Source organism: Salmo salar, chromosome 04 (genome assembly GCF_965601325.2).
Source record: "Salmo salar chromosome 04, fSalSal1, whole genome shotgun sequence".
In the NCBI taxonomy this organism is placed as follows: Eukaryota; Metazoa; Chordata; class Actinopteri; order Salmoniformes; family Salmonidae; genus Salmo; species Salmo salar.
The window spans coordinates 34,146,011-34,218,099 of NC_138294.1; the positions used below are offsets into that span (position 1 = coordinate 34,146,011).

Genomic DNA, 72,089 nt, shown 5'->3' on the forward strand with positions numbered 1-72,089 from the left:
ACTCAGGGAATATACCGTTTATATATACTCAGGGAATATACCGTTTATAAATATATGTATATACATATGTATATGTATCCCCATATATATATATATATTAGTACACATATTTAACCCCTTTTTTGGGGTTAGGCATAAAATTACCTTCATGCTTCCATTAGTTTTTTGAAACCTGTAACGATTACCTTCAGACAAGTCCCGTGCCACTTGTCGGGGTCATATTGCAAAATCATCCCTTTTCACAGTGGGGTCCCATAACATTGTCACCTAAACGGACGGTACCAAACAGAACTTCAGACGACTCTACTGACAATTGTGAGAGACGTAGAAAAAAACGGAGAACAGCAAATGTTCGGACATTACACACGTTTTTGTGAGAAGACTAATTTCCGGGATGTCTCATTGTCTGACATACACCGCTCTACCTCTGACACCTTTCACTGCAGATGTGGAAGTGCGACACTGGCGGATGTGGTGGATTGAGAAGCATCCAATGCAAAAATCCAATGCAGATATCTCTATATTAAACTGAAGGATTGCGATGAGGATTTTCTTGTTATGTAACTTAGATTGATGCGCCGGTGCATCAATCAACTCTAGGGGGTTATGCCCGAGTAATAATATTGAGACTGATATTTGGTAACAATTTGTATGACAATCCAGACATAGTATTATTCCTCTCAGTCTCTGCAAGATCAACAAAGAGCTAATATTGATAATTAAATCTGATAAGTAGATAATAATTGTTTTCATTGCTAATTGACATATTTATTTAGAGGTTGCCATGAGACAAACCACATGCGAATTTAGGCTTGCCAGTCTCTTCACCTGGTCAGAATCTTTGAGCTCTAAGCTTCTTCCTATGGACACTTATATTCGACATTACGTGTTGTGCAATCTCTACACAGTTTGAGAAAACACAGCCTATGTGTGATGTGTGCAAAAGGGCAATTATCACTCAGGCTTTGATAATGGGTGTACCCCGTAGAGTAGATGTCAGCGCCCACATGGACATCGAATTAGCATAATAAAAAAATCCCCATAATAGTCGGTCAGTTTAAGCTAGAGATATCAGCTAGAAAAACTCTCCGTAACAAAGGTCCTACAAACGTTCCTACGCCTCTACGGAAAGGTGAGACTCCAACAAACACGATGGTGTTCTCCGTTTTGCTCTATGACCCCCACAAGCGTCTTGGGACTCGTCTGAAGTCGGTACAGCCGACCCTCCAACTTCTGTCTGTAGCGTCCGAACAGACTCCTTTGCGGTGAGACACTGACGAGCACGTACATGTTGGTTGATTTGCAGTAGGACACCCACAGGCCTCACAAGACTTGTCTGAATGTCACTCGGTACCAGTTGCAAAAATCTATGGAAGTACTGTATACGGTGCATTCGAGAAGTATTCAGACCCCTTGACTTATTCCATATTTTGTTACATTACAGCCTTATTCGAAAATTGATTACATAGTTGTTTTCCCTCATCAATCTACACACAATACCCCACAATGACAAAGCAAAAACAGGTTTTTAGAATTTTTTGCAAATGTATTAAAAATAAAAAACTGAAATATCACATTTACAGAAGTGTTCAGACCCTTTACTAAGTACTTTGTTCAAGCACCTTTGGCAGAGATTACAGCCTCGAGTCTTCTTGGATATGACACTACAAGCTTGTTTCTTCTATTCTTTAATGCAGATCCTCTCAAGCTCTGTCATGTTTGATGGGGAGCGTTGCTAAACAGCTATTTTCAGGTCTCTCCAGAGATGTTTGATCGGGTTCAAGTCTGGGCTCTGGCTGGGCCACTCAAGGACATTCAGAGACTTGTCCCGAAGCCACTCCTGCGTTGTCTTGGCTGTGTGCTTATGTTCATTGGAAGGTGAACCTTCGCCCCAGTCTGAGGTCCCGAGCGCTCTGGAGCAGGTTTTCATCAAGGATCTCTCTGTACTTTGCTCCGTTCATCTTTCCCTCGATCCTGACTAGTCTCCCAATCCCTGCCACAGCATGATGCTGCCACCACCATGCTTCACCGAAGGGATGGTGCCAGGTTTCCTCTAGACATGATGCTTGACATTTAAGCCAAAGAGTTCAATCTTGGTTTCATCAGACTAGAGAATCTTGTTGCTCATGGTCTGAGAGTCCTTTAGGAGCCTTTTGGCAAACTCCAAGCGGGCTGTCATGTGCCTTTTACTGAGGAGTGGCTTCCGTCTGGTCACTCTACCATAAAGGCCTAATTGGTGGAGGGCTGCAGAGATGGTTGTCCTTCTGGAAGGGTTTCCCATCGCCACAAAAAAAACTCTGTCAATCTGACCATCAGGTTCTTGGTCACCTCCCTGACCAAGGCCCTTCTCCCCGGATTGCTCAGTTTGGCTGGGCGGACAGCTCTTGGAAGTGTCTTGGTGGTTCCAAACTTTTTACATTTAAGAATGATGGAGTCCACTGTGTTCTTGGGGACCCTGTGCTCTAAAGACAATTCCTTTGACCTCAAGGCTTGGTTTTTGCTCTAACATGCACTGTCAACTGTGGGACCTTATATAGACAGCTGTGTGCCTTTCCAAATCATGTCCAATCATTTGAATTTACTACAGGTGGACTCCAATCATGTTGTTGAAACATCTAAAGGATGTTCAATGGAAACAGGATGCACCTTAGATAAGTCTCATGGTCTCATGGAAAGGGTCTGAATACTTATGTAAATAAGGTATTTTTGTTTTTACATAATTTTTTTCTAAAAACCTTTATTCACTTGGTCGTTATGGGGTGTTGTGTGTAGAGTGATGAAGAAAATGTTTTATTTTGTACATTTTAGAATAAGGCTGTAACGTAACAAATTGTGGAAAAAGTCAAGGGGTCTGAATACTTTCCAAATGCACTGAAAAGGTGTCATCATTTAAACATTCATAGTGTAGGTTGGAAAAAGTATGTGAACCCCTAGGCTAATGACATCTCCAAAAGCAAATTGGAGTCAGGAGTCAGATAACCTGGAATCCAATCAATGAGACGAGATTGGAGATGTTGGTTAGAGCTGCCCTGCCCTGCCCTATAAAAACACTCACAAAATTTGAGTTTGCTATTCACAAGAAGAAACAGAAAGCTCTGGAACATGCTAACATCTCTGTTGACGAGTCTACGGTACATACAACAATTAAGAAGAATGGTGTTCACGGGAGGACACCATGGAAGAAGCCACTGTTGTCCAAAAAAACATTGCTGGACATCTGGAGTTTGAAAAAATGCACCTGGATGTTCCACAGCGCTACTGGCAAAATATTCTGTGGACAGATGAAACTACAGTTGAGTTGTTTGGAAGGAACACACAACACCATGTGTGGAGAAAAAATGGCACAGCACACCAACATCAAACCTTCTTCCCAACTGTAAAGTATGTTGGAGGGAGCATCATGGTTTGGGGCTGTTTTGCTGCCTCAGGGCCTGGACAGCTTGCTATTACCGATAGAAAAATGAATTCCCAAGTTTATCAAGACAATTTGCAGGACAATGTCAGGCTATCTGTCTGCCAATTGAAGCTCAACAGAAGTCGGGTGATGCAACAGGACAACGACCCAAAACACAGAAGTAAATCGACAACAGAATGACTTCAACAGAAGAAGAAAATACGCCTTCTGGAATGGCCCAGTCAGAGTCCTGACCTCAACCCGATTGAGATGCTGTGGCATGACCTCAACAGAGCAATTCACACCAGTTTTGTAAAGAGGAATGGTCCAAAATTCCTCCTGACCGTTGTGCAGGTCTGATCCGCATCTACAGAAAACGTTTGGTTGAGGTTAATGCTGCCAAATGAGGGCCAACCAGTTATTAAATCCAAGGGTTCACATACTTTTCCCACCCTGCACTGTGAATGTTTACACGATGTGTTCAATAAAGACATGAAAACATATAATTGTTTGTGTGTTATTAGTTTAACAGACTGTGTTTGTCTATTGTTGTGACCTAGATGAAGATCAGATCATATTTTATGACCAATTTATGCAGAAGTCCAGGTATTTCCAAAGGGTTCACATACTTTTTCTAGCCACTGTATATGGAGACTGTTTAGTGACAAAAATAAGGGTTTAAATACATGTAAAAAAAATGTTTTCTGATCCTTCTTATGTCTCTCAGTTATAGGATAGACTCTTCAGAACAAATTTCCTTTAGATTTTTATGGGGGGACTATCTGTTGTTCCATGTAGTAAATCTGTTATTCATTGAGTTTTTAGGGGCTAATAGCAGTAAGACCATATACATAATTTTTCAATCAAATAATTTTTTACAATTGTTTTTTGATACTTCAAGGGGCCTTAAAATTCAATATCAAATAGCAAAATTATCCGTCTTAAAACGTTCCAGTATTCATAGGTAGCACCTCCGTCACTCGGTCACATCATGCCACTGTTATGAACGTTCTCAAGACGCCCTCTATCAGCAGCGCCATAGTGGTGCCCTAAAGCGCTGATAAACCCAGTCATTTGTTTGAATGTTAAATGACGAGACAGAGGCATTGATGCAAGTAAACAGTCTTGTTCAGTACATTACAATACATCCGGGTATCTCAAGCACACCGGTAAACACACTGAAGTTGCAGTAATTAACATTTACCAACAGATGGCAGCACTGTGCCATCTTACACCCATAACATCATCCTGGACATAGGCAAACTAATGTTAAGTCTAAATTTAAATTAGTTACCGGGAAATTTGATGACATTGCTAAAGTAGTCGAATATTTCTTAGGAAACAACTTTGACAGCATTATCATGTAGTCAAATTTACTTTAGACAGATGGCAAAGTTGTCATTAGCTAGTAAAGTTCAACAAAAGTAGCTAGTTATGCTAACTTTAGCTAGCTAAAATCCGGTGGCCTCCCCTCAATCTTAGCTAGCTAGCTAACATTATACCGAATTTAAAGTCAAACTGGTGACATTAAAATAATGGGGGAAAAAATGTCCTACTAAATATTTGCCTCCTTTTGAATGGCATTGTATTTCCATATCACTGTAATGCACGTTTGATGAAATCTTCATCAGCGCTCATAGTCGATACATTTGGTAGAATGCTCAGTTGGGCATCAGTCCAAAACGAACGTTCAAAACAATATTGTGACGAAACATGCACCCTCCCGCCCCACACCCTCTCCCAGCTTAGACAGGGCTTATTGGGTTAATTGACCTTGAGTTCTGCAATGTCAGTTTGTCAACAGAAAGAGCCCTGTGATTGCAATGGCATTCTGTGGCAGTTTGACAGTAGCTCGGATGAGTGTACTAAAGATGGGAAATATATATTTTATAATGAATATTAGTTTACTTCTCTACAAAAACGGATACCTTTAAAAATGTCTGAACTTATAAAAAGGATCTGAAATAAATATTTTTTGCCTGGGGGCAACACTTACATTCAATATGTAAATAAAGTTGGACATTTGTCGTGGCAAGGTGGGAATGTGTTGCATATTATACTGTTTAAGCTGGTGGCTCAGTTTAAGTCAGTCACTCAGTGACTGTTTAAGCTGGTGACTAATTCTATGATCAAGTACTTTCCACGACGATTTGGCAACGTTCAAAGGTGGGGAGTGAAGTGGGTGTTTGTTTGCAAAACATTGGTACTGCATGTGTTTTCAGAATAAGGAAAATCCATTTCTATCACACATTCCAAAATGATTTCAGCGATTAGCTGGATGCCGTTGATATTTTATAAGGAATTTGAAATGATTTATATACTTTTCCTTTTGATACTTAAATATATTTGAGCAATTACAATTATTTTGATACTTAAGTATATTTAAAGCCAAATACTTTTAGACTTTTACTCATGCAGTATTTTACTGAGGGATTTTCACTTAAAATTGAGTCATTTTCTATTAAAGTATCTTTACTTTTACTCAAGTATGACAATTGGGCACTTTTCTGAACACTGGATTCCCCAAACATCATAAGTACAATGTATATCCTATAAATTCATTAATTCACGTTTCTGTCTATCAGGTATTTCATGGAACTCCCAGACATTGACTATGAAGTGTGATTCCTTTATGCATTTCTGTTTAATAAACACATTTATATTTCAAGCTCAATTGTATGTCTATCCAGTCCTCTGATGAATGCTCATTAAGTTTATGGAAATTGTGAGAAATCTATACAAAGTGTGGTACATTACATTGTGTGATTTGAGAAATTAAAAAAAGTGTTGTACATTATATTGCACGATAGGATAAATCAAAATAATGTCTGGTACTTGAGCAATGTTGTATAAGTTGAGAAATATAAATTGTACATTTCAATTAAATGTGTTCATTTAGCCTCCACAATGCCCAAAAAACAAGGGTATACATCATCGACAGATTCAAAATCTCTCAACTTAGCAAAAGTTTCCTAATACTGATGAGACATTGTTCTTTGTGGGCACTGTGGATATATACAGATCTGTAGAGTTACCCATTAAATGCCTAATTTCATCACATTTTACGTGTCCAGGACACACCGTTGATCATGGGACTGAAAGCTCATTGGTTGACAGTGGAATTAAATGGTCTATAAAAAGCCTATTTTTGCTGTTAAGTTACAATACAGCATTAGTCTCAAGTTGAATACTTTTTAAGTATTTTACATCTTCACTTGAACAGGTAAGAGTTTCAAAGAATACTGTAGTGGAATTGAGGCATGCGTATCTAGCTTTGAATTCACTGTACGTCTTTTTCATTTGAAGAATTCCATGGTGACCATGAAGCTACTAGTCCTAGTGATGTGCCTGATTGGACTTTGTTCCTCCATTCCTGTAAGAATTCTTGAAATGCAACATCAAGCCTTCAATTTACACATCAATACACCAAGAGATTGCCGTTTCCACAGATTGCGTAGCATTGGAATATGACAATATCTGAATTATTACAATATGATGGACTTAAGTTCACACTTTGAGTGTTGATTACTTTATACCATAATATCATTCATCCTGGGATTTTGTTTGTGTGTGCAGGTGTCTGAGAAACATGATCGAGAGGAGCGCTCAGCAAGTGATGAGGTGCAGTAATATTTAGTACTATCTACTGGTATACAATAGGTATTCTGTCTATTAGAGTACTATAGTATGGTCTACTATTTGAATATGATTACTAGTTTGTTTGAGTTCAGAACAATTTATCCATCTCTCTCTCTCTCTCTCTCTCTCTCTCTCTCTCTCTCTCTCTCTCTCTCTCTCTCTCTCTCTCTCTCTCTCTCTCTCTCTCTCCACAGAAGTTCAGGGGTTATGGGCGTGGTTTGGGAGGGTTTTACCCCTATCAGCAGCCTCAGTATCCATCCTACTTCCCTTATGCTCAGCCTTCTCAAGGTAACTCTGCCCTGATGGCCCTCCTGCCCTTCCTATTGGCCAGCCTCGCCTCTGCTCCTGCCGCAACTCCTGCTGCAGCTCCAGCCCCAGCCCCAGCCCCAGCAGCAGGTGGAAAATGAGACGGGCGTCGATAGAGAAAGGAGAAAAAACTTGTTTACATCAAATATGTTGACATTAGCTGCTGTTCAGAGCTGATTATTCCATATTAATAAATGAAATAAGTTAAGATCCGTCATTGTGTATGTCTTTGTCAGTTGTGTTCTGTTTGTTTTGACAAACTATTTGAGATCCTATCAAAACAAGTGTGAAACCTCTCTGACATAAGGTGGAAGGCTCTACAAGTCCTAAAAAAATTGTAAACAAGTATGAAATCAACAAAACTTCTGAATTCATAATCAGTTCCAGAGAATTTGTTGTTTTCAAAAAGGGGTCAAGACCCCCTACCAGTTCTTCTTGGGTTGCAGATAACCAAATACACTCCATGGCCAAAAGGACACCTGCTGCGGGGACTGGCTTCCATTCAGTCACAAGATCATTATTGAGGTTGGGCACTGACATTGGGCGATTAGGCCTGGCTCGCAGTTGGCGTGAAAAACCGCAAAGACCATTATTCCTCAACCACCAAACTTTAAAGTTGGCACTATGCATTGGGGCAGGTAGTGTTCTTCTGGCATCTGCCAAAACCATATTAATCCGTTGGACTGCCAGATGATGAAGCGTGATTCATCACTGTAGAGAACGCGTTTCCTCTTCTCCAGAGTCCAATAGCATTGAGCTTTACACCACTCAAGCCGACACTTGGCATTGCGCAAGGTGATCTTAGGCTTGTGTGCGGCTGCTTGTCCACGGAAACCCATTTAATTTAGCTCCTGACTAACAGTTATTGTGCTGACATTGCTTCCAGAGGCAGTTTGGAATTAGTTTGTGAGTGTTGCAACCGAGGAGAGACGATTCTTACACGCTACGCGCTTCAGCACTCGGCCGTCCCATTCTGTGAGCTTCCCTGGCCTACCACTTTGGGGCTGAGCCTGTGTTGCTCCTAGATGTTTCCACTTCACAAAAACAGCACTTACAGTTGCCCGTGGCAGCTCTAGCAGGGCATACATTTGACTAACTGACTCGTTGAAAAGGTAGCACCTTACGTTGGTGCCACGTTGAAAGTCACTGAGCTCTTCAGTGCAGGCCAATCTACTGCCAATGTTTGTCTTTGTAGATTGCATGGCTGTGTGCTCAATTGTATACACCTGTCTGCGACTAGTGTGGCTTAAATAGCCGAATTCACTTATTTGAATGGGTATCCACAAAGTGCATGTTTTTTTATTGGTGGCTAAAAACTTGAAAGAAACTTTGAAAATGGGTTGCAACATTAAACGTTTGTGAACCTCAACTCTTTAACTTCAGTATGAAGTCAAGCACTCTTTATATATTTCCATATCTCCGAGTCAGTATCAATACTTAATAGTATACAATTATCCTGCTTAATTGTTCTAACAATTTATCAAACTTGTTTGCATACTTCTGACAGTTGCATTAAACAATTGGACCACTTTGTGAGGGAGACCCTTATTTGCTGGTCAGTGACCCACTGTCCCTACCCAGTCAGAGGTAAAATGGAAACTCACGGAGGGTTACACACAGAGAATGTTATTGCCATAAATGTAGATGTGGAATAAATATTGTTCTGGAATTAACAGCAGATGGGAAACAATGATAGAGTAGGCCTATACTGACATTTTCAGTTAGCACATTTGATTAATAGCAGTGGCAAGAGGCTAATTTGTTTGCCTGTTTTGCAATGCCTAACGTTACATGGAACACCCAGACATCATACAACATCCTTCATTGCAACACATGTAGGCTTCATTAGGGCTTAGTGATAGGCTGAGAAACACTATATATTGTCTGTGTATTGATGAGTGTGCTAGCGCTTACAGAGGCACTGAGAAGCCTTTTAACCCTGAGATACGTTAAGGTATGGTTATACTAATAATTATATCACTTTGTTCAGAGTGAAGTCATTCTTATACACTCATTAACTGTGTAGTAGATTATACATATAATATAATCTGTAACTTGTTGGGAATAGATGGATTAATAAAGTGATGACATTTATGTTTATACTGTACTCTATTTAGATGAAGACTTTCAGCATGAAGATTGCTGTTCTACTTGGATTTGTGATGCTTCTCTCTATTGCTCTGGTAAACCATGCATATAGTATGCACATGAAATGCTGGTGCAAATGTCATGTTAGACTTCGAAAAATCTTAAAGTTAGTATATTACATCCATATGTATATTAATTCATTGCCTTATTGTTTGCTTTTGAAGGCTGAGCATGACCATGGCCATCAGCATATCATTGAGAAGCGCTCTTCAAGTGAAGAGGTGAGTAGTATAAATTATACATCTTTTTTGAAGGAGTATTTTTGCTTTATTTGGGGACAGAGATGTTGAGAGAAAGACAGGAAAGGCAAAGTTTGTGCCAGAAGGGTGTGGGCCGCATTCAAACTGAAGCTTCCATATTATACAATGCCTTCAGAAGATATTCAAACCCCTCAACTTTTTCTACATTTTGTAGAGTTACAAGGTGGGATTAAAACGATCTACAGAAAATACTCTGTATTGTCAAAGTGGAAGAAAAATTAAAACATTTGTAAACAAAATATGAAAAATAAAACATGAGTATATTACATATATACATATAGTATCAGCATCTACATGGCCCATGCTCTATACAGTTATTTAATAAAAATGATTTACTGCTAAAATAAACTATGTACAGTTATTGTGTATGGTGTACACAATTGAGACTCCAGTGACTACATTAGTTTTGATTATCCTTCTTTTTCCCTCCTTCTTCTAGCGTGGCCGTGGCCCTGGCCGTGGCTTTCCAAACTTTCTCCAGCAGTACAACTACTTTCTGCTTCTGCAAAGACTTGGTCTTTTCCCAGCCCCTGCAGCCCCGGCCCCTGCAGCACCTGCCCCTGCAGCACCGGCCCCAGCCCCAGCTCCAGCTCCAGCTCCAGCTGGTCGCTGAGAAAGGACATGAATCAGAACCTTCAACTCAACAAGAGCAAGCTATGGTTGCTGAAGTGACCAGAACATTAACTGACACTAAGTACTGTAATAGCTGATTTCCATATTTTGCTTGAGTTTCCCTTTAATGTACTTGCTGTATGTCTGTCTGCAATGCAATAAAGTGGATTTGAAATGGCATATGTCCCCTCCTGCACACTTTATTTTGCCTGAGAAATTTGATTTTGAATTCAAACATATGTTCACAGTTTGTGCATTTGTTAGTTAGAGTTAGTCAAATCTGAGGATTAGCATCTTGTTTTGTCGGTTGACATTTCTTTATATATTTAGTGAGGCTACATTGGTTGTGAACAATATTCGAGTTATGTTTTCAACATTTAAACATGTTTTAAATTGTATTCACATTATGAGTAACGTAGGTTAAAGGAAGTCATGTAGCCAAATTCAATCTTTCGATGGTTGAAATCATTGAAAGCCTTGACATAATACAGTATAATTTTTACATACATTTAATCATTCAACCTATTCCCACTCCACTGCTTATTTCACCGGGCTGCTTACGATGAGCAAGTAAATAAGTCACTGGGTTACAGTTACTGTACCTAGATACAGTACAGTATCCAGGTAGAGTAACTGATACAGTACAGTACATATTCTACCCACCACTGCGACTTGTATGCTCTCATTGGCTGGCCTTCGCTTCATATTCGTCGCCAAACCCACTGGCTCCAAGTCATCTATAAGTCTCTTCTAGGTAAAGCCCCCCTTATCTCAGCTCACTGGTCACCATAGCAGCACCCACCCGTAGCACGCGCTCCATCATGTGTATTTCACTTGTCACTCCCAAAGCCAATTCCTTCTTTGGCCGCCTTACCTTCCAGTTCTCTGCTGCCAATGACTGGAACAAATTGCAAAAATCACTGAAGCTGGAGACTCATATCTCCCTCTCTAACTTTAAACACCAGCTGTCAGAGTAGCTCACAGATCACTGCACCACATTCTCCCCCTTTATTTCATTCTTTGTAATGTCTTTTTCTTTGTAATGTCATTTTTTGTTATGTGTCGGACCCCAGTAAGACGAGCTGTCGCCATTGGCGTCTGTTAATGGGGATACTAATAACAAAAAATGTAAAATAATTGAAGACGTTGGGGGAGAATGTGGTGCTAAACTGAGATATGGAATTGTTTTAAGATGGTCATACTATTGACAATTTAGCTATTTGATTTTGAATTAGATGACCGCTTTAGGTATCCAAAAAATATGTAAATGACTTATTTTGGCCTTTACCACTAAAGCCCATAGAAATGCATTGAATAACACATTAATAAATGCAAAAAGGACTTTCAAAAAAAGTATAATAATATTGAGTATTGTGATTGTATATAATAGTACTGAAGTGTCTGTCCTAAATCTAGGAGGAAATATACTCAGGAAATATACCGTTTATAAATATATTGTGGCAAAGAAGCGGGTCGAGTGATAAATGGCAGATATGTGAGGGCAGAACTAATAAACGGGCTCTGCCTGATCACTAAAATGGCCACCCCGATCAGAACTACAGATCACAAAATGGCCGACTGCCAAAACTACAATTCCCAGAAGCAAGGGGAACCCTCAGAAGGTGGAGCCGACCCACAGATAAAGGGTCAAGAAAAACCAGGAAGAGAGAGAGAGGGCGGGAAGGATCTATGAACCATAGAGAAAGAGACAATCTACATTGGCTGGATTTACCGTGTACGAGCTGGACTGTTTTGGACTTACCTGTTGGCGTTTAGACCTGGACCTACCGAGAACCAGATTTGTGTACCGAACCCTGCTATCCTTGACCTTACCTGCGGCCTGGGTGGACCAGGACAGAGAAACAAACACACAGGTACTGTCATGTTCGAAAGAACTTTAATTCTGGGCTGACTTTGGTGACAGTTTCCCACTTAATTTGTGACAAACGCTCCTAACTTTGAAGAGGTTTGCCACACGTGGTGGAGAACGTGGGCACTGGATTAACAATACCGCTGGTTAGGTAGAAGAAAAAAATAATGTTAGCACTCCAAAGGGGAGTCAGGTTTTTTTTGTGGCTTTGTTTGGTTAGGACAGTTTTTTTCAGGAAAATGAGTATGGGGGGAGCCATACAGGCCCTGTTACAAGCGGCGGCCGCCCAACAAGAGGCAACTAAAGCTCATCAGGATGCAATGCGAATGTATCAGGACACGTTACAGGTCCAGCACAGCACCAACCAGCTGCTCAGAGAAGAGCAAGAGAGAAACACCCGGGAGTTAAGAGAAGGCCTAAAGGGGCTAACGGACCAAATTGGGGCTCAGTTACCAGCTGCAAATACCCAAAGGTGGGCCAATCATTTTCTTCAAAAAATGACAGCGCAGGATGATGTGGAAGCATATCTTACCACCTTCGAAAGGATGGCAGAGAGGGAGAAGTGGCCGAAAGAAGAATGGGCAGGGCTTCTGGCACCATAACTGGCAGGGGACGCTCAAAAAGCATATTTAGACCTGGAGTTGAAGGATGCACAGGATTACGATAAACTCAAGGGAGAGATTCTGACTAGACTGGGAGTGACCGATACCGTGAGGGCACACCGCTTCCATCAGTGGTCCTACAGACCGGGACAACCCCCCCGAACACAGATGTTCGACTTGATTCACCTGGCACGGAAATGGTTGCGACCGGAGACCCGTTCGTCCGCCGAGGTCGTCGAGACCATCGTACTCAACCAGTTTCAGCGAGGTCTACCCCAAGAAGTGCGATGATGGGTTGGCCAGAACGAGGTACTTTCCGTCGACCATCTCGTGGGCCTGGTTGAACGGTATTGTATGGCAGGAACAGCTGAGCAGGCGCAGGAGGAAAGATTCCCATTCCCCAGGCCTGGGCGAACCAGCGGACAGGGTAAGACTGTCCCAACAGGTGGAGGGGGAGGAGAGCAGCGTGGGGCCATGAGGAAAGAATCAGAATCGGGCCGAGACACTAAGGAAAAAGCCGGAAACCGGGACTGGGGGTCGAGGAGGTCTCCCCCCCGAAACCCTATTATCTGTTACAATTGTAATCGACCGGGACATATTGCAGCCTACTGCCCTATTAAAGAAGAACCAATGCAATGTAACCTCGGTGAAAAAGAAGATGAGATATGGTATGCATGTCCTGTGGTAACCACTGTATTTGAAAGATCAAGAAACAAACATAAACTGGATACAAGTCAGGATATCAGTGTTACGTGCATTCATGGGGATACCCGTCTGTACCCCACAGCATTAGTGAGCATACAAACAGAGGACGGTCTGCTGGATTATGAGGTCGGCGTGGTCCCAAAGATGCCATATGATGTAATATTGGGTAGATACTTTCCTAACTTTGCGAAGTTAGGCCAAAAGAATGGCATATTTGAGAAGCCAACAACCCTGACCAAGCAGGAAGAAGCATGGGGCCTTCAACCAAGGCCAAGAAAAGAGGTCTCCCAGGGGCCAACCTCACAGGTACTAGTAGGGGAGGATGAGGATGAAGTGGCAAACCTCGTTGATAATGAACAGCCCAGTACTAGTGTGGCTGGGGTCGATCTGAATCCAGAGGATGACTATCTAGAACCAGCAGATCTGGCAGGGTCCATGACTAATTTCGGGACGGCCCAACACCAGGATCCAACCCTGCAGCAAGCCAGAGCAGACATGCAGGTCGTAGATGGTACTCCCATAAATTATGGGATGATACCTAATAGTTTCCCCCACTTCATCATGAAAAATGGTTTGGTGGACAGAGTCTCAAAAATAGGGGTTGATGTGGTGGAACAGTTGTTGGTCCCCACCCGGTACAGGAAGACAGTACTGAATCTAGCTCATGGGCACATTCTGGGTGGACACCTTGGTATCGATAAAACCCGAGACCGGATTGTAAGGAGGTTTTACTGGCCAGGAATTCAGGCTGAAGTGGCTCGGCATTGTGGAGAGTGCCCGGAGTGCCAGGTAACAGCTCCCCGACCAGCGTTTAGAAGCCTGTTAGCCTCTTACATCTAGATGTTCCGCTAGCGGAACACCTGCTCCAATATCCAATGATAGGCGTGGATGCGAATTACAAATTCCTCAAAAATACAAAAACTTAAATTTTTCAAACATATGACTATTTTACAGCATTTTAAAGACAAGACTCTCGTTAATCTAACCACACTGTCAGATTTCAAAAAGGCTTTACAATGAAAGCAAAACATTAGATTATGTCAGCAGAGTACCCAGCCAGAAATAATCAGACACCCATTTTTCAAGCTAGCATATAATGTCACAAAAAACAAAACCACAGCTAAATGCAGCACTAACCTTTGATGATCTTCATCAGATGACACGCCTAGGACATTATGTTATACAATACATGCATGTTTTGTTCAATCAAGTTCATATTTATATCAAAAACCAGCTTTTTACATTAGCATGTGACGGTCAGAACTAGCATACCCCCCGCAAACTTCCGGTGAATTTACTAAATTACTCACGATAAACGTTCACGAAAAAAAAACAATTATTTTAAGAATTATAGATACAGAACTCCTCTATGCACTCGCTATGTCCGATTTTAAAATAGCTTTTCCATGAAAGCACATTTTGCAATATTCTGGGTAGATAGCCCAGCCATCACGGCTAGCTATTTTGACACCCACCAAGTTTAGCCCTGACCAAACTCCGATTTACTATTAGAAAGGTTTGATTACCTTTGGTGTTCTTCGTCAGAATGCACTCCCAGGACTGCTACTTCAATAACAAATGTTGGTTTGGTTCAAAATAATCCATAGTTATATCCAAATAGCGGCGTTTTGTTCGTGCGTTCAAGACACTATCCGAAGTGTAAATAAGGGTCACGAGCACGACGCATTTCGTGACAAAAAAATTCTAAATATTCCATTACCGTAATTCGAAGCATGTCAGCCGCTGTTTAAAATCAATTTTTATGCCATTTTTCTCGTAAAAAAGCGATAATATTCCGACTGGGAAAGCGTGTTTACGTACAAAGAGAGAGAAAATAAAAGCATGGGATCCCCTCGTGCACGAGCCTGAGTCTCATAGTACTGTGACCGGCCACTATCCAAACGCGCTAATGTTTTTCAACCAGGGCCTGCAAAGCCACGATTCAGCTTTTTGCCGCCTTCTGAGAGCCCATGGGAGCCGTAGGAAGTGTCACGTAACAGCAGAGATCCCCTGTTTTGGATAGAGATAATCAAGAAGGCCAAGAAATGGTCAGACAGGGTACTTCCTGTACAGAATCTTCTCAGGTTTTGGCCTGCCAAATGAGTTCTGTTATACTCACAGACACCATTCAAACAGTTTTAGAAACTTTGGAGTGTTTTCTATCCAAAGCTAATAATTATATGCATATTCTAGTTTCTGGGCAGGAGTAATAATCAGATTAAATCGGGTACGTTTTTTATCCGGCCGTGAAAATACTGCCCCCTAGCCATAACAGGTTAGTGCCATTCCCCATAATCGAAACGCCATTTGAGAGGATAGCGATGGATATAGTGGGCCCACTACCCAAATCCGCCAGAGGGCACCAATACATTCTGGTCATTCTAGATTATGCCACTCGCTACCCAGAAGCCATTCCCCTTCGGACAATGGCTTCCAAAAGTATCGCCAAGGAACTAGTGCTATTGTTCACCAGGGTAGGGGTCCCAAAGGAGATCCTTACTGACCAGGGGACCCCCTTTATGTCCCGCCTTATGGCGGACCTTTGTAAATTGTGGCAGGTGAAACAGTTGAGGACATCGGTTTACCATCCACAGACGGACGGGCTGGTTGAGAGATTCAACCGGAACCTGAAGTCAATGCTCAGGAAGGTAATCGACAAGGATGGGAAAAACTGGGATTGCATGTTGCCATATCTGATGTTTGCCATTAGAGAGGTTCCTCAAGCCTCACTGGGGTTTTCTCCCTTCGAGCTGGTATATGGGAGGCACCCCCGTGGAATCTTAGACATCACCCGGGAAACCTGGGAACACCAATCCACCCCGTATACTAGTGTCATAGAGCACGTCATGGCAATGCAAAACAGAATAGCCACAGTCATGCCCATCGTCAGAGAGCACATGAGACAAGCACAAGAGCACACTTATAACCGGCAGGCTACCCTGAGGGAACTTCAACCGGGAGATAAGGTGTTAGACGAACTACTGGAGAAAATTGGTAAAGCTCGGTACATTACGACCCTGGACCTGACAAAAGGGTACTGGCAAATTCCTCTGACCCCCAGGGCCAAAGAAAAGACAGCCTTTGCAACCCCTGACGGTTTGTTTCAATACACCGTCATGCCATTCGGCCTACACGGGGCCCCAGCCACCTTTCAATGGCTCATGGACAAGGTCCTAAAACTGCACCAAGCATACGCCGCAGCTTATTTAGATGACGTGGGGATCCACAGCCCAGATCGGGAATCCCATTTACCCCCGGTACAGGCAGTGTTAGACGCCCTTAGAAAGGCAGGGCTCACGGCGAACCCTGCCAAGTGTTACTTGGGGTTAGAGTAAACGGAGTATCTGGGATACACCGTGGGAAGAGGATTAATCAAACCCCAACGTAAGAAGGTGGAGGCAATTAGAGAATGGCCGAAACCGGTAAATAAGAAGCAGGTTCGAGCCTTCCTAGGGCTGACCGGGTACTACCGGAAGTTCATCCCAAGTTATGCCACAGTGGCCGCCCCACTCACCGACATGACTAGAGCCAGAGGGCCAAACATGGTCAAGTGGGATGAAAGGGCCACCAAAGCATTTAGGACATTACAGGAGGCCCTCTGCTGTAATCCAATGCTGGTGGTACCAGACTTTGAGAGAGAGTTTGTGGTTCAGACGGATGCCTCAGAGGTCGGCTTGGGAGCAGTGCTGTCCCAAGAGGTAGAAGGGGTGGAACACCCCATCCTGTTTTTAAGCAGGAAGCTGGAACCACGGGAAACCAACTACTCAGTTGTTGAGAAAGAGGCGCTGGCAGTAAAGTGGGCTCTGGAAAGCCTGAAATACTACCTGCTGGGGCGCCACTTCACCCTCATCAGTGACCATGCACCCCTCACCTGGATGCATAGGGCTAAAGAGAAGAACGCTCGGGTGATGCAGTGGTTTTTGAGTCTACAACCTTTTCACTTTGACTTGAAACACAGAGCAGGAAAGGAAATGGGAAATGTGGATGGGTTATCCCGCATGCACACATATTTTGCTGCGGTAGCCCGACCTAGGGGGTCGGATCTAGGGGGGGAGATGTGTGGCAAAGAAGGGGGTCGAGTGATAAATGGCAGATATGTGAGGGCAGAACTAATAAACGGGCTCTGCCCGATCACTAAAATGGCCACCCCGATCAGAACTACAGATCACAAAATGGCCGACTGCCAAAACTAAAATTCCCAGAAGCAAGGGGAACCCTCAGAAGGTGAAGCTGACCCACAGATAAAGGGTCAAGAAAAACCAGGAAGAGAGAGAGAGGGCAGGAAGGATCTATGAACCATAGAGAAAGAGACAATCTACATTGGCTGGATTTACCGTGTATGAGCTGGACTGTTTTGGACTTACCTGTTGGCGTTTAGACCTGGACCTACCGAGAACCAGATTTGTGTACCGAACCCTGCTATCCTTGACCTTACCTGCGGCCTGGGTGGACCAGGACAGAAAAACAAACACACAGGTACTGTCATGTTTGAAAGAACTTTAATTCTGGGCTGACTTTGGTGACAGTTTCCCACTTAATTTGTGACAAATGCTCCTAACTTTGAAGAGGTTTGCCACAATATATATATATATCTAAAGCTAACTCTCTCTCCTCTGCTCTCATCCTTCTAGACCTATCTGCTGCCTTTGATACTGTGAACCATCAGATCCTCCTCTCCACCCTCTCCGAGTTGGGCATCTCCGGCGCGGCCCACGCTTGGATTGCGTCCTACCTGACAGGTCGCTCCTACCAGGTGGCATGGCGAGAATCTGTCTCCGCACCATGCGCTCTCACCACTGGTGTCCCCCAGGGCTCTGTTCTAGGCCCTCTCCTATTCTCGCTATACACCAAGTCACTTGGCTCTGTCATATCCTCACATGGTCTCTCCTATCATTGCTATGCAGACGACACACAATTAATCTTCTCCTTTCCCCCTTCTGATAACCAGGTGGCGAATCGCATCTCTGCATGTCTGTCAGACATATCAGTGTGGATGACGGATCACCAGCTCAAGCTGAACCTCGGCAAGACGGAGCTGCTCTTCCTCCCGGGGAAGGACTGCCCGTTCCATGATCTCGCCATCACGGTTGACAACTCCCTTGTGTCCTCCTCCCAGAGTGCTAAGAACCTTGGCGTGATCCTGGACAACACCCTGTCGTTCTCCACTAACATCAAGGCGGTGACCCGATCCTGTAGGTTCATGCTCTACAACATTCGCAGAGTACGACCCTGCCTCACACAGGAAGCGGCGCAGGTCCTAATCCAGGCACTTGTCATCTCCCGTCTGGATTACTGCAACTCGCTGTTGGCTGGGCTCCCTGCCTGTGCCATTAAACCCCTACAACTCATCCAGAACGCCGCAGCCCGTCTGGTGTTCAACCTTCCCAAGTTCTCTCACGTCACCCCGCTCCTCCGCTCTCTCCACTGGCTTCCAGTTGAAGCTCGCATCCGCTACAAGACCATGGTGATTGCCTACGGAGCTGTGAAGGGAACGGCACCTCCATACCTTCAGGCTCTGATCAGGCCCTACACCCAAACAAGGGCACTGCGTTCATCCACCACTGGCCTGCTGGCCCCCCTACCTCTGAGGAAGCACAGTTCCCGCTCAGCCCAGTCAAAACTGTTCGCTGCTCTGGCACCCCAATGGTAGAACAAGCTCCCTCACGACGCCAGGACAGCGGAGTCAATCACCACCTTCCGGAGACACCTGAAACCCCACCTCTTTAAGGAATACCTAGGATAGGATAAAGTAATCCTTCTAACCCCCCCCCCCCCCTTAAAAGATGTAGATGCACTATTGTAAAGTGGTTGTTCCACTGGATATCATAAGGTGAATGCACCATTTTGTAAGTCGCTCTGGATAAGAGCGTCTGCTAAATGACTTAAATGTAAATGTAAATGTATATATATATATATATATATACTGCTAAAAAAAATAAAGGGAACACTTAAACAACACAATGTAACTCCAAGTCAATCACACTTCTGTGAAATCAAACTGTCCACTTAGGAAGCAACACTGATTGACAATAAATTTCACATGCTGTTGTGCAAATGGAATAGACAACAGGTGGAAATTATAGGCAATTAGCAAGACACCCCTGTCGTGTCTTTGGGGTACCATTAAACTGAAGACATGTTTATCAATTAACTCCCTGTAATTATTATCACGCGATTAAACTGATTAATCGTTTAATTGTAATTAACTAGGAGATCGGGGCACCAAGGAAAATATTCAGATTACAAAGTTATAATTTTCCTAATATAACTTTCCTATATTATAACATTATATATTATATTCTATTATAGTATAGGCCGATTTATCTTCTGGTTTAAATGGTGTATTTTACCTCGCGTCCAGTCTCATTCCAAACGTCGTAAATTGTTGTATCTGCACGAACCCAGTCTTTACTAAAATCATCCATACATCAATTGAACCTGTTAGGGCTAGGGGGCAGTATTTGCACGGCTGGATAAAAAAATGTACCCGATTTAATCTGGTTACTAATCCTACCCAGTAACTAGAATATGCATATACTTATTATATATGGATAGAAAACACCCTAAAGTTTCTAAAACTGTTTGAATGGTGTCTGTGAGTATAACAGAACTCATTTGGCAGGCAAAACCCTGAGACATTTTCTGACAGGAAGTGGATACCTGATGTGTTGTATTATCTTTAAACCTATGCCATTGAAAAACACAGGGGCTGAGGAATATTTTGGCACTTCCTATTGCTTCCACTAGATGTCACCAGCCTTTACAAAGTGTTTTGAGTCTTCTGGAGGGAGATCTGACCGAACAAGAGCCATGGAACGATGATGGTCCATTAGACACCTGGCGCGCGAGTTCATGTTGGGTACCCTCGTTCCAATACGTTATAAAAGAGAATGCATTCGTCCACCTTGAATATTATTCATGTTCTGGTTAAAAAAGGCCCTAATGATTTATGCTATACAACGTTTGACATGTTTGAACGAACGTAAATATATTTTTTCCCCTCGTTCATGAAGTGAAGTCCGGCGGGCTTAGATCATGTGCTAACAAGACGGAGATTTTTGGACATAAATGATGAGCTTTTTTGAACAAAACTACATTCGTTATGGACCTGTGATACCTGGAAGTGACATCTGATGAAGAGAATCAAAGGTAATGGATTATTTACATAGTATTTTCGATTTTAGATCTCCCCAACATGGCGGCTAGTCTGTATCGCAACGCGTATTTTTCTGGGCGCAGTGCTCAGATTATTGCAAAGTGTGATTTCCCAGTAAGGTTATTTTTAAATCTGGCAAGTTGATTGCGTTCAAGAGATGTAAATCTCTAATTCTTTAAATGACAATATAATATTTTACCAATGTTTTCTAATTTTAATTATTTAATTTGTGGTGCTGACTTGATTGCCGGTTATTGGAGGGAAATGATTTCCTCAACATCAATGCCATAGTAAAACGCTGTTTTTGGATATAAATATGAACTTGATAGAACTAAAAATGCATGCATTGTCTAACATAATGTCCTAGGAGTGTCATCTGATGGAGATTGTAAAAGGTTAGTGCATCATTTTAGCTGGTTTTATGGTTTTGGTGACCCTGTCTTTGAATTGACAAAACATTACACACAACTCTTGTAAATGTACTGTCCTAACATACTCTAAATTTATGCTTTCGCCGTAAAACCTTTTTGAAATCGTAAAACGTGGTTAGATTAAGGAAATGTTTATCTTTCAAATGGTGTAAAATAGTTGTATTTTTGAAAAATTTGAATTTTGACATTTATTTGGATTCAAATTTGCCGCTCTTGAAATGCACCTGCTGTTGATGGAGTGCACCACGGGTGGGACGCTTGCGTCCCACCTAGCCCATAGAGGTTAAAATCATTTATTTACTAAACTAATTAATTCACAGAAAGTATACAAACAGTAATTATCATCACAAAGAATTGGTAGAGTAATGTGCCCTAGTGGTCTAAACAGCCGTGGCTGGTGTCTTGTAGAACAATGGGTCATAAAGGGCAGCTGAGAAGACCCTACAGAGTTCATTAATATTAACAATTGACAATTGAACGCTCACTCATTCGGGAACAATTGCAATCAATATATATTTACGCTCAGTGTGTCGTCGGGATCCTTGTTGGAGCGTCGTTCTGATGGAGAGTTTTGTCCGCGTTCTCTCTCTCTCTCTCTCTCTCTCTCTCTCTCTCTCTCTCTGTTAGAATGGATCTTTCAAAGCGACATTCATTAATGTCGTTATAGAATGGATGTTTCGTTGGTCTTCGCGTTCAATGATATAATTTACTTAGCTGCAGACTAATAATTAATATCAAAGACTTGTTCTTATTCTGTCGGTATCGATAGTCTAAAAGTTAACCACGTGGTATGGTTCACTTTCAGTAGATGGATTGGATGGTCAAACCTATTGGCCAACTTCTCGCAATGGAGTGGAGGCCTGGTCTGAAGAAAGTAGATCAGGCTATGGTTTTATAGTGAACATGTCACATGACACCTGGTCCTGTCTGTGTCCCTGGGGGCGTGCCGATGACTGAGTTAAGCTTGGTACAGAAATATAATTCTATCACATTAACCTGTTAGGGCTAGGGGGCAGCATTTGCACGTCTGGATAAAAAAAATGTACCCGATTTAATCTGGTTACTAATCCTACCCAGTAACTAGAATATGCATATACTTATTATATATGGATAGAAAACACTCTAAAGTTTCTAAAACTGTTTGAATGGTGTCTGTGAGTATAACAGAACTCATTTGGCAGGCAAAACCCTGAGACATTTTCTGACAGGAAGTGGATACCTGATGTGTTGTATTACCTTTAAACCTATCCCATTGAAAAACACAGGGGCTGAGGAATATTTTGGCACTTCCTATTGCTTCCACTAGATGTCACCAGCCTTTACAAAGTGTTTTGAGTCTTCTGGAGGGAGATCTGACCGAACAAGAGCCATGGAACGATGATGTCCCATTAGACACCTGGCGCGCGAGTTCATGTTGGGTACCCTCGTTCCAATACGTTATAAAAGAGTATGCATTCGTCCACCTTGAATATTATTCATGTTCTGGTTAAAAAAGGCCCTAATGATTTATGCTATACAACGTTTGACATGTTTGAACGAACGTAAATATATTTTTTCCCCTCGTTCATGACGAGATGTCCGGCTGGCTTAGATCATGTGCTAACAAGACGGAGATTTTTGGACATAAATGATGAGCTTTTTTGAACAAAACTACATTCGTTATGGACCTGTGATACCTGGAAGTGACATCTGATGAAGAGAATCAAAGGTAATGGATTATTTACATAGTATTTTCGATTTTAGATCTCCCCAACATGACGTCTAGTCTGTATCGCAATGCGTATTTTTCTGGGCGCAGTGCTCAGATTATTGCAAAGTGTGATTTCCCAGTAAGGTTATTTTTAAATCTGGCAAGTTGATTGCGTTCAAGAGATGTAAATCTATAATTCTTTAAATGGCAATATAATATTTTACCAATGTTTTCTAATTTTAATTATTTAATTTGTGACGCTGACTTGACTGCCGGTTATTGGAGGGAAACGATTTCCTCAACATCAATGCCATAGTAAAACGCTGTTTTTGGATATAAATATGAACTTGATAGAACTAAAAATGCATGCATTGTCTAACATAATGTCCTAGGAGTGTCATCTGATGGAGATTGTAAAAGGTTAGTGCATCATTTTAGCTGGTTTTATGGTTTTGGTGACCCTGTCTTTGAATTGACAAAACATTACACACAACTCTTGTAAATGTACTGTCCTAACATACTCTAAATTTATGCTTTCGCCGTAAAACCTTTTTGAAATCGTAAAACGTGGTTAGATTAAGGAGATGTTTATCTTTGAAAGGGTGTAAAATGGTTGTATGTTTGAAAAATTTGAATTTTGACATGTATTTGGATTCAAATTTGCCGCTCTTGAAATGCACCTGCTGTTGATGGAGTGCACCACGGGTGGCACGCTAGCGTCCCACCTAGCCCATAGAGGTTAACATCAGTACATAGCATCTCAATGTATTACAAATAGCTTTATCCTTATTAATACATTCTATACAACCATGTGGATGAAAGTCTCAAGGCTGAGTCTATTATATAAACCGTTCTATGGTAATATGGCTATATTGTCTCTTCTGAGTATCACAAAATTGTACCAAGCGGACCAGTTCGTAGCTGGATTCTTCACCAATCTTCCATACCTTCTCCAGAACACAAATGTCATTCGGTTCCCCAATTCTGTGAGTTGGAAGAATTTCCTGTGTCTCTCTATGGGACCCCTCTGTGTCTCAACTGGGCCATGTGGTTGTACGATTCTCCTCTGGAATTTTACAACCCTTTCACACAGGGCCTGGGTGGGGGGAGGTAGGTTGGGGGATGGTGCAAGGGGGGGAGGGGGTCAACTGTCCTCCCTGTACTCAAAGAGGCCAACGTCATGACACCCCCAATAAAGGAGTGGTTCGGCAGGTGTTGACCACAGACCACTTCTCAGTTCTTATGCTTCCTGGCTGATGTTTTGGTCACTTTTGAATGCTGGCGGTGCTTTCACTCTAGTGGTAGCATGAGACGGAGTCTACAACCCACACAAGTGGCTCAGGTAGTGCAGCTCATCCAGGATGGCACATCAATGCGAGCTGTGGCAAGAAGGTTTGCTGTGTCTGTCAGCGTAGTGTCCAGAGCATGGAGGCGCTACCAGGAGACAGGCCAGTACATCAGGAGACGTGGAGGAGGCCGTAGGAGGGCAACAACCCAGCAGCAGGACCGCTACCTCCGCCTTTGTGCAAAGAGGAGCAGGCGGAGCACTGCCAGAGCCCTGCAAAATGACCTCCAGCAGGCCACAAATGTGCATGTGTCTGCTCAAACGGTCAGAAACAGACTCCATGAGGGTGGTATGAGGGCCCGACGTCCACAGGTGGGGGTTGTGCTTACAGCCCAACACCGTGCAGGACATTTGGCATTTGCCAGAGAACACCAAGATTGGCAAATTCGCCACTGGCGCCCTGTGCTCTTCACAGATGAAGCAGGTTCACACTGAGCACATGAGACAGACGTGACAGAGTCTGGAGACGCCGTGGAGAACGTTCTGCTGCCTGCAACATCCTCCAGCATGACCGGTTTGGTGGTGGGTCAGTCATGGTGTGGGGTGGCATTTCTTTGGGGGGCCGCACAGCCCTCCATGTGCTCGCCAGAGGTAGCCTGACTGCCATTAGGTATCGAGATGAGATCCTCAGATCCCTTGTGAGACCATATGCTGGTGCGGTTGGCCCTGGGTTCCTCCTAATGCAAGATAATGCTAGACCTCATGTGGCTGGAGTGTGTCAGCAGTTCCTGCAAGAGGAAGGCATTGATGCTATGGACTGGCCCGCCCGTTCCCCAGACCTGAATCCAATTTAGCACATCTGGTACATCATGTCTCGCTCCATCCACCAACGCCACGTTGCACCACAGACTGTCCAGGAGTTGGCGGATGCTTTAGTCCAGGTCTGGGAGGAGATCCCTCAGGAGACCATCCGCCACCTCATCAGGAGCATGCCCAGGCGTTGTAGGGAGGTCATACAGGCACGTGGAGGCCACACACACTACTGAGCCTCATTTTGACTTGTTTTAAGGACATTACATAAAAGTTGGATCAGCCTTTAGTGTGGCTTTCCACTTTAATTTTGAGTGTGATTCCAAATCCAGACCTCCATGGGTTGATAAATTGGATTTCCATTGATTATTTTTGTGTGATTTTGTTGTCAGCATATTGAACTATGTAAAGAAAAAAGTATTTAACTTCTTGGGGCTATGTGGGACGCTAGCGTGCCACCCGTGGTGCACCCTATCAACAGCAGGTGCATTTCAAGAGCGGCAAATTTGAAACCAAATAAATGTCAAAATTCAAATTTTTCAAACATACAACTATCTTACACCCTTTGAAAGATAAACATCTCCTTAATCTAACCACGTTGTCCGATTTCAAAAAGGTTTTACGGCGAAAGCATACAGTTAGATTATGTTAGGAGAGTACATTGACAATAGCTGTGTGTGATGTTTTGTCAATTCAAAGACGGGCGTCACCAAAACCATAAAACCAGCTAAAATGATGCACTAACCTTTTACAATCTCCATCAGATGACACTCCTAGGACATTATGTTAGACAATGCATGCATTTTTAGTTCTATCAAGTTCATATTTATATCCAAAAACAGCGTTTTACTATGGCATTGATGTTGAGGAAATCGTTTCCCTCCAATAACCGGCAGTCAAGTCAGCACCACAAATTAAATAATTAAAATTAGAAAACATTGGTAAAATATTATATTGTCATTTAAAGAATTATAGATTTACATCTCTTGAACGCAATCAACTTGCCAGATTTAAAAATAACCTTACTGGGAAATCACACTTTGCAATAATCTGAGCACTGCGCCCAGAAAAATATGCTTTGCTATACAGACAAACGGCCATGTTGGAGAGATCTAAAATCGAAAATACTATGTAAATAATCCATTACCTTTGCTTCTCTTCATCAGATGTCACTTCCAGGAATCCCAGGTCCATAACGAATGTAGTTTTGTTCAAAAAAGCTCATCATTTATATCCAAAAAGCTCCGTGTTGTTAGCACATGATCTAAGCCAGCCGGACTTCTCGTCATGAACGAGGGGGAAAAAATATATTTACGTTCGTTCAAACATGTCAAACGTTGTATAGCATAAATCATTAGTGCCTTTTTTAACCAGAACATGAATAATATTCAAGGTGGACGAATGCATTCTCTTTTATAACGTATTGGAACGAGGGTACCCAACATGAACTCGCGCGCCAGAGTCTAATCGGCCATCACCGTTCCATGGCTCTTGTTTGGTCAGATCTCACAGTAAAAGACTCAAAACACTTTGTAAAGGCTGGTGACATCTAGTGGAAGCAATAGGAAGTGCCAAAACATTAATCAACCCCTGTGTGTTTCAATGGCATAGGCTTAAAGGTAATTCAACACATCCACTTCCTGTCAGAAAATGTCTCAGGGTTTTGCCTGCCAAATGAGTTCTGTTATACTCACAGACACCATTCAAACAGTTTTAGAAACTTTAGGGTGTTTTCTATCCATATATAATAAGTATATGCATATTCTAGTTACTGGGTAGGATTAGTAACCAGATGAAATCGGGTACGTTTTTTTATCCAGCCGTGAAAATACTGCCCCCTAGCCCCAACAGGTTAATAAGATTATTTCATTCATTCAAACTCATGTGCCTTTTACTGAGGAGTGGCTTCTGTCTGGCCACTCTTTCATAAAGTCCTAATTGGTGGAGGGCTGCAGAGATGGTTGTCCTTCTGGAAGGTTTTCCCATCTCCACAAAAAAACTCTGTCAATCTGACCATCAGGTTCTTGGTCACCTCCCTGACCAAGGCCCTTCTCCCCCGATTTCTCAGTTTGGCTGGGCAGACAGCTCTTGGAAGTGTCTTGGTGGTTCCAAACTTCTTTCATTTAAGAATGATGGAGTCCACTGTGTTCTTGGGGACTCTGTGCTCTAAAGACAATTCCTTTAACCTCAAGACTTGTTTTTTGCACTGTCAACTGTGGGACCTTATATAGACAGCTGTGTGCCTTTCCAAATCATGTCCAATCAATTGAATTTACAACAGGTGGACTCCAATCAAGTTGTTGAAACATCTAAAGGATGTTCAATGGAAACAGGATGCACCTTAGATAAGTCTCATGGTCTCATGGAAAGGGTCTGAATACTTATGTAAATAAGGTATTTTTGTTTTTACATTATTTTTTTCTAAAAACCTTTATTCACTTGGTCGTTATGGGGTGTTGTGTGTAGAGTGATGAAGAAAATGTTTTATTTAGTACATTTTAGAATAAGGCTGTAACGTAACAAATTGTGGAAAAAGTCAAGGGGTCTGAATACTTTCCAAATGCACTGAAAAGGTGTCATCATTTAAACATTCATAGTGTAGGTTGGAAAAAGTATGTGAACCCCTAGGCTAATGACATCTCCAAAAGCAAATTGGACTCAGGAGTCAGATAACCTGGAATCCAATCAATGAGACGAGATTGGAGATGTTGGTTAGAGCTGCCCTGCCCTGCCCTATAAAAACACTCACAAAATTTGAGTTTGCTATTCACAAGAAGAAACAGAAAGCTCTGGAACATGCTAACATCTCTGTTGACGAGTCTACGGTACATACAACAATTAAGAAGAATGGTGTTCACGGGAGGACACCATGGAAGAAGCCACTGTTGTCCAAAAAAACATTGCTGGACATCTGGAGTTTGAAAAAATGCACCTGGATGTTCCACAGCGCTACTGGCAAAATATTCTGTGGACAGATGAAACTACAGTTGAGTTGTTTGGAAGGAACACACAACACCATGTGTGGAGAAAAAATGGCACAGCACACCAACATCAAACCTTCTTCCCAACTGTAAAGTATGTTGGAGGGAGCATCATGGTTTGGGGCTGTTTTGCTGCCTCAGGGCCTGGACAGCTTGCTATTACCGATAGAAAAATGAATTCCCAAGTTTATCAAGACAATTTGCAGGACAATGTCAGGCTATCTGTCTGCCAATTGAAGATCAACAGAAGTCGGGTGATGCAACAGGACAACGACCCAAAACACAGAAGTAAATCGACAACAGAATGACTTCAACAGAAGAAGAAAATACGCCTTCTGGAATGGCCCAGTCAGAGTCCTGACCTCAACCCGATTGAGATGCTGTGGCATGACCTCAACAGAGCAATTCACACCAGTTTTGTAAAGAGGAATGGTCCAAAATTCCTCCTGACCGTTGTGCAGGTCTGATCCGCATCTACAGAAAACGTTTGGTTGAGGTTAATGCTGCCAGATGAGGGCGAACCAGTTATTAAATCCAAGGGTTCACATACTTTTCCCACCCTGCACTGTGAATGTTTACACGATGTGTTCAATAAAGACATGAAAACATATAATTGTTTGTGTGTTATTAGTTTAACAGACTGTGTTTGTCTATTGTTGTGACCTAGATGAAGATCAGATCATATTTTATGACCAATTTATGCAGAAGTCCAGGTATTTCCAAAGGGTTCACATACTTTTTCTAGCCACTGTATATGGAGACTGTTTAGTGACAAAAATAAGGGTTTAAATACATCCTTCTTATGTCTCAGGATAGACTCTTCAGAACAAATTTCCTTTAGATTTTTATGGGGGGACTATCTGTTGTTCCATGTAGTAAATCTGTTATTCATTGAGTTTTTAGGGGCTAATAGCAGTAAGACCATATACATAATTTTTCAATCAAATAATTTTTTACAATTGTTTTTTGATACTTCAAGGGGCCTTAAAATTCAATATCAAATAGCAAAATTATCCTTCTTAAAACGTTCCAGTATTCATAGGTAGCACCTCCGTCACTCGGTCACATCATGCCACTGTTATGAACGTTCTCAAGACGCCCTCTATCAGCAGCGCCATAGTGGTGCCCTAAAGCGCTGATAAACCCAGTCATCTGTTTGAATGTTAAATGACGAGACAGAGGCATTGATGCAAGTAAACAGTCTTGTTCAGTACATTACAATACATCCGGGTATCTCAAGCACACCGGTAAACACACTGAAGTTGCAGTAATTAACATTTACCAACAGATGGCAGCACTGTGCCATCTTACACCCATAACATCATCCTGGACATAGGCAAACTAATGTTAAGTCTAAATTTAAATTACTTACCGGGAAATTTGATGACATTGCTAAAGTAGTCGAATATTTCTTAGGAAACAACTTTGACAGCATTATCATGTAGTCAAATTTACTTTAGACAGATGGCAAAGTTGTCATTAGCTAGTAAAGTTCAACAAAAGTAGCTAGTTATGCTAACTTTAGCTAGCTAAAATCCGGTGGCCTCCCCTCAATCTTAGCTAGCTAGCTAACATTATACCGCATTTAAAGTCAAACTGGTGACATTAAAATAATGGGGGGAAAAAATGTCCTACTAAATATTTGCCTCCTTTTGAATGGCATTGTATTTCCATATCACTGTAATGCACGTTTGATGAAATCTTCATCAGCGCTCATAGTCGATACATTTGGTAGAATGCTCAGTTGGGCATCAGTCCAAAACGAACGTTCAAAACAATATTGTGACGAAACATGCCACCCTCCCGCCCCACACCCTCTCCCAGCTTAGACAGGGCTTATTGGGTTAATTGACCTTGAGTTCCGCAATGTCAGTTTGTCAACAGAAAGAGCCCTGTGATTGCAATGGCATTCTGTGGCAGTTTGACAGTAGCTCGGATGAGTGTACTAAAGATGGGAAATATATATTTTATAATGAATATTAGTTTACTTCTCTACAAAAACGGATACCTTTAAAAATGTCTGAACTTATAAAAAGGATCTGAAATAAATATTTTTTGCCTGGGGGCAACACTTACATTCAATATGTAAATAAAGTTGGACATTTGTCGTGGCAAGGTGGGAATGTGTTGCATATTATACTGTTTAAGCTGGTGGCTCAGTTTAAGTCAGTCACTCAGTGACTGTTTAAGCTGGTGACTAATTCTATGATCAAGTACTTTCCACGACGATTTGGCAACGTTCAAAGGTGGGGAGTGAAGTGGGTGTTTGTTTGCAAAACATTGGTACTGCATGTGTTTTCAGAATAAGGAAAATCCATTTCTATCACACATTCCAAAATGATTTCAGCGATTAGCTGGATGCCGTTGATATTTTATAAGGAATTTGAAATGATTTATATACTTTTCCTTTTGATACTTAAATATATTTGAGCAATTACAATTATTTTGATACTTAAGTATATTTAAAGCCAAATACTTTTAGACTTTTACTCATGCAGTATTTTACTGAGGGATTTTCACTTAAAATTGAGTCATTTTCTATTAAAGTATCTTTACTTTTACTCAAGTATGACAATTGGGCACTTTTCTGAACACTGGATTCCCCAAACATCATAAGTACAATGTATATCCTATAAATTCATTAATTCACGTTTCTGTCTATCAGGTATTTCATGGAACTCCCAGACATTGACTATGAAGTGTGATTCCTTTATGCATTTCTGTTTAATAAACACATTTATATTTCAAGCTCAATTGTATGTCTATCCAGTCCTCTGATGAATGCTCATTAAGTTTATGGAAATTGTGAGAAATCTATACAAAGTGTGGTACATTACATTGTGTGATTTGAGAAATTAAAAAAAGTGTTGTACATTATATTGCACGATAGGATAAATCAAAATAATGTCTGGTACTTGAGCAATGTTGTATAAGTTGAGAAATATAAATTGTACATTTCAATTAAATGTGTTCATTTAGCCTCCACAATGCCCAAAAAACAAGGGTATACATCATTGACAGATTCAAAATCTCTCAACTTAGCAAAAGTTTCCTAATACTGATGAGACATTGTTCTTTGTGGGCACTGTGGATATATACAGATCTGTAGAGTTACCCATTAAATGCCTAATTTCATCACATTTTACGTGTCCAGGACACACCGTTGATCATGGGACTGAAAGCTCATTGGTTGACAGTGGAATTAAATGGTCTATAAAAAGCCTATTTTTGCTGTTAAGTTACAATACAGCATTAGTCTCAAGTTGAATACTTTTTAAGTATTTTACATCTTCACTTGAACAGGTAAGAGTTTCAAAGAATACTGTAGTGGAATTGAGGCATGCGTATCTAGCTTTGAATTCACTGTACGTCTTTTTCATTTGAAGAATTCCATGGTGACCATGAAGCTACTAGTCCTAGTGATGTGCCTGATTGGACTTTGTTCCTCCATTCCTGTAAGAATTCTTGAAATGCAACATCAAGCCTTCAATTTACACATCAATACACCAAGAGATTGCCGTTTCCACAGATTGCGTAGCATTGGAATATGACAATATCTGAATTATTACAATATGATGGACTTAAGTTCACACTTTGAGTGTTGATTACTTTATACCATAATATCATTCATCCTGGGATTTTGTTTGTGTGTGCAGGTGTCTGAGAAACATGATCGAGAGGAGCGCTCAGCAAGTGATGAGGTGCAGTAATATTTAGTACTATCTACTGGTATACAATAGGTATTCTGTCTATTAGAGTACTATAGTATGGTCTACTATTTGAATATGATTACTAGTTTGTTTGAGTTCAGAACAATTTATCCATCTTTCTCTCTCTCTCTCTCTCTCTCTCTCTCTCTCTCTCTCTCTCTCTCTCTCTCTCTCTCTCTCTCTCTCTCTCTCCACAGAAGTTCAGCGGTTATGGGCGTGGTTTGGGAGGGTTTTACCCCTATCAGCAGCCTCAGTACCCATCCTACTTCCCTTATGCTCAGCCTTCTCAAGGTAACTCTGCCCTGATGGCCCTCCTGCCCTTCCTATTGGCCAGCCTCGCCTCTGCTCCTGCCGCAACTCCTGCTGCAGCTCCAGCCCCAGCCCCAGCAGCAGGTGGAAAATGAGACGGGCGTCGATAGAGAAAGGAGAAAAAACGTGTTTACATCAAATATGTTCGCATTAGCTGCTGTTCAGAGCTGATTATTCCATATTAATAAATGAAATAAGTTAAGATCCGTCATTGTGTATGTCTTTGTCAGTTGTGTTCTGTTTGTTTTGACAAACTATTTGAGATCCTTTCAAAACAAGTGTGAAACCTCACTGACATAAGGTGGAAGGCTCTACAAGTCCTAAAAAAATTGTAAACAAGTATGAAATCAACAAAACTTCTGAATTCATAATCAGTTCCAGAGAATTTGTTGTTTCCAAAAAGGGGTCAAGACCCACTACCAGTTCTTCTTGGGTTGCAGATAACCAAATACACTCCATGGCCAAAAGGACACCTGCTCATCGAACATCTCATTCCAATATCATGGGCATTAATATGGATTGGTCCCCCCTTTGCCGCTATAATATCCTCCAGCTTTCCTCTAGATGTTGGAACATTGCTGCGGGGACTGGCTTCCATTCAGTCACAAGATCATTATTGAGGTTGGGCACTGACATTGGGCGATTAGGCCTGGCTCGCAGTTGGCGTGAAAAACCGCAAAGACCATTATTCCTCAACCACCAAACTTTAAAGTTGGCACTATGCATTGGGGCAGGTAGTGTTCTTCTGGCATCTGCCAAAACCATATTAATCCGTTGGACTGCCAGATGATGAAGCGTGATTCATCACTGTAGAGAACGCGTTTCCTCTTCTCCAGAGTCCAATAGCATTGAGCTTTACACCACTCAAGGAGACACTTGGCATTGCGCAAGGTGATCTTAGGCTTGTGTGCGGCTGCTTGTCCACGGAAACCCATTTAATTTAGCTCCTGACTAACAGTTATTGTGCTGACATTGCTTCCAGAGGCAGTTTGGAATTAGTTTGTGAGTGTTGCACCCGAGGAGAGACGATTCTTACACGCTACGCGCTTCAGCACTCGGCCGTCCCATTCTGTGAGCTTCTCTGGCCTACCACTTTGGGGCTGAGCCGGTGTTGCTCCTAGATGTTTCCACTTCACAAAAACAGCACTTACAGTTGCCCGTGGCAGCTCTAGCAGGGCATACATTTGACTAACTGACTCGTTGAAAAGGTAGCACCTTACGTTGGTGCCACGTTGAAAGTCACTGAGCTCTTCAGTACAGGCCAATCTACTGCCAATGTTTGTCTTTGTAGATTGCATGGCTGTGTGCTCAATTGTATACACCTGTCTGCGACTAGTGTGGTTTAAATAGCCGAATTCACTTATTTGAATGGGTATCCACAAAGTGCATGTTTTTTTATTGGTGGCTAAAAACTTGAAAGAAACTTTGAAAATGGGTTGCAACATTAAACGTTTGTGAACCTCAACTCTTTAACTTCAGTATGAAGTCAAGCACTCTTTATATATTTCCATATCTCCGAGTCAGTATCAATACTTAATAGTATACAATTATCCTGCTTAATTGTTCTAACAATTTATCAAACTTGTTTGCATACTTCTGACAGTTGCATTAAACAATTGGACCACTTTGTGAGGGAGACCCTTATTTGCTGGTCAGTGACCCACTGTCCCTACCCAGTCAGAGGTAAAATGGAAACTCACGGAGGGTTACACACAGAGAATGTTATTGCCATAAATGTAGATGTGGAATAAATATTGTTCTGGAATTAACAGCAGATGGGAAACAATGATAGAGTAGGTCTATAGTGACATTTTCAGTTAGCACATTTGATTAATCGCAGTGGCAAGAGGCTAATTTGTTTGCCTGTTTTGCAATGCCTAACGTTACATGGAACACCCAGACATCATACAACATCCTTCATTGCAACACATGTAGGCTTCATTAGGGCTTAGTGATAGGCTGAGAAACACTATATATTGTCTGTGTATTGATGAGTGTGCTAGCGCTTACAGAGGCACTGAGAAGGCTTTTAACCCTGAGATACGTTAAGGTATGGTTATACTAATAATTCTATCACTTTGTTCAGAGTGAAGTCATTCTTATACACTCATTAACTGTGTAGTAGATTATACATATAATATAATCTGTAACTTGTTGGGAATAGATGGATTAATAAAGTGATGACGTTTATGTTTATACTGTACTCTATTTAGATGAAGACTTTCAGCATGAAGATTGCTGTTCTACTTGGATTTGTGATGCTTCTCTCTATTGCTCTGGTAAGCCATGCATATAGTATGCACATGAAATGCTGGTGCAAATGTCATGTTAGACTTCGAAAAATGTTAAAGTTAGTATATTACATCCATATGTATATTAATTCATTGCCTTATTGTTTGCTTTTGAAGGCTGAGCATGACCATGGCCATCAGCATATCATTGAGAAGCGCTCTTCAAGTGAAGAGGTGAGTAGTATAAATTATACATCTTTTTTGAAGGAGTATTTTTGCTTTATTTGGGGACAGAGATGTTGAGAGAAAGACAGGAAAGGCAAAGTTTGTGCCAGAAGGGTGTGGGCCGCATTCAAACTGAAGCTTCCATATTATACAATGCCTTCAGAAGATATTCAAACCCCTCAACTTTTTCTACATTTTGTAGAGTTACAAGGTGGGATTAAAAAGATCTACAGAAAATACTCTGTATTGTCAAAGTGGAAGAAAAATTTAAACATTTGTAAACAAAATATGAAAAATAAAACATGAGTATATTACATATATACATATAGTATCAGCATCTACATGGCCCTTGCTCTATACAGTTATTTAATAAAACTGATTTACTGCTAAAATAAACTATGTACAGGTATTGTGTACACAATTGAGACTCCAGTGACTACATTAGTTTTGATTATCCTTCTTTTTCCCTCCTTCTTCTAGCGTGGCCGTGGCCCTGGCCGTGGCTTTCCAAACTTTCTCCAGCAGTACAACTACTTTCTGCTTCTGCAAAGACTTGGTCTTTTCCCAGCCCCTGCAGCCCCGGCCCCTGCAGCACCTGCCCCTGCAGCACCGGCCCCAGCCCCAGCTCCAGCCCCAGCTCCAGCTCCAGCTGGTCGCTGAGAAAGGACATGAATCAGAACCTTCAACTCAACAAGAGCAAGCTATGGTTGCTGAAGTGACCAGAACATTAACTGACACTAAGTACTGTAATAGCTGATTTCCATATTTTGCTTGAGTTTCCCTTTAATGTACTTGCTGTATGTCTGTCTGCAATGCAATAAAGTGGATTTGAAATGGCATATGTCCCCTCCTGCACACTTTCTTTTGCCTGAGAAATTTGATTTTGAATTCAAACATATGTTCACAGTTTGTGCATTTGTTAGTTAGTTAGTCAAATCTGAGGATTAGCATCTTGTTTTGTCGGTTGACATTTCTTGATATATTTAGTGAGGCTACATTGGTTGTGAACAATATTCGAGTTATGTTTTCAACATTTAAACATGTTTTAAATTGTATTCACATTATGAGTAAAGTAGGTTAATGGAAGTCAAGTAGCCAAATTCAATGGTCAAACATTGGTCAAACATTTAAACATGTTATAAATTGTATTCACATTATGAGTAAAGTAGGTTAAAGGAAGTCAAGTAGCCAAATTCATTGGTCAAACAATGGTCAAACATCTTTCGATGGTTGAAATCATTGAAAGCCTTGACATAATAAAGTATAATTTTTACATACATTTAATCATTCAACCTATTCCCACTCCACTGTTTATTTCACCGGGCTGCTTACGATGAGCAAGTAAATAAGTCACTGGGTTACAGTTACTGTACCTAGATACAGTACAGTATCCAGGTACAGTAACTGATACAGTACAGTACATATTCTACCCACCACTGCGACCTGTATGCTCTCATTGGCTGGCCTTCGCTTCATATTCGTCTCCAAACCCACTGGCTCCAAGTCATCTATAAGTCTCTGCTAGGTAAAGCCCCGCCTTATCTCAGCTCACTGGTCACCATAGCAGCACCCACCCGTAGCATGCGCTCCAGCAGGTATATTTCACTTGTCACCCCAAAGCCAATTCCTCCTTTGGCCGCCTTTCCTTCCAGTTCTCTGCTGCCAATGACTGGAACAAATTGTAAAAATCACTGAAGCTGGAGACTCATATCTCCCTCTCTAACTTTAAACACCAGCTGTCAGAATAGCTCACAGATCACTGCACCTGTACATAGTCCATCTGTAAATAGCCCATCCAACTTCCTCATCCCCATACTGTTATATATATTTTTTTGCTCCTTTGCACCACCGTATCTCTACTTGCACATTCCTCTTCTGCATATCTATTACTCCAGTGTTTAATTGCTAAATTGTAATTATTTTACCACTGTGGCCTATGTATTGCCTTACCTCCCTCATCTTACCTCATTTGCACACACTGTATATAGACTTTTCTATTGTGTTATTGACTGTATGTTTGTTTATTCCATGTGTAACTCTGTGTTGTTGTTTGTGTTGCACTGCTTTGCTTTATCATGGCCACGTCACAGTTGTAAATGAGAACTTATTCTCAACTGGCCTACTTGGTGAAATAAAGGTGAAATAAATAAAAATACAAATACAAATAAAATCATAAAAGGACAAGGCAAGGTGCTTGGCTATATTGAGGGTAAGATTGTTCTACTTTCGAGAGATTTACTCTCAAAGTTACCATCATATCGACAAAGAAAACACAGAGAAACACAAAGACAGATTTAATGAAAAAGAAATGAATCAAGACACTACAGTGGTAATGAATAGTTATGGAAGCTACTTCAAATTCAAGCCATTAGTGACACCAATTTGTTAAAGGTAATACCTCACCTGGAGTGTGTGTGCATTTCCAGTGTGTGTGTGTGTGTGTCTGTGTGTGCATGCGTGCGTGTGTGAGTGTGAAGACATTTTTACAGAGAATGACCATGTCTCATCAATTGATTATTTATTCATTCAGAGTCCATTATAATAGATTAAGCATAGTATTTCTTTAGATCTTTCTTTATTTCTATCTTTGTAATGTATTTTTTCGTTATGTGTCGGACCCCAGTAAGAAGAGCTGTCGCTATTGGCGTCGGTTAATGGAGATCCTAATAACAAAAAATGTAAAATAATAAAAGACATTGGGGGAGGATGGGGTGCTAAGCTGAGATATGGAATTGTTTTAAGATGGTCATACTATTGATAATTTAGCTATTTGATTTTGAATTAGAGGACCGCTTTAGGTATCAAAAAAATATGTAAATGACTGATTTTGGCCTTTACCACTAAAGCCCATAGAAATGCATTGAATAACACATTCATAAATGCAAAAAGGACTTTCAAAAAATGTATAATAATATTGAGTATTTTAATAGTATATAACAGTATTGAAGTGTCTGTCCTAAATCTAGGAGGAAATATACTCAGGGAATATAACGTTTATAAATATATGTATATATTATATAATATATATATAATATATGTATATATAATATATGTATTAGTACACATATTTAACCCCTTTTTTCGGGGTAGGCATAAAACTACCTTCATGCTTCCATTAGTTTTTTGAAACCTGTAACGATTACCTTCAGACAAGTCCCGTGCCACTTGTCGGGGTCATATTGCAAAATCTGCCCTTTTCACAGTGGGGTTGTTACATTGGGTAGGCGTTCTATGTTCCTTTTTCTATGTGTTTGTATTTCGTTGTTCCTGATTGGGAGTCATATATTTAGGAGTATGTTTGTCACTTGGGTTTGTGGGTGGTTGTGCTAACACTGCTAGTCCTTTTGTTTGTAGTAAGCATGTTAGCCTGTCGTGAGTTTCGTGTTTCTTGTTTTGCCTGTGTGAGCCTGACAAGACTGTTTTGTTGTTCCTGTGTTCTTCGTTTTGTTATTTTGGTGTTCTCTTCATTTAAAATAAATAACAAGATGAGCATCCACATTCCGTCTGCAGTTTGGTCCATACAACACGGCTTCAACAATTATGACAGGGGTCCCATAAGATTGTCGCCTAAACGGACGGTACCAAACAGAACTTCAGATGACTCTACTGACAATTGTGAGAGACGTAGAGAAAAATGGAGAACAGCAAATGTTCGGACATGACAGATGTGAGAAGACTGATTTCCGGGATGTCTCATGGTCTGACATGCACCCCTCTACCTCTGACACCTTTCACTGCAGATGTGGAAGTGCGACACTGGTGGATGTGGTGGATTGAGACGCATCCAATGCAAAAATCCAATGCAGATATTTCTATTTTAAACTGACGGATAATGATGAGGATTTTCTTGTTATGTAACTTAGGGGGTTATGCCCGAGTAATAATATTGAGACTGATATTTGGTAACAATTTGTATGACAATCCAGACATAGTATTATTCCTCTCAGTCTCTGCAAGATCAACAAAGAGCTAATATTGATTATTAAATCTGATGAGTTGATAGTTTTTTTAAACATTTTTTTGTCATTTAGCAGACACTCTTAACGAGAGCAACTTACAGTACTGAATGCATACGTTTCATTTCATGCATTGTTTTTTTTTTTTTTTGTACTGTCCCTCCGTGGGAATCAAACCCACAACCCTGGCGTTGCACACACCATGCTGGCATTGCAAACACATTGCTCTACAAACTGAGCCACAGGGAAGACTAATTGTTTTAATTGCTAATTGACATATTTATTTAGAGGTTGCCATGAGACAAACCACATGCGAATTTGGCTTGCCAGTCTCTTCACCTGGTCAGAAACTTTGAGCTCTAAGCTTCTTCCTATGGACACTTATATTCGACATTAAGTGAAAACACAGCCTCTGTGTGATGTGTGCAAAAGGGAAATTATCACTCAGGCTTTGATAATGGGTGTATCCCGTAGAGTAGATGTCCGCGCCCACACGGACATCGAATTAGCATAATAAAAACATCTCCATAATAGTCGGTCAGTTTAAGCTCAAGATATCAGCTAGAAAAACTCTCTGTAACAAAGGGTCCTACAAACGTTCCTACGCCTCTACGAAAAGATGAGTCTCCAACAAACACGATGGTGTTCTCCGTTTTGCTCTATGACCCCCACAAGCGTCTTGGGACTCTTCTGAAGTCGGTACAGCCGACCTGCCAACTTCTGTCTGTAGCGTCCGGACAGACTCCTTTGCGGTGAGACACTGACGAGCACGTACATGTTGGTTGATTTGCAGTAGGACACCCACAGGCCTCACAAGACTTGTCTGAATGTCACCCGGTACCAGTTGCAAAAATGTATGGAAGTACTGTATACGGTGCATTCGAGAAGTATTCAGACCCCTTGACTTATTCCATATTTTGTTACATTACAGCCTTATTCGAAAAATGATTACATAGTTGTTTTTCCTCATCAATCTACACACAATACCCCACAATGACAAAGCAAAAACAGGTTTTTTGAATTTTTTGCAAATGTATTAAAAATAAAAAACGGAAATATCACATTTACAGAAGTGCTCAGACCCTTTACTCAGTACTTTGTTCAAGCACCTTTGGCAGCGATTACAGCCTCGAGTCTTCTTGGATATGATGCTACAAGCTTGTTTCTCCCATTCTTCAATGCAGCTCCTCTCAAGCTCTGTCATGTTTGATGGGGAGCGTTGCTAAACAGCTATTTTCATTAATCTCCAGAGATGTTCGATCGGGTTCAAGTTTGCTCTGGCTGGGCCACTCAAGGACATTCAGAGACTTGTCCCGAAGCCACTCCTGCGTTGTCTTGGCTGTGTGCTTAGGGTCGTTGGAAGGTGAACCTTTGCCCCAGTCTGAGGTCCCGAGCGCTCTGGAGCAGGTTTTTTTCAAGGATCTCTCTGTACTTTGCTCCGTTCATCTTTCCCTCGATCCTGACTAGTCTCTCAATCCCTGTCACAGCATGATGCTGCCACCACCATGCTTCACCGAAGGGATGGTGCCAGGTTTCCTCTAGACATGACACTTGACATTTAAGCCAAAGAGTTCAATCTTGGTTTCATCAGACTAGAGAATCTTGTTGCTCATGGACTGAGAGTCCTTTAGGTGCCTTTTGGCAAACTCCAAGTGGGCTGTCATGTGCCTTTTACTGAGGAGTGGCTTCCGTCTGGCCACTTTAAAGGCCTAATTGGTGGAGGGCTGCAGAGGTGGTTGTCCTTCTGGAAGGTTTTCCCATCTCCACAAAAAACTCTGTCAATCTGACCATCAGGTTCTTGGTCACCTCCCTGACCAATGCCCTTCTCCCCTGATTGCTCAGTTTGGCTGGGCGGACAGCTCTTGGAAGAGTCGTGGTGGTTCCAAACTTCTTTCATTTAAGAATGATGAGTCCACTGTGTTCGTGGGGACCCTGTGCTCCAAAGACAATTCCTTTGACGTCAAGGCTTGGTTTTTGCTCTGACATGCACTGTCAACTGTGGGACCTTATATAGACAGCTGTGTGTCTTTCCAAATCATGTCCAATCAATTGAATTTACCACAGGTGGATTCCAATCAAGTTGTTGAAACATCTAAAGGATGTTCAATGGAAACAGGATGCACCTTAGATCAATTTCGAGTCTCATGGAAAGAGTCTGAATACTTACGTAATTAAGGCGTTTTTGTTTCCAAAAACCTTTATTCACTTGGTCATTATGGGGTTGTGTGTAGTGTAATGAGGAAAATGTTTTATGTAATACATTTTAGAATAAGGCTAACATAACAAAATGTGGAAAAAGTCAACGGGTCTGAATACGTTCCAAATGCACTGAAAAAGTGTCATCATTTAAACATTCACTGTGTATGTTGGAAAGAGTTTGTGAACCCTTAGGCTAATGACTTCTCCAAAAGCTAATTGGAGTCAGGAGTCAGCTAAGCTGGAGTCCAATCAATGAGACGAGATTGGAGATGTTGGTTAGAGCTGCCTTGCCCTATAAAAAACACTAACAAAATTTGAGTTTGCTATTCACAAGAAGCATTGCCTGATGTGAACCATGCCTTGAACAACAGAGATCTCAGAAGACCTAAGATTAAGAATTGTTGACTTGCAAAAAGCTGGGAAGGGTTACAAAAGTATCTCTAAAAGCCTTGATGTTCATCAGTCAACGACAAGACAAATTGTCAATAAATGGAGAAAGTTCAGAACTGTTGCTACTCTCCCTAGGAGTGGCTGTCCTGCAAAGATGACTGCAAGAGCACAGAGCAGAATGCTCAATGTGGTTAATAAAATCCTAGAGTGTCAGCTAAAGACTTACAGAAATCTCTGGAACATGCTAACATCTCTGTTGACTAATCTACGGTACGTAAAACAATTAACAAGAATGGTGTTCATGGGAGGACACCACGGAAGAAGCCACTGTTGTCCCAAAAAACATTGCTGCACGTCTGGAGTTTGAAAAAATGCACCTGGATGTTCCACAGCACTACTGGCAAAATATTCTGTGGACAGATGAATCTACAGTTGTGTTGTTTGGAAGGAACACACAACACTATGTGTGGACAAAAAAAGGCACAGCACACCAACAGAATCTCATCCCAACTGTAAAGTATGATGGTGCGAGCATCATGGTTTGGGGCTGTTTTGCTGCCTCAGGGCCTGGATAGCTTGCTATTACCGATGGAACAATGAATTCCCAAGTTTATCAAGACATTTTGCAGGAGAATGTCAGGCTGTCTGTCTGCCAATTGAAGCTCAACAGAAGTTGGGTGATGCAACAGGACAACGACCCAAAACAGAAGTAAATCGACAACAGAATGGCTTCAACAGAAGAAAATACGCCTTCTGGACTGCCCCAGTCAGAGCTCTGACCTCAACCCGATTGAGATGCTGTGGCATGACCTCAAGAGAGCAGTTCACACCAGACATCCCAAGAATATTGCTGAACTGAAACAGTTTTGTGAAGATGAATGGTCCAAAATTCTTCCTGACCGTTGTGCAATTCTGATCCGCAACTACAGAAAACGTTTGGTTGAGGTTATTGCTGCCAAAGGGCCAACCAGTTATCAAATCCAAGGGTTCACATACTTTTCCCACCCTGCACTGTGAATGTTTACACAATGTGTTCAATAAAGACATGAAAACATATCATTGTTTGTGTGTTATTAGTTTAACAGACTGTGTTTGTCTATTGTTGTGACCTAGATGAAGATCAGATCATATTTTATGACCAATTTATACAGAAGTCCAGGTTTTTCCAATGGGTTCACTTACTTTTTCTAACCACTGTATATGGAGACTGTTTAGAGCCAAAATAAGGGTTTAAATACATGTAAAAAAATATGTTTTCTGATCCTTCTTATGTCTCTCAGTTATAGGATATACTTTTCAGAACAAACTTCCTTTAGTTTTTTATGGGGGGGGGGGGGGGGGGACGACGACTATCTGTTGTTCCATGTAGTAAATCTGTTATTCATTGAGTTTTTATGGGCTAATAGCAGTAAGTCCATATACATTTTTCCATCAAATAATAAAAAAAAAAAAGTTTGATACTTCAAGGGGCCTTCAAATTCAATATGAAATAGCATAAATATCCTTCTTAAAACATTCCCATATTCATAGGTAGCACCGCCGTCACACAGTCATGCCACTGTTACGAATGTTCTCAAGCCGCCCGGCAGCGCCATAGTGGTGCCCTAAAGTGCTGATAAACCCAGTCATCCTGGGCAGAGGCTAACTAATGTTAAGTCTACATTTCAATTAGGTTCCTGGAAATTTGATGACATTGCTAAATTAGTCGAATATTTCTTGGGAAACAACTTTGCCAGCATTCAAATCAAATTTATTTATATAGCCCTTCTGCAACGCGGGTCGTATGAAGGGGACCAAGGCGCAGCGTGTATAGTGCTCATATTTACTTTTAATGAATATACTTTAACAAAACAACCAAAATCAGTTCCTTCAGGTGACAGACACTAAACAGAAAACATCTACCCACAAAACCAAGGAAGAAAAATCCCTACTTAAATATGATCTCTAATCAGAGGCAACGAGGATCAGCTGCCTCCAATTAGAGATCAACCCAAACAATCCCCATCTTAGAAATAGAAAAACTAGAACTAAAACATAGAAATAGAAAACATAGAACACCACAAAACACCCCCGTCACGCCCTGACCTACTCTACTATAGAAAATGACATCTTACTAGGGTCAGGACGTGACACCTTCTTACATCAGCTGATATCTCAAAGTGCTGTACAGAAACCCAGCCTAAAACCCCAAACAGCAAGCAGTGCAGGTGTAGAAGCTAGGAAAAACTCCCTAAAAAGGCCAAAAACCTAGGAACAAACCTAGAGAGGAACCAGGCTATGAGGGGTGGCCAGTCCTTTTCTGGCTGTGCTGGGTGGAAATTATAACAGAACATGGCCAAGATGTTCAAATGTTCATAAATGAGCAGCATGGTCAAATAATAATAATCACAGTAGTTGTCGAGGGTGCAACAAGTCAGCACCTCAAGAGTAATGTCAGTTGGCTTTTCATAGCCGATCATTGAGAGTATCTCTACCGCTCCTGCTGTCTCTAGAGAGTTGAAAACAGCAGGTCTGGGATAGGTAGCATGTCCGGTGAACAGGTCAGGGTTCCATAGCCGCAGGCAGAACAGTTGAAACTGGAGCAGCAGCACGGCCAAGTGGACTGGGGACAGCAAGGAGTCATCATGCCAGATAGTCCTGAGGCATGGTCCTAGGGCTCATGTCCTCCGAGAGAGAGAGAGAAAGAAAGAAAGAGAGAAAGAGAGAATTAGAGAGAGCATACTTAAATTCACACAGGACACCGGACAAGACAGGAGAAATACTCCAGATATAACAGACTGACCCTAGCCCCCCGACACATAAACTACTGCAGCATAAATACTGGAGGCTGAGACAGGAGGGGTCAGGAGACACTGTGGCCCCATCCAATGATACCCCCGGACAGGGCCAAACAGGCAGGATATAACCCCACCCACTTTGCCAAAGCACAGCCCCCACACCACTAGAGGGATATCTTCATCCACCAACCTTAGACAAGGCCAAGCATAACCCACAAAGATCTCCGCCACGGCACAACCCAAGGGGGGGCGCAACCCAGACAGGAAGACCACGTCAGTGACTCAACCCACTCAAGTGACACACCCCTCCAAGGGACGGCATGGAAGAGCACCAGTAAGCCAGTGACTCAGCCCCTGTAATAGAGTTAGAGGCAAAGAATCCCAGTGGAGAGGGGAACCGGCCAGGCAGAGACAGCAAGGGCGGTTTGTTGCTCCAGAGCCTTTCCGTTCACCTTCACACTCCTGGGCCAGACTACACACAATCATATGACCTACTGAAGAGAAGAGTCTTACATTTTACATTTGCGTCATTTAGCAGACGCTCTTATCCAGAGCAACTTACAGTAGTGAATGCATACATTTCATTTCATGCATTTTTTTGTACTGGCCACCCGTGGGAATCAACCCACAACCCTGGCATTGCACACACCATGCTGGCGTTGCAAACACCATGCTCTACCAACTGAGCCACAGGGATCAGTAAAGACTTATCAAGCATTATCATGTAGTCAAATTTACTTTAGACAGATGGCAAAGTTGTCATTAGCTAGTAAAGTTCAACAAAAGTAGCTAGTAATGCCTCCTTTAGAATGTCATTGTATTTCCATATCACTGTAATGCACTTTTGATTAAATCTATTTCAGCGCTCATAGTCGATACATTTAGTAGAATGCTCAGTTGGGCATCAGTCCAAAACGAACTTTCAAAACAATATTGTGACGAAACATGCCACCAATGAATAGCTTAGAAGAGCCCTCCCGCCCCACACCCTCTCCCAGCTTAGACAGGGCTTAGACTGTAATGGGTTAATTGACCTTGAGTTCCGCAATGCCAGTTTGTCAACAGAAAGAGCCCTGTGATTGCAATGGCATTCTGTGGCAGTTTGACAGTAGCTCGGATGAGTGTACTAAAGATGGGAAATATATATTTTATAATGAATATTAGTTTACTTCTCTACAAAAACGGATGCCTTAAAAATGTCTGAACTTATAAAAAGGATCTGAAATAAACATTTTTGATTGGGGCAACATATACATTCAAGAAATTAAAAAAGTTGGACATTTGTCGTGGCAAGGTGGGGATTGTGTTGCATATTATACTGTTTAAGCTGCTGACTCAGTTTAACTTGTAATCATAAGCCTACTTAATTCTATAATCAAGTACTTCCCACGGCGATTTGGAAAAGTTCAAAGGTGGGGAGTGAAGTGGGTGTTCGTTTGCAAAACAGTAGTACTGCATGTGTTTTCAGAATAAGGTGGACTCACAAAACACAAATGCTTTGTTGATAAAGATGTCTGAGTGTTGGAGTGCCCAAGGCTAACCGTAAAAAAATAATAATAAGAAAATGGTGCCGTCTGGTTTGCTTAATGTAAGGAATTTGAAATGATTTCTACTTTTCCTTTTGATACTTTAGCATATTTTAGCAATTACAATTATTTTGATAGTTAACTATATTTAAAGCCAAATACTTTTACACTTTTACTCAAGCAGTATTTTACTGGGTGACTTTCACTTAAACTTGAGTCATTTTCTATTAAGGTATCTTTACTTTTACTCAAGTATGACAATTGGGTACTTTTCCTGACACTGGATTCCCCAAACATCATAAGTACAATGCATATCCTATAAATTCATTAATTCATTTTTCTGTATATCAGGCATTTTATGGAACTCCCAGACATTGACTATGAAGTGTGATTCCTTTATGCATTTCTGTTTAATAAACACATTTATATTGTATGTCTATCCAGTCCTCTGATGAATGCTCATTAAGTTTATGGAAATTGTGAGAAATCTATACAGTGTGGTACATTACATTGTGTGATTTGAGAAATTAAAAAAAGTGTTGTACATTATATTGCATGATAGGAGAAATCAAAATAAAGTCTGGTACTTGAGCTATGTTGTATAAGTTGAGAAATTAAAATGGTAAATTACAGTTAAATGTGCTCATTTAGCCTCCGCAATGCCCCAAAAACAAGGGTATAAATCATTGACAGTTTCAAAACCTCTCAACTTAGCTAAAGTTTCCTAATACTGATGAGACATTGTTCTTTTTGGGCACTGTGGATATATACAGATTTGTAGAATTACCCACCAAATGCCTAATTTCATCCCATTTTACATCTCCATGGGACTGAAAGCTCGTTGGTTGACAGAGGAATTAAATGGTCTATAAAAAGCCTATTTTTGCTGTTAAGTTACAATACAGCATTAGTCTCAAGTTGAATACTTTTTAAGCATTTTACATCTTCACTTGAACGGGTAAGAGTTTCAAAGAATACTGTAGTGGAATTGAGGCATGCGTATCTAGCTTTGAATTCACTGTACGTCTTTTTCATTTGAAGAATTCCATGGTGACCATGAAGCTACTAGTCCTAGTGATGTGCCTGATTGGACTTTGTTCCTCCATTCCTGTAAGAATTCTTGAAATGCAACATCAAGCCTTCAATTTACACATCAATACACCAAGAGATTGCCGTTTCCACAGATTGCATTGCATTGGAATATGACAATATCTGAATTATTACAATATGATGGACTTAAGTTCACACTTTGAGTGTTGATTACTTTATACCATAATATCATTCATCCTGGGATTTTGTTTGTGTGTGCAGGTTTCTGAGAAACATGATCGAGAGGAGCGCTCAGCTAGCGATGAGGTGCAGTAATATTTAGAACTATCTATTGGTATCCATTAGGTATTCTGTCTATTAGAGTACTATAGTATGGTCTACTATTTGAATATGATTACTAGTTTGTTTGAGTTCAGAACAATTTATCCATCTCTCTCTCTCTCTCTCTCTCTCTCTCTCTCTCTCTCTCTCTCCACAGAATTTCAGGGGTTATGGGCGTGGTTTGGGAGCGTTTTACCCCTATCAGCAGCCTCAGTACCCATCCTACTTCCCTTATGCGCAGCCTTCTCAAGGTAACTCTGCCCTGATGGCCCTCCTGCCCTTCCTATTGGCCAGCCTCGCCTCTGCTCCTGCCGCAGCTCCTGCTGCAGCTCCAGCCCCAGCCCCAGCAGCGGGTGGAAAATGAGATGGGTGTCGATAGAGAAAGGAGAAAAAAAACTCCACCTTGTTTACATCAAATATGTTGACATTAGCTGCTGTTCAGAGCTGATTATTCCATCATTAATAAATTAAATAAGTTAAGATCCGTCATTTTGTGTGTCTTTGTCTGTTGTGTTCTGTTTGTTTTGACAAACTATTTGAGATCCTTCCAAAACAAGAGGGAAACCTCACTGGCATAAGGTGGAAGGCTCTACAAGTCCTAAAACAATTGTAAACAAGTATGAAATCAACAAAACTTCTGAATTCATAATCAGTTCCAGAGAATAGGATGTTTCCAAAAAGGGGTCAAGACCCCCTACCAGTTCTTCTTGGGTTGCAGATAACCAAATACATTCCATGGCCAAAAGGACACCTGCTCCTCGTACATCTCCTTCCAATATCATGGGCATTAATATGGATTGGTCCCCCCTTTGCCGCTATAATAGCCTCCAGCTTTCCTCTAGATGTTGGAACATTGCTGCGGGGACTGGCTTCCATTCAGTCACAAGATCATTATTGAGGTTGAGCACTGACGTTGGGCGATTAGGCCTGGCTCGCAGTTGGCATTCCAGTTCATCCCAATGGTGTTTGATGGGTTTGAGGTCAGGGCTCTGTGCAGGACAGTCAAGTTCTTCCACACTGATCTCGACAACCATTTCTGTATGGACCTGGCCTTGTGCAATGGGGCATTGTCGTCCTCAAACAATTGCCACAACGTTGGAAGCACAGAATCGTATAGAATGTGGTGGCTTAAATAGCCAAATTCACTTATTTGAAGGGGTGTCCACATAGTGCATGTTTTTTATTGGTGGCTAAAAAGTTGACCATTTTGAAAGACACTTTGAAAACGTTAAAACTTTGCAACATTAACCTGTTTGGGATAGGGGGCAGTATTTTCACGGCCGGATAGAAAACGTACCCGATTTAATCTGGTTACTACTCCTGCCCAGAACCTAGAATATGCATATAATTAGTAGATTTGGATATAAAACACTCTAAAGTTTCTAAAACCGTTTGAATGGTTTCTGTGAGTATAACAGAACTCATATGGCAGGCCAAAACCTGAGAAGATTCCATACAGGAAGTGCCCTGTCTGACAATTTGTTTTCCTTCTGTGGCATCTCTATCAAAAATACAGCATCTGTGCTGTAACGTGACATTTTCTAAGGCTTCCATTGGCTCTCAGAAGGCGCCAGAAAGTGTAATGGGGTGTCTGCAGTCTCTGGGTGAAAAACAGCAGGAGTTTTTGTGAGTGGTCAGGCAGGGAACAGTGACACTGGAGATGCGCGTCCACGAGACGACTCCATTTTTTTCTTTCAGCCTTTGAATGAATACAACGTTGCCCGTTTGGAATATTATTGCTATTTTACAAGAAAAATAGCATAAAAATTGATTTTAAACAGTGTTTGACATGCTTCGAAGTACGGTAATGGAATATTTTGAATTTTTTTGTCACGAAATGCGCTCGCGCGTCACCCTTCGGATTGTGACCTGAACACACAAACAAAACGGAGGTATTTGAATATAACTATGGATTATTTGGAACCAAAACAACATTTGTTGTTGAAGTAGAAGTCCTGGGAGTGCATTCTGACGAAGAACAGCAAAGGTAATCCAATTTTTCTTATAGTAAATCTGAGTTTGGTGAGGGCCAAACTTGGTGGGTGTCAAATTAGCTAGCCATGATGGCCGGGCTATGTACTCAGAATATTGCAAAATGTGCTTTCGCCGAAAAGCTATTTTAAAATCTGACACCGCGATTGCATAAAGGAATTCTGTATCTATAATTCTTAAAATAATTGTTATGTTTTTTGTCAACGTTTATCATGAGTAATTTAGTAAATTCACCAGAGGTTTGCGGTGGGTATGCTAGTTCTGAACATCACATCCTAATGTAAAAAGCTGTTTTTTGATATAAATATGAACTTGATTGAACAAAACATGTATGTATTGTATAACATAATGTCCTAGGAGTGTCATCTGATGAAGATCATCAAAGGTTAGTGCTGCATTTAGCTGTGGTTTTGGTTTTTGTGACATATATGCTTGCTTTGAAAATGGCTGTGTGATTATTTTTTGGCAGGGTACTCTCCTGACATAATCTAATGTTTTGCTTTCGCTGTAAAGCCTTTTTGAAATCGCACAATGTGGTTAGATTAACGAGAGTCTTGTCTTTAAAATGGTGTAAAATAGTCATATGTTTGAGAAATTGAAGTTATAGCATTTTTGAGGTATTTGTATTTCGTGCCACGCTCTACCATTGGTTATTGGTGAGGTGTTCCGCTAGCGGAACATCTGTCCCTTAAACGTTTGTGAACCTCAACTCTTTAACTTCAGTATGAAGTCAGGCACTCTAGATATATTTCCATAGCTCTGAGTCAGTGTCAATACATAATAGTTGCCTAGTTTACAATTATCCTGCTTAATTGTTCTAACAATTTATCAAACTTGTTTGCATACTTTCTGACAGTTGCATTAAACATTTGCACCACTTTGTGAGGGAGACCCTTATTTGCTGGTCTGTGACCCACTGTCACTACCCAGTCAGAGGTAAAATGGAAACTCACTGAGGGTTACACACAGAGAATGTTATTGCCATAAATGTAGATGTGGAATAAATATTGTTCTGGAATTAACAGCAAATGGGAAATAATGATACTGTAGGCCTATTCTGACATTTTCAGTTATCACATTAGATTAATAGCAGTGGGTAATTTGTTTGCCTGTTTTGCAATGCCCAACATTACATGGAACACCCAGACAACATTTAACATCCTTCATTGAAACACATGTAGGCCTCATTAGGGCTTTGTGATTGGCTGAGAAACACTATATATTGTCTGTGTATTGATGGGTGTGGTAGCGCATACAGAGGCACTGAGAATGCTTTTAACTTTGAGATACTTTAAGATATGGTGTCGTGGAAAATTCTGTACTGAGAGAGACTTGGTCATTTCTTTAAACAATCATATTTGTTTAATATTGATTAATTATTGCAGTAATGAAACCGTGAGCCCAACAGTCTTGACTGCTGGACTGAGAGTTCACCCTTTACAGACAATGCACAGTTTATTTAGCTATTACCCAGAATGCTTGGTTCCACCCCTCCCATATAGATTGGGGGAACCATAAGCCACTTTGGGTTCATCCTGTCTTTATCTGTACCTGGAGTTATCTTAATCCCCCACCGTGGCCTCACTGCGGTGACGGTCTGAGCCCACTTTCTGGCGCAGCACGGTGCGCTGAAGGTGGACATGGGCGGCGTCCTATGTTTCCTCCACGCGCCAGAACCAGTCGTCTACCGCAGGAGCCTCGGTCTGACTCTGATGCCAAGGAGCCAGAACTGGCTGATACCCCAATACACACTGGAAGGGGGTGAGGTTAGTGGAGGAGTGGCGGAGCGAGTTCTGAGCCATCTCTGCCCAGGGCACGAACGCTGCCCACTCCCCCGGCCGGTCCTGGCAATAGGACCTCAGAAACCTACCCACATCCTGGTTTACTCTCTCCACCTGACCGTTACTCTAGGAGTGAAAACCTGAGGTAAGGCTGACCGAGACCCCCAGACGTTCCATGAATGTGCCCGAGCGCTGAGAGAGCACAGCTCCTATCCCAGCCTCGGACGCGTCCACCTCCACTATGAACGCCAAAGAGGGATCCGGATGGGCCAGCACGGGAGCTGAGGTAAACAGAGTTCTTAGGTGCCCAAAAGCCCTGTCCGCCTCAACCGACGACTGCAGACGTACAGGACCCCCCTTCAGCAGTGAGGTAATGGGAGCAGCCACCTGGCCAAAACCCGGATAAATCTCCGGTAGTAATTGGCAAACCCTCAAAACCGCAGCACCTCCTTTACCATGGTGGGAGTCGGCCAATTACGCACGGCTGAAATGCAGTCACTCTCCATCTCCACCCCTGATGTGGAAATGTGATACCCTAGGAAGGAGACGGCCTGCTGAAAGAACAGACATTTCTCAGCCTTGTCGTACAGGTCATGCTCCAACAGTCGTCCAAGTACCCTGCGCACCAAGGACACATGCTCGGCGCATGTAGCGGAGTAAATCAGAATGTCATCGATTTACACCACTACACCCTGCCCGTGCAGGTCCCGGAAAATCTCATCTACAAAGGATTGGAAGACTGATGGAGCATTCATCAACCCGTACGGCATGAGAGGTAGCGGGTAACTGTACCTCACCGGGATTTGATTGAGACCTTGAGAGTCAATGCACAGGCGCAGACCTCCCTCCTTCTTCTTCACAAAAAAGAAACTCAAGGAGGCGGGTGAAGTGGAGGACCGAATGTACCCCTGACGCAGGGATTCAGATACATATGTCTCCATAGCCGCCGTCTCTGCTTGCGACAGGGGATACACGTGACTCCTGGGAAGTGCAGCGTCTACCAGCAGATTTATCACACAATCCTCCCATCGATGGGGTGGTAATTGAGTCGCCTTCTTCTTACAGAAGGCGAGAGCCAAATCGGCATATTCTGGGGGGATGCGCACGGTGGAGACCTGGTCTGGACTTTCCACCGTGGTAGCACCAACGGAAACCCCTACACAGCTCCCGAGCACTATCGAGCACTCTCGTGAGCTAACCAGGGAAGGCCTAGTACCACGGGAAACGCAGGAAAGTCAATGAGGAAGAGACTGATTCTCTCCTCGTGACCCCCCTGCGTCACCATGGCCAGGGAGATGGTGGCTTCCCTGACCAGCCCGGACCCTAATGGTCGACAATCCAGAGCGTGTACCGGGAAAGGTCTAACCACAAGAATAATGGGGAACCCTAAACTAAGGGCGAACGCTCTGTCGATAAAATTCCCAGCCACGCCTGAATCGACGAGCGCCTTATGCTGGGAATGCGGGGTAAACTCAGGAAAACAAACAGATACAAACAGGTGGACAACAGCGGACTCTGAATGAGAGTGGTGCAGACTCACCTGGGGTGACGCCAGAGTGCCCTGCCTGCTGCCTCGACTCCCAGAGGGACCAACCCGGCACCAACCAGCAGTGTGCCCTCTGCGGCCACAGATGGTGCACGTGAAGGCCCCTCCTCCAGCCTCCCTAAGCGCAGCCCCTCCCAGCTCCATGGGCAATGGAGCGGGGGTGCTGGAAGATGGAACTGACAGAGCCCTCTCTGGATGTCCGCGGGTGACCAGCAGGTTATCCAACCGGATTGACAGATCCACCAGTTGGTCAAAAGTGATTGTGGCATCCCTGCAGGCCAACTCCCGAATGGACGTCCTTGCGCAGGCTGCATCGGTAGTGGTCGATAAGGGCCCTGTCGTTCCATCCTGCTCCGGCTGCCAAGGTCTGGAATTCCAGCACGAACTCATGGGCGCTACTCGTCCCCTGCCTCAAGTGGAAGAGCCGTTCCCCCGCTGCTCTACCCTTGGGCGGGTGAACTCCTCGAAGTGGTCCAATGCCGCGTCTCCTTCTCCTCACACGGCGTTTGCCCACTCCAGAGCTCTCCCCGAGAGGCATGAGACGAGGACGGACACTCTCTCCCTTCCCGAGGGAGCTGGGTGAATGGTGGCCAGGAATAAGCCCAGCTGTAATAGGAACCCCTGGCACTGTGCTGCCGTCCCATCATACTCCCTGGGAAGGGAGAGACGCATCCCACTGGGACTGGATCCAGGAAGGATGGGTAGAGGTAACCCTGGTTGCGCTGGTCGAGGCTCTGGAAAGACTTCCTGTCTCTCCCTGCGGTCCCTGGTCTGGACAACGCGATTCATCATGGCACCGAGATGTAGCAGCATTGCCGACTGTTCCTGGATGCGCTCCTCGGCTCCTCTGACCGGGGTACCTGCTCCTGCTGACTCCATGGGTGGTGTGAAATTCTGTCAGGGTTTTCGCTGCTGGTCATTTGAGTCAAGTGCAGGAGAGCAGAGAATAGGTGATCAGATGTCTTTATTAGCCAAGCAACAAACAGACGGTCGCAAACAGCTACAACTCAAGCCAACCGGCAAAAGTGACAAGCGCAAAATACCGTCAAAATAGAACCATAAGGTTCACCAATAATTCCCCAAATAGGGTACAGGAAAAACCCACGATTGAAAAAAACGGACTAGCGCGACAACAAACACAAAACAAAACAATTTCACACAAAGACATGGGGGGGAACAGAGGAATAAATACATGCAGTGTGATTAGGGAATGTAAACCAGGTGGGCAGGGAACAAGACAAAACAAATGGAACAATGGAAAAATGGAGTGGCGATGGCTAGAAAGCCGGTGACGTCGACCGCCTAACGCCGCCCAAACAAGGAGAGGAGCCGACTTCAGCGGAAGTCGTGACACCCTGGCCTAATTTCCCAGATGCCAGGATGTCTAAGAACCATTGAGGCCTTAGTTCTTCTCCTCTCTGTCCCAGATACAACCACCCCACATCCTGTCTATGGAATGCCAGCTGTAGGTTTTATCACCAATTCAATCAATTTTCAGCTCAAGCCCCACAGGCCCAACTCGAACCACAGACACAGATGAGAGAGTACTCATCAACCCTTTTGGGATGCATAAACAGCATAATAACATAATCTTGTATTTTTTTCTGTCACATTGGACATACTAATAATTCTAACACTGTTCAGAGTTAAGTCATTCTTACAGTATACGCTCATTAACTGTGTAGTAAATTATACATATAATATCATCTGTAACTGTTGGGAATAGATGGATTAATAAAGTGATGAAGTTTATGTTTATACTGTACTCTATTTAGATGAAGACTTTCAGCATGAAGAGCCCTGCATATAGTATGTACTTGAATACTGGTGCAAATCTTAAACTTAGTATATTACATCTATATATACTGTATATTCATTTATTGTCTCATTGTTTGCTTTTGAAGGCTGAGCATGACCATGGCCATCAGCATATCATTGAGAAGCGCTCTTCAAGTGAGGAGGTGAGTAGTATAAATGATACATATTTTTTGAAGGAGTATTTTTGCTTTATTGGAGGACAGAGACGTTGAGAGAAAGACAGGAAAGGCAAAGTTTGTGCCAGAAGTGTGTGGGCCGCATTCAAACCGAAGCTGGCACGCTATACAGTGCCTTCAAAAGAAAATGTTGTTGTGTTGCAAGGTGCGATTAAAATGTACTAAATTGTAATTTCTTGTCATCGATCTACACAAAATACTATGTAATGGAAGAAAAATTCTAACATTTGTAAAGAAAATATGTAAAGAAAAATAATTAATAAAACACTAATATATCTTGATTATATAAGTATTCAACCCCCCGAATCAATACCTGTTAGAATCATCTTTGGCAGCGATTACAGCTGTCAGTCTTTCTGTGTATGTCTCTAAAGAGCTTTGGACATGATCATTGCTAGACAGCCATTTTCTTGCCGAAGTCTTGCCATAGATTCTCAAGCCGATTTATGTCAAAACTGTAACTAGGCCGGTCTGGAACATTCAATGTAGTCTTGGTAAGCAACTCCAGTGTATATTTGGCTTTGTGTTTTAGATTAATGTCTTGCTGAAAAGGGAATTTTTACTCCTGAACTTATTTAGGCTTGCCATAACAAAGGGGATGAAAACTTTAATGTTTCTATAAATATAATTCCACTTTGACATTACAGGGAATTGTGGTGTAGGCCAGTGACACAAAATCTCAATTTAATCCATTTTAAATTCAGGGTGTAACAAACCAAAATGTGCAAAAAGTAAAAGTGTGAATAGCTTCTGAAGCCACTGTACGTGTGCACTGAAGGCAGCAGCCTTAACTACTGGACCACCCCAGAACACATGATGTAATGATTTTTCCTTCAAGCAACTTGACATAGAAACCAATTACATAGAGTATCAGCATCTACATGGCCCTTGCTCTATACAGTTATTCAAAAAAAATGATTTACTGCTAAAATAAACTATGTACAGTTATTGTGTATGATGTACACAAGCGAGACTCTAGTGACTACATTCGTTTTGACTATCCTTCTTTTTCCCTCCTTCTTCTAGCGTGGTGGTGGCCGTGGCTTTCCGAACTTTCTCCAGCAGTACAACTACCTTCTGCTTCTGCAAAGACTTGGTCTTGTCCCAGCCCCTGCAGCCCCTGCCGCTGCAGCACCGGCCCAAGTCCCAGCCCCAGCTCCAGCTGGTCGCTGAGAAAGGACATGAATCAGAACCTTCAACAAGAGCAAGCTATGGTTGCTGAAATGACCAGAACATTAACTGACATTACACACTGTAATAGCTGTTTTCCATATTTTGCTGAAGTTTCCCTTTAATGTACCTGCTGTAATATGTCTATCTGCAATGCAATAAAGAGGATTTGAAATGGCATATTCCCCTCCTACATGTTTTCTTTTGCCTGAGAAATATGATTTTGAATTCAAGCATATGTACACAGTTTGTGCATTTGTTTAGTCAGTCTTGGATGTGTGAAAATATGTTGTAACCTTTTCCTAATATGAATGTTCCATATTGACTTATATTTATAAATGAAGCTTACATTAATAAAACAATGTATTCATACAAATATATGCATCACTGAACATCCAGCTAAAGAGAGGAGAAAAAAAGAGAGGGGTAGTGTGTGTAAGAGAGAAAGGGGTGTGGGCTTGAGAGGGAAATGAGAAACAAATTACTTAATTTTGAGGATTAGCATTTTGTTTTATCCGTTGATGTTTCTTAATACAATTAGTGAGGCTATGTATATATACCTTTGTTGAACTAGGTAAGTCAGTTAAGAACAAATCCTTATTTACAATAACGGCCTACACCGTCCAAACCTGGACGATGCTGGGCCAATTGTTTGCCGCCCTATGGGACTCCCAAAAACATCCAGCTGTGATACAGCCTGGATTTGAACAGAGTGTATGTAGCCTCTAGCACTGAAATGCAGTGCCTTACAGGCTGACTACACCGCTCGCGCTCGAAACCACACTGTTCGCGTGCGCCAACGAGCATCTGCGTTGCCAAGGGCTAAAATAGAAGTCAGTTCTATTTGTGACGCAGATTGCGCTGCAAGTCATGCCTCTCCCTTCTCCTCATTGGTTTATAGAAGCAGGTACCCATGTGCCATCTCCTCATTGGTTATACCCACGTGGGTGACTGAAAGACGAACGAGGTCAGTGCCGGTAATGCACCTAATTTATGAAAGTTGCCAATCGCAATATAAAGTCAAGAAAAGAAAAAACCTATGAGGAGGAGAGATGACTAGGAGCGATTCGGATGACCGTTTTATGTGTGGATCAATTGTCAGAATAGAGGACCTGGTACATTTCAGGTAAAATAACAACTCAACGTTTATATCCCAGGACAAATTAGCTAGCAACAGCAAGCTAGCTAAATAGGACAAATTAGCTAGCAAGTGCAAGCTAGCTAGCTAAATTGCCATAAATGTTAATGCTTTTCGACTTGTCCCCAAATTAATGTAATTGGTTCAGAGTTTGTTTTTACATTTTAACCTGCATGTCGTGATTGCGTTTGGTGTGGGGGGACAAAATAAATGTATGCACGATGGCGCACGCACGCAGATGGGTTCCGTTTGGGTTCCGTGTTAGACTGTTGCGCCACTCAGGTTGTGAATAATATTTGAGTTATGTTTTAAACATTTAAACATGTTTTAAATTGTATTCACATTATGATGAGTAAAGCAGGTTAAATGAAGTCAATAAGCATTTATATCATTCGATGGTTGAAATCAATGAAAGCCTTGACATAATATAGTATAATGTCACATACATTTAATCATTCAACCTATTCTCTCTCCTCTGCTTATTTCACTGGGTTGCTTATGATGAGCAACTGGGTTACAGTTACTGTTCCTAGACACAGTACAGTACATATTCATAAAAGGACAAGGCAAGTGCAGAGTGGCAATACTAGTTCTGGACTTATTCTCACAGGAGGTGCTTAGCTATACTGAGAGTAAGATTGTTGTACTTTCGGGAGAATTACTCTGAAAGTTACCATCACATCGACAAAGAGAACATAAAGATAAAGAAAAAACTGATTTAAAAATAAAGAAAATAATCAAGACACTACTGTAGTGATCATTTGTTTTGGAAGCTGTTTAAATTTTATGCCATGAGCGACACCGTGTGGTTAAAGGTAATACCTCACCTGTGTGTGTGTGTGTGTGTGTGTGTGTGTGTGTGTGTGTGTGTGAAGACTTTTTGACAGAGAATGACCCTGTTTCATAGATTAATTATTTTTTAAATTCAGAGCCCATTATGGAATTAGCATATCATGCCGGAATAATAATATTCAGTGATATTGTGGAACAATTTGTATGACAATTCAGACACAGTATTAACCCTCTCAGTCTCCGCAAGATGAACAAAAAATTGATATTGACAAATTAGTCTGATAAGTAGATAATAAGTGTTTTCATTGCTAATCTACGTATTTATTTAGAGGTTGCTAAGAGGCAAACCACAAACAAAATGAATCTCGCTTGTCTCTTTACCTGGCCAGAATCTTTGTGCCCTAAGCCTCTAACTATAGACACTTATATTAGACATAAAGTGTTGTGCAATCTCTTCACAGTTTGAGAAAACACAACCTCTGTGTGCAAGAGGGCAATTATCCCTCAGGCTTTGCTAATGGGTCGATGTCCACGTCACCACTGAAATCAAATTAGCATAATACAACATTCCCCATGAAAATCTGTAAATTTAACCTAGAGAAATCTGTTTTTTTGGATTGGAAGCATCTTAATCTACCACGTCCTAAAATGTTGCACTTCTGCATCTGCAGTGAAAGGTGTCAGTGCTAGAGCGATGTTTGTCAGACCATGAGACATCCCGAACAATGGTCTTCTCACAAAATTGTCTGTAGCTTCTGAACGGATTGGCATACATGACCTCGCTATGGAAAGACGAGACTCTAACGAACATGATGGTGTTCTCTGTTTTGCTCTATGACCCCCACAAATGTCTTGGAGTCGGTACAGCCACTTCTGACGGTAGCATCAAAACATTTTGGGCTACACCAGGAGTGGGCAACTCCTCGAGGGCTTGATTGGCGTCGCACTTTTTCATACGTTTTTCTTTGTTTTTACTATTTTCTACTTTGTAGAATAATAGTGAAGACATCAAAACTATGAAATAACACACATGGAATCAAGTAGTAACCAAAAAAGTGTTAAACAAATCAGAATGTATTTTATTTTGAGGTTCGTCAAAGTAGCCACCCTTTGCCTTGATGACAGTTTATCACACTCTTGGAATTCTCTTTGAAGAATCTCAAATATAAAATATATTTTGATTTGTTTAACACTTTTTTGGTTACTACATGATTCTATATGTGTTATTTCATAGTTTTGACGTCTTTACTATTATTCTACAGTGTAGAAAATATTACAAATAAAGAAAAACCCTTGAATGAGTAGGTGTGTCCAAACCTTTGACTGGTGCTGTATATCATATATTTTATATGTGACTCATCTGTACAGTTATAATGTTAATCCATTAGTATTACCCACACCTATCCTCCAACAGAGGGACTAAAGATTTCAGAATATGAAACATCATGATTATTTTCACAATAATACCACTTCGTAGTAGGGGTTGTGACATCAGTGCTCTTAACTTTATTTAAAGCTCATTGTCTTTGCATCATCACACCTGATCAACTGCTGAAATTGACTGTGACTCAAAGGTAAGGGAATTGGTCTTAAAGCAGGGCTTTTGAGTATTGACCAGACTCGCTGCCACTCCTGCCGCAACTCCTGCTGCAGCACCAGCCCCAGCAGCGGGTGGAAAATGAAATGTTGACATTAGCTGCTGTTCAGAGCTGATTATTCCATTATCAATAATTGAAATAAGTTAAAATCCGTCATTGTGTATGTGTTTGTCTATTGTTTTCTGTTTGCTTGCCAAACAATTTGAAATGCTTTCAAAACGAGAGTGAAACCTCTCTGACATAAGGTGGAAGGCTCTATAAGTACTAACACAAATGTGAACAAGTATGAAATCAACTAAACTTCTGAATTCATAATCAATTCCAGAGAATTTGTTGTTTCCAAAGAACCACTACCAGTTCTTCTTGGGTTGCAGGTAACAAAATACACGTGCTCTTCAAACATCTCATTCCAAAATCATGGGCATTAATATGGAGTTGGTCCCCCGTTTGCTGCAATAACAGCCTACACTCTTCTGGGAAGGCTTTCCACTAGATGTTGGAACATTGCTGCAGGGACTGGCTTCCATTCAGCCGCACGATCATTCATGAGGTCGGGTACTAAAGAACTCTAAAGCCAAAGATGTGTTTGGGCTGGACTCTACCTTTATTAAAAACTACAAAGAGTCACTCATTGGCCCCATTACTAAGGTCACCAACACATCTATTGGTCAGGGGGTGTTTCCAAGGGTATGGAAGTCGGCCATAACAAGGACCATCTTGAAATCGGGTAACCCTGCTGACGTGAGTAACTACAGGCCCATTAGTATACTACCTGTGGTGTCGAAGGTTGTTGAAAAGTGTGTAGCAGAACAACTGATTGTCCACCTCAACAACAGCCCCTTCACATTACACTCCATGCAGTTTGGCTTCAGAGCGAAACACTCCACAGAAACGGCCAATTGCTTTCTTCTGGAAAATGTGAAGTCCAAGATGGACAAAGGGGGCGTTGTTGGGGCTGTGTTTCTGGACCTAAGGAAGGCTTTTGATACTGTTAACCATGAGATTCTCATCACAAAATTGTCCAAGTTCACTTTTCCCCTGATGCCTTGAGATGGATGAAATCATACCTTGAAGGCAGAACTCAGTGTCAGAGTGAGCAATGAGCTGTCGCCCACTCTTAGCTATGATGAGGGCGTGACCCAAGGGTCAATACTGGGGCCCCTCCTGTTCAGCCTGTACATTAATGATCTGCCTTCTGTCTGTACTGGGTCTGAAGTTCAAATGTATGCAGATGATACAGTGATATATGTGCATGCAAAGAGAAAACAACAAGCTGCACAAGAACTACCTACTGTAATGGTCCAGGTTACAAAGTGGCTCAGTGACTCGTGTTTGCATCTCAACATCTCAAAACATTGTCTGCATGTCTATGTGTCAGGGGAGAAGCTCCAGGTGGTATCTGATTTTAAGTACCTTGGCATCATACTTGATTCCAACCTCTCTTTTAAAAAGCAGGTGAAAAAGGTAATTCAAATAACAAATTCAACCTAGCTAATTTCCGATTTCTACAAAATTGTTTGACTACAGAGGTAGCAAAACTGTACTTCAAATCTATGATACTCCCCCACTTAATATACTGATTGACTAGTTGGGCCCAAGCTTGCTGTACAACATTAAAACCCATTCAGTCTGTCTACAAACAGACTCTCAAAGTGCTTGATAGGAAGCCCAATAGACATCATCACTGTTACATCCTCAGAAAGCATGAGCTCCTGACTTGGGAAAATCTTGTGCAATACACCGACCCATGTCTTGTATTCAAGATCCTAAATGGCCTGGCTCCCCCTCCACTCAGTACTTTTGTTAAACAGAAAACCCAAACATATGGCAGCAGATCCATAAGGTCTGCCATGAGAGGTGACTGTATAGTTCCCTTAAGGAAAAGCACCATTAGTAAATCCGCTTTCTCTGCGAGAGCTTCCCATGTCTGGAATACACTGCCATCAGACACACATAACTTCACCACCTATTACACATTCACAAAAACATGAAGACATGGCTAAAGTTCAATCAGATTTGTGAACATAATCCCTAGCTGTGTATTGCCGCTTTCCATGTTGTCTGTTGTCTGTAGCTTGTGAGGTGTGGAAACACTTTGTTGCTTTTATGGATTTTGTCTTGTTGCTTTTTGTGCTATGTTGCTCTGCCTGTAGGCTATGTCTTGCTTGTCCAATGTTTCTCTGCGTGTGCTCAGTGCTCATTGATTGTCTGTATTGTAATTGTTTTTAATAGACTGCGGTTGAAAATTTAGCCAGCTGGCTAAAACCGGCACTTTTACTGAAACGTTGATTAATGTGCACTGTCCCTGTAAAAATATAAATAAACTCAAACTCAAACTGATGTTGGGCAATTAGGCCTGGCTCGCAGTCGGCATTCCAATTCATCAAGTTGTTTGATAGGGTTGAGGTTAGGGCTCTGTGCAGGCCAGTCAAGTTCTTCTACACCGATCTTGACAAACAATTTCTGTATGGACCTCGCTTCGTGCACGTGGGCATTGTGATGCTGAAACAGGAAAGGGCCTTCCCCAAACTCTTGCCACAAAGTTGGAAGCACAGAACAGTCTGGAATGTTGTTGTTTGCTGTAAAGTTAAGATTTCCCTTCACTGGAACTAAGGGGCCTAGCCCGTACCATGAAAAACAGCCAGATGCTAGATTCATCCCTCCAGAGAACGTGTTTCCATGGAAATCCATTTCATGAAGCTTCAGACGAACAGTTATTGTGCTGACATTGCTTCCAGAAGCATTTTGGAATTCAGTAGTGTGTGTTGCAGCAGGACAGATGATTTTTATGTGCTACACCCTTCAGCACTCTTGCTCTCGTTCTGTGAGCTTCTGTGGTCTACCACTTAGTGATTGAGCCGTTGTTGCTCCTGGATGTTTCCACTTCACAATAACAGCAGTTGCAGTTGACTGGGGCAGCTCTAGAAGGGCGGAAACTTGACTAACTGACTTGTTGGAAAAGTGGCATCCTATGGTGCCACGTTGAAAGTCATTGAGCTCTTCTGTACGGGCCAATCTACTGCCAATGTTTGTCTATGTAGATTGCATGGCTGTGTGCTTGATTTTATATACCTGTCTGCAATGGGTTTTTCTGAAACAGACGATTTTCATTCATTTGAGGGGTGTCCTCATACTTTTGGCCATGTAGTGTATGTTGTTGTCTATTTGGTGGCTAATAACTTTACCATTTTGAAAGACATTTTGAAAATGGGTTACAACATAAAACGTTTGTGACCTCTACTCCATAACTTCAGTATGAAGTCAATATCAATACTTAATAGTAGGCTAGTATGCAATTGTCCAACTTAATTGTTTTAACTATTTCATTTTTCTATAGTCCCTGACGCAAATGCAATCAATATCTGACGTTCTACAGTAAATTCCTCAAATATTGCGATTTAAAATAAAATCTCACTCGTCTGTCTTGCAATGTTAGCAGAAAATCAAACTTGTTTGCATGCTTTCTGACAGTTGCATTGAACATTGGGACCACTTTGTGAGGGAGACCTTTATTTATCGGTCTGTGACCCACTGACAATAACCGGACAGAGGTAATAAGGCAAACTCTGTCACGTCCTGACCAGTAAAGGGGTTATTTGTTATTGTAGTTTAGTCAGGACGTGGCAGGGGGAGTTTGTTTTATGTGGTTCGGGGTTTGTTGGGCTATGTTCCTCTGTAAGAGGGATGTTTGTTTAGAGTGTTTCGGGGTGTGTTGGGCTATGTTCTTGTCAGTCTAGTCTTTCTATTTCTATGTTTAGTTAATGGGGTGTTTTTGTAATGGGATTTGTGGGTAGTTGTCTCCTGTATTGTGTCTGTGCACATGACAGGACGGTTTAGTGTTGGTTGTTTTTTTTTTGTATACGTGTTTCTTTTGTTTTTCCTTCTTTTAAATAAAGACGATGAGTATACACGTTCCCGCTGCGTTTTGGTCAAATCCTTATGACGCCCGTGACAGAACTACCCACCACAAATGGACCAAGCAGCGGAGGAAGGAGCAGCAGAGGAACTATATGGACTATGTGGAATCACGGACATGGGAGGAGATCCTGGACGGGGCAGGACCATGGCACCAGGCTGGGGAGTACAAACGCCCTGAGGAGCTGGAGGCAGCCAAGGCAGAGCGACGTCATTATGAGGCATTATACGCGCCGATGGGCAAGTACGAGAGGCACCCCCAATAAAAAAATTTGGGGGGCACACGGGGAGATTGGCTAAGGCAGGCAGTAGACCTGAGCCAACTCCCCGTGCTTATTATGTGGAGCGTGTGGAAACGAGAGTGCCGGTGTATGCGGAAGTGCGCACGATCTCGCCCATGAGCACGCACAGTCCGGTGCGAGTGATCCCAGCCCCTCGCAAGTGCCGTGCTAGAGTGGGCATCCAGCCTGGGAGGAGGATGCCTGCGTAGGGCATCTGGCCACCAGTGCGCCTCCTAGGCCCAGGCTACCCTACGCCTGCTCTACGCACGGCAACCATCAGGCCTCTGCACAGCCCAGTTCGCCCTGTGCCAGCACTCTGCTCCTAGGGCTACTATTACCATCCAGCCAGGACGGGTTGTGCAGGAGGTGCGCTCCAGACCTCCAGTGCTTACCCATGGCCCGGTGTATCCAGTTCCTGCTCCTCATACTAGCCCTGAGGTGCGTGTCTCTAGTCTGGCGCCTCTAAAGCAAGCACCATGCACCAGGCCTCCAGTGTGTTAGCCCAGTCCAGCTCGTCCTGCTCCTGCTCCTCGCACTAGCCCTGTGGTGCGTGTTCCTAGTCTGGCGCCTCCTAAGCCAGCCCCACGCATCAGGCCTTCAGTGCGCAGTCCCCGTCCAGAGCTTCCGGCGACAGTGCCCCGTCCAGAGCTTCCGGCGACAGTGCCCCGTCCAGAGCTTCCGGCGACAGTGCCCCGTCCAGTGCTTCCGGCGACAGTGCCCCGTAGAGAGACGGCCCACAGTCCGGAACCGAGAGAGACGGCCCACAGTCCGGAGCTCCCAGAGTCGCCCTTCAGTCCGAGGTCTCCAGCGACGCACATCAGCCCGAGGTCTTCAGCGATGCGCCATAGCCCAGAGACTTCGGGAGGGGTAATATTTAATGGGTATTTAGCAGGGGTGGACAGGTTAGGTTGGGGAGTAAGGCCGGACCCTGATCCACCTCCATAGTAGGTGGGTTGGAGGGGGGGGTGTAGCACAACAACTGTCGCCACCCTCCCTTCCCTACCTTTAGTTGGGGATTATTTTTGTTTGTTTTTGGGGTTATTGGCTTTAGGGTATTGTGGTTTTTGTGTTTGAGGTGCATCCAGAGTCTGCACCTTTTTTGGGGGGGGGGGCGGTACTGTCACTTCCTGACCAGTAAAGGGGTTATTTGTTATTGTAGTTTGGTCAGGACGTGGCAGGGGGGTGTTTGTTTTATGTGGTTCGGGGTGTGTTGGGGTATGTTGTCAGTTTATTTCTATGTTAGTTCTCGTCTTTCTATTTCTATGTTTAGTTAATGGGGTTGACCTTCAATTGGAAGCAGCTGCTCCTCGTTGCTTCTGATTGAAGGTCCTATGTATAGGGGGATTTGTGGGTAGTTGTCTCCTGTTTTGTGTCTGTGCACCTGACAGGACTGTTTAGTGTCGTTCGTTGTTTTTTTGTATACGTGTTTCTTTTGTTTTTCCTTCTTTTAAATAAATAAAGAAAATGAGTATACACCTTCCCGCTGCATTTTGGTCAAATCCTTACGACGCCCGTGACAAACTCACAGAGTTACACACAGAGAATGTTATTGCCGTAGATGTGGAATAAATATTGTTCTGGAATTACCAGCAGATTGGAAACAAGGCCTATACTGACATTTTCAGTTATCACATTAGATTAATAGCAGTGGCAGGGGGCAAATTTGTTTGCCTGTTTTGCAATGCCCAACATTACATGGAACACCCAGACAACATTACATGGAACACCCAGACAACATATAACATCCTTCTTTGCAACACTTGTAGGCTACATTAGGGCTTTGTGATTGGCTGAGAAACACTAAATATTGTCTGTGTATTGATGAGTGTGCTAGCGCTTACAGAGGCACTGAGAAGGCTTTTAAACCTGAGATACGTTAACGGTATGGACATACTGTTAATTCTTACACTTTGATCAGATTGATGTCATTCTAATAAACTCATTAACTGTGCAGTAGATTATACATACACAATCTGTAACTTGTTGGGAATAGATGGATTAATAAAGTGATGATGTTTATCCTGTACTCTATTTAGATGAAGACTTTCAGCATGAAGCTTGTTGTTCTACTTGGATTTGTGATGCTTCTTTCTATTGCTCTGGTAAGCCATGCGTATAGTATGTATTTGAAATACTGGTGCCAATTTTAAAATGAGCATATTACATCTGTATATATGTACTGTGTTTTAATTTATTGTCTTATTGTTTGCTTTTGAAGGCTGAGCGTGAGCATGGCCATCAGCAGCATGTCATTGAGAAGCGCTTTTGAAGTGAGGAGGTGACTAGTATAAATTATACATCTTTTTTTAAAGGAGTATTTATTTATTTTTGTTTATTGGGGGATAGGGACATTGAGGGAAAGACAGGAAAGGCAAAGTTTGTGCCAGAAGGGAGTGGGCTGCATTCAAACTGAAGGTGGAACATTATACACTGCCTTCAAATGATATTCACACCCCTTGACTTTTTCTACATTTTGTTGTGTTACAAGGTGGGATTAAAATGTACTAAAATGTCATTTCTTGTCAACTATCTACACAAAATTCTCTGTAATGGATATAATTCTAATATTTGTAAAGAAAATATGAGAAATAGAACACTATATCTTGATTATATAAGTATTCAACCCCCTGAATCAATACGTTAGAATCGTCTTTGGCGGCAATTACAGCTGTGTCTTTCTGTGTAAGTCTCTAAGAGCTTTGCATACCTGGACTGTACAATATTTGTACATGATCATTGCTAGACAGCCATTTTCAAGTCTTGCCATAGATTCTCAAGCTGATTCATGTCAAAACTGTAACTACTGTAGGCCGGTCTGGAACATTTAATTTGGTCTTGGTAAGCAACTCCAGTGCATATTTGGCTTTGTGTTTTAGATTATTGTCCTGCTGAAAGGGGAATGTGTCTCCCAGTGTCTTTTGGAAAGCAGACTGAAACAGGTTTTCCTCTTGGATTTTGCCTGTGCTTGGCTTTGTTCCATTTATTTTTATCCTAAAAAACTCCCTAGTCCTTTTTGATGACAAGCATGCACATAACATGATGCAGCCACCACCATGCTTGAAAATATGAAGAGAGGTACATAGTGATGTGTCGTGTTGGATTTGCCCCGAACACAACGCTTTCTATTCAGAGAGTTTATATTATGTACAGGCTTCCTTCTTTTGACTGTCATTTAAATTAGTATTGTGGAGTAACTACAATGTTACTCATCCATCCTCAGTTTTCTCCTATCACAGCCATTAAAACTCTGTAACTGTTTTAAAGTCACCATTGGCCTCATGTTAAAATCCTTGAGCGGTTTCCTTTCTCTCCTGTTTGAAATTCACAGCTGGACTGAGGGACCTTACAGATAGTTGTATGTGTGGGGTATTCATAGAAAATTGTGAGTGAATCCATGCAACTCATGATGTGACTTGTTAAGCACATATTTGCTACTGGACTTATTTAGGCTTGCCATAACAAAGGCGATGAAAACAACTGTTTCTATAAACATAAATCCACTTTGACATTATGGGGTATTATGTGTATGCCAGTAACACAAAATCTCAATGTAATCCATTTTAAATTCAGGCTGTAACAAAACAAAATGTGGAAAAAGTAAAGGGGTGGAAAAAGTAAAGTGGTGTGAATACTTTCTGAAGGCACTGTATGTGTGTGCTAAATGCAGCTGCCTTAACTACTAGACCACCCCAGGACACATGATTTAATGATTTTTACTTCAAACAACTTGACGTAGAAACCAATTACGTTCACAGTTTCAGAATCTGTATGGCCCTTGCTATATACAGTTGTATGATTTACTGCTAAAATAAACTATCTACAGTTATTGTGTACAGTGAACACAACAGAGACTCCAGTGACTACATTCGTTTTTATTATCCTCCTTCATCACTCCTTCCTTTTACATGGCAGTGGCTTTCCAAACTTTCTCTAGCAGTACAACTACCTTCTGCTTCTGCAAAGACTTGGTCTTGTCCCAAACCCTGCAGCTCCGGCCCCTGTGGCCCCGGCCCCAGCTCCAGCTAGTTGCTGAGAAAGACATGAATCAGAACCTTCAACAAGAGCAAGCTATGGTTGATGAAATGACCAGAACATTAACTGACACTATGTACTGTAATAGCTGTTCTCAACATTTTATTGGAGTTTCCCTTTAATGTACCTGCTGTAATATGTCTATCTGCAATGCAATAAATAGGTTTTGAAATGGCATATGTTCCCTCCTGCACGTTTTATTTTGCCTGAGAAATATGATTCTGAATTCAAACATGTCAAACTGTTTGTGTATTTGTTAGTCAGAGCTGGATATATGAAATAATGTTGTAACCTTTTGCAAATAAGATTGTTCTAAATTGACTTACTTTTCTAAATGAAGCTTACATTAATAAAAATGACCTATTCATACAAGTATATGCATCACTGGACATCTAGCTAAATAGAAGAGAAAAAAAGAGAGGGGTAGTGTGTGTGAGAGAGAAATGGGAGGGGCTTGAGAGAAAATGATTAACACATTACTTAAACTGAGTTATTAGCATCTTGTTTTGACCGTTGATATTTCTTAATATATTTATTGACGCTATATTGGTTTTGTGAAGAGTATTTGAGTTATGTTTTAAACATTTAAACATGTTTTAAATCGTATTCACATGATAAGTAAAGTATGATAAAGGAAGTCAAGGAGCAAAATTCTATGGTCAAACATTTAAATAATTTGATGGTTGAAATCAATGAAAGCCTTGACATAATATTGTATAATGTTACATCAGTGGAGGCTCCTCAGATAAGGAAGGGGAGGACCATTTGGTAAAAAAAAAAGTAAAACATTGAAAAAGGTATCCTTTTTAGATAAAACTATACAAAATATTTTCACGTCAGTAAATAATTGATTAAAACACACTGTTTTGCAATGAAGGTCTACAGTAGCCTCAACAGCACTCGGTAGGGTAACACCATTGTGTAGCCGGTGAACAGCTAGCTTCAGTCCTCCTCTTGGTACATTGATTTCAATACAAAACCTAGGAGGCTCTTTGTTCTTACCCCCTTCCATAAACTTGCACAGTAATTATGACAACTCCGGAGGACATCCTACAACCTATCAGTGCTCTTGCAGCATGAACTGACATGTTGTCCACCTAATCAAAGGATCAGAGAATGAATCTAGTTCTGAAAGCATAAGATAGAGCTAGCTAGCACTGCAGTGCATAAAATGTGGTGGGTAGTTGATTCAAACAGAGAGAAAGACAATAGTTGAACAGTTTCCAACAAATGAATTTCTTAAAAAATAAGTAAAGGAGAAGCAAGAGAAAGAGAGAGATTGTCATTTTCTTCCACTTTCCGTTTCACTTACTTAGCTAGCAAATGCAGCTGGCTAGTTTAGTTACTCAAACACCCTGCTCAAACAGAGGGATGCTGGCTATGACTATCTGTCACGACTTCTGCCGAAGTCGATGCCCCTCCTTGTCCGAGTGGTGCTCGGCGGTCGACGTCACCGGTCTTCTAGCCATCACTGATCCATTTTTCATTATCCATTGGTTTTGTCTTGTTTTCACACTCACCTGATTCCAATCCCATTCATTACCTGTTGTGTATTTAACCCTCTGTTTCCCCTCATGCCCTTGTCCGAGATTGTGTTATTTTGTGTCATGTATTTTTGTAGTAGTGAGCCTACGGGTATTGTTGCCCATGTTATTTTATGTACATTTTGGTTTTGAAGTTCGTTGTTTGTTTATTATTTTATTAAAACAACTCCAGTGATACAGAGTTGGTTTCTCCTGCGCCTGACTTCCATGCCACCTACACACACGGCGATGACACTATCCAACACAACAGTGGAACTCTTCCAAGTCCAGGTAAGCTTTTGGCTTCATTAATTTACTGCCACCGGGGCCCCCGGTGTAAATGCTTACTAACTATACACTGTAACGTTACTGCATGATTGTAGCAGGTTTACTAACACATTAGTTAAATTAGCTATGTTGACTAGGGTGTTACTTTAGTTAATATGGGGACAATGATGTAGGCTGTTGTCACGCCCTGACCATAGAGAGCCTTTTATTCTCTATGTTGGTTAGGTCGGGGTGTGACTAGGGTGGGTAATCTAGGTTGTTTTATTTCTATGTTGGCCTGGTATGGTTCCCAATCAGAGGCAGCTGTTTATCGTTGTCTCTGATTGGGGATCATATTTAGGCAGCCATTTCCCCAATGTGTTTGGTGGAATCTTGTTTTGTTTAGTTTAGTTGCCTGTGAGCACTCCAGAATGTCACGTTTCGTTTGTTCTTTATTGCTTTGTTTGTGCTTTATAATAAAGATGTGTAACGCTACGTACGCTGCGCCTTGGTCCAGTTCTTACGACAATCGTGACAGAAGATCCCACCACAACAGGACCAAGCAGCGTGCCCAGGAGAAGAAGATATCCTGGACATGGGAGGAAATCATGGAGGGACACGAAAGCCTTCCTTGAAAGCAGACGCAAGGAGATAAGGGAGGACAGCGATAACGTCAGGGTTCGCGGCCACAAGGAAAGCCCAAAGGACAGCCCCCCCCAAAACAGTTTTGGGGGGGCACACGGGGTGGTCGGAGGAGCAAACCAGAGCCGATCTGGGAGAAGAGGGAGAAATTGGAGGAGAGTGAACGGAGAGAGTCAGAGACCGTCAGTGATTTGATGGAGAAATTGGAGGAGAGAGAAATGAGAAAGTTGGTGTATGATGCACGACATTCGCCCTAAGGAGCGTGTTATCTGTTTGATGCTACCTGAGTCAGCTCTCCGTACTCGTCCTGAGGAGCATGCTAGCAGTCTGGTAAAAACTGTGCCAGCTCCATGCACCAGGTCTCCAGTACGCCTCCACAGCCCTGTACGTCCTGTGCCAGCTCTCCGCACTCGCCTTGAGGAGCATATCATTTGTCCGGTACCATGTGTGCAAAATGGTACCGGACGCACCAAGTCTCCAGTACGCCTTCACAGCCCAGTACGTCCTGTGCCAGCTCCCCGCAGTCGCAGTGTGAAATGTGTCATAGTTCCGGTACAATTTGTGCTGGCTCTACGCACCAGGTCTTCAGTGCGCCTCCACAGCCCAGTACGTCCTGTGCCAGCTCCTCGCACTCACCCTGAAGAGCGTGTCACCAGTCCAGTGCAACCTGTGCCAGTCCCACGCATCAGCCCTCCAGTGCGCCCCCCCAGTCCGGCGTTCTACCCGGCTCCATGGCCGGACCCGTGGTCTGGGTGGGGGCAAAGTCCCGCACCAGAGCCGCCACCGATGCTGGAGGATCCGCGAGCGGAGTGGGTACTTCACCCCGCACCGAACCCGCACCGACGCTAGATACTCACCCGGACCCTCCCCTATTGAGTCAGGTTTTGCGGACAGAGTCCGCACCTTTGGTGGGAGGGGGGGGTACTGTCACGCCCTGACCATAGAGAGCCTTTTATTCTCTATGTTGGTTTGGTCGGGGTGTGACTAAGGTGGGTAATCTAGGTTGTTTTATTTCTGTTGGCCTGGTATGGTTCCCAATCAGAGGCAGCCGTGTTGCATACATTTAATCATTCAACCTATTCCCACTCCACTGCTTATTTCACCAGGCTGCTTATGATGAGCAAGTAAATAAGTCACTGGGTTACAATTACTGTACCTGGATGCAGTACAGTATCCAGGTACAGTAACTAATACAGTACATATTCATAAAAGGACAAGGCAAGTGCAGAATGAGTGCCAATACTAGTTCTGGACTTATTCCTGCAGGAGGTGCTTGGCTATACTGAGAGTAAGATTGTTGTACTTTCAGGAGACTTACTCAGAAAGTTACCATCACATCGACAAAGATAACATAAAGATAAATAAAAAAACTGATTTAAAGATAAAGAAAATAATCAAGACACTACTGTAGTGATGAATCATTATGGAAGCTATTTCAATTTCATGCCATGAGTGACACCATGTGGTTAAAGGTGATAGCTCACCTGATATATATATGTGTGTGTGTGTAGACTTTTTGACAAAGAATTGTCTCATCAATTAATTATTTATAAATTCAGAGCCCATTATAATGGAATAAGCATATCATGCCGGAATAAAAATATTCAGTGATATTGGGGAACAATTTGTGTGACAAGCCAGACACAGTATTAATCCTGTCTCTGCTAGATTAACAAAAAGCTAATATTGACAAATGAGTCTAACAAGTAGATAATAAATGTGTTCATTGCTAATCAAAGTATTATTTAGAGGTTGCTATGAGACAAATCACATTCGAAATTAGTCTCGCCAGTCTCTTACCTGGCCAGAATATTTTTGCTCTAAGCCTCTTCCTAAAGACACTTATATTAGACATTAAGTGTTGTGCAATCTCTATACAGTTTGAGAAAACACAGCCTCTGTGTGCAAGAGTGCAATTATCCCTCAGGCTTTGCTAATGGGTGTAACCCCTAGAGTCGAAGTCCGAGACCCTGAGGAAATCTAATTAGCATAATACAAAATTCCCTATAAAATATGTCATTTTAAGCAAGAGATATCTGTTTTTTTGCATTGGAAGCGTCTCAATCCACCGCTTCTTCCGAGGTTCCACTTCCACATCTTCGGTAAAAGGTGACAGACCTAGAGCGATGTTTGTCTGACCATAAGACATCCCAAAACTGTATTTTCACAATCATCTGTAGCGTTCGAACGGATTGGCCTGCATGACCCCGTGATGGGAAAAACTCCAATGGACATGACGGTGTTCTCCGTTTTGCTCTGACTTCCATAAGTGTCTTGGGACTCATCTGAAGTCGGTCCTGAGGACTTATAAATTGTAGCATCCAAACATTTTGGGCTACACGCTAATATGGCACCTCTGTGGAAAATTGAGACGCTCACGAACACGTACATGTTGGTTTGTTCTAGGATGCACACAGGCTAGGATGCACACAGAATGTCACCCGGTACCAGTTGTAAAAATGTATGGAAGTACTAAATGTACTTCATGGAGACTGTTTATTGTCAAAAATAATGGTTTAAATGCATAAATACAATTAAATACAAATGTTTCCTGATCTTTCTTATATAACTCAGATATAGGACAGACACTTTAGAACAAACATTTTTGGGTGGGACTATTTGTTTTTCCATGTAGAGAATCTGTTATTCAATGTGTTTGTATGGGCTAATAGCAGTGAGGCCAATTTCATTTTTTTATCAAAAAATATTTTATTATAAAAAGAAAATATCCATATTCATAGATTGCACCATCACTCCGTCACGTCATGATATTGTTATACAAGTTCTCAAGCTGCCCTCTAACGGCATGGCCATAATAGTGCCCTAAAGTGCTGA

The 72,089-nt window shown here is 42.0% G+C and overlaps 2 protein-coding genes and 1 long non-coding RNA gene across 3 annotated transcripts; all 3 read left to right on the top strand.

The window, feature by feature from the left end:
* The first annotated feature begins 6,560 nt into the window (after positions 1 to 6,560).
* Positions 6,561 to 7,552, top strand: LOC145878551 (uncharacterized). The gene is made up of 4 exons (XR_014391992.1): positions 6,561 to 6,617; positions 6,701 to 6,769; positions 6,971 to 7,015; positions 7,228 to 7,552. It is a non-coding gene; the product is annotated as an uncharacterized LOC145878551 (long non-coding RNA).
* Positions 7,553 to 9,209: 1,657 nt separating this feature from the next.
* Positions 9,210 to 10,539, top strand: LOC145878552 (uncharacterized). Its single transcript, XM_082973897.1, has 4 exons — positions 9,210 to 9,293; positions 9,457 to 9,522; positions 9,652 to 9,708; positions 10,187 to 10,539. The coding sequence occupies exons 1-4, from the start codon at positions 9,234 to 9,236 to the stop codon at positions 10,358 to 10,360; spliced, it is 357 nt and encodes a 118-aa protein (XP_082830023.1). The 5' UTR covers positions 9,210 to 9,233; the 3' UTR covers positions 10,361 to 10,539.
* A 23,336-nt stretch (positions 10,540 to 33,875) lies between these two features.
* Positions 33,876 to 35,203, top strand: LOC123742573 (uncharacterized). The gene is made up of 4 exons (XM_045717647.2): positions 33,876 to 33,958; positions 34,122 to 34,187; positions 34,317 to 34,373; positions 34,845 to 35,203. Exons 1-4 carry the CDS (start codon positions 33,899 to 33,901, stop codon positions 35,022 to 35,024), a joined length of 363 nt encoding a protein of 120 aa, XP_045573603.1. The 5' UTR covers positions 33,876 to 33,898; the 3' UTR covers positions 35,025 to 35,203.
* Positions 35,204 to 72,089: the final 36,886 nt, after the last annotated feature.

Bases quoted from the DNA above. Each gene is read 5' to 3' on its own strand.
- LOC145878552 (XM_082973897.1), top strand. From the start codon at position 9,234: ATGAGTGTGCTAGCGCTTACAGAGGCACTGAGAAGCCTTTTAACCCTG. The intron at 9,294-9,456 runs GTATGGTTATAC...TACTCTATTTAG, and splicing joins TAACCCTGAGATACGTTAAG to ATGAAGACTTTCAGCATGAA. The intron at 9,709-10,186 runs GTGAGTAGTATA...TCCTTCTTCTAG, and splicing joins AGCGCTCTTCAAGTGAAGAG to CGTGGCCGTGGCCCTGGCCG.
- LOC123742573 (XM_045717647.2), top strand. From the start codon at position 33,899: ATGAGTGTGCTAGCGCTTACAGAGGCACTGAGAAGGCTTTTAACCCTG. The intron at 34,188-34,316 runs GTAAGCCATGCA...TTGCTTTTGAAG, and splicing joins TGCTTCTCTCTATTGCTCTG to GCTGAGCATGACCATGGCCA. The intron at 34,374-34,844 runs GTGAGTAGTATA...TCCTTCTTCTAG, and splicing joins AGCGCTCTTCAAGTGAAGAG to CGTGGCCGTGGCCCTGGCCG.